The sequence below is a fragment of the Phymastichus coffea genome, unplaced genomic scaffold (assembly GCF_024137745.1).
Source record: "Phymastichus coffea isolate CEN01 unplaced genomic scaffold, Cenicafe_Pcof_1.1 PCOF00156, whole genome shotgun sequence".
Classification (NCBI taxonomy): domain Eukaryota; kingdom Metazoa; phylum Arthropoda; class Insecta; order Hymenoptera; family Eulophidae; genus Phymastichus; species Phymastichus coffea.
This window is the reverse complement of record NW_026706967.1, coordinates 1-71020: the sequence shown is the minus strand read 5'-3', so window position 1 is coordinate 71020 and position 71020 is coordinate 1. Positions and strand designations below refer to the sequence as shown.

At 45.0% G+C, this 71020-nt stretch overlaps 3 protein-coding genes across 4 annotated transcripts; 1 reads left to right on the top strand and 2 right to left on the bottom strand.

Moving 5' to 3' along the window:
• Positions 1 to 24211: 24211 nt before the first annotated feature.
• On the bottom strand, positions 24212 to 35088 carry LOC131672696 (phosphatidylinositol 4-phosphate 3-kinase C2 domain-containing subunit beta). 2 transcript variants are annotated; one of them, XM_058950087.1, is made up of 26 exons: positions 34840 to 35088; positions 33865 to 34118; positions 33579 to 33788; positions 33258 to 33504; positions 33116 to 33157; positions 32523 to 32820; positions 32062 to 32282; positions 31868 to 31976; positions 31626 to 31787; positions 31329 to 31558; positions 31157 to 31256; positions 30667 to 31086; positions 30370 to 30574; positions 30116 to 30289; positions 29766 to 30026; positions 29500 to 29688; positions 29187 to 29412; positions 28962 to 29108; positions 28629 to 28877; positions 28129 to 28565; positions 27900 to 28056; positions 27292 to 27527; positions 26808 to 27008; positions 25660 to 25856; positions 25339 to 25586; positions 24212 to 25262 (listed from the first exon to the last, which is right to left on the bottom strand). In XM_058950087.1, exons 2-26 carry the CDS (start codon positions 34116 to 34118, stop codon positions 25089 to 25091), a joined length of 5394 nt encoding a protein of 1797 aa, XP_058806070.1. In that variant the 5' UTR covers positions 34840 to 35088; the 3' UTR covers positions 24212 to 25088. The 2 variants fall into 2 exon arrangements, with proteins under 2 accessions (XP_058806070.1, XP_058806071.1); XM_058950088.1 differs by lacking the exon at positions 33116 to 33157 and having other exon boundaries at positions 32523 to 32838.
• Positions 35089 to 36770: 1682 nt separating this feature from the next.
• On the top strand, positions 36771 to 60745 carry LOC131672691 (AT-rich interactive domain-containing protein 2). The gene is made up of 16 exons (XM_058950076.1): positions 36771 to 37821; positions 39907 to 40000; positions 47070 to 47167; positions 47719 to 47870; positions 50108 to 51586; positions 51670 to 51889; positions 52222 to 52321; positions 53855 to 54193; positions 54983 to 55153; positions 55243 to 55701; positions 55920 to 57340; positions 57417 to 57576; positions 57653 to 57832; positions 58085 to 58162; positions 58843 to 58934; positions 59027 to 60745. Exons 1-16 carry the CDS (start codon positions 37700 to 37702, stop codon positions 59145 to 59147), a joined length of 5286 nt encoding a protein of 1761 aa, XP_058806059.1. The 5' UTR covers positions 36771 to 37699; the 3' UTR covers positions 59148 to 60745.
• Positions 60746 to 62264: 1519 nt separating this feature from the next.
• LOC131672684 (GRIP and coiled-coil domain-containing protein 2-like) lies at positions 62265 to 67445 on the bottom strand. The gene is made up of 6 exons (XM_058950064.1): positions 67110 to 67445; positions 66747 to 66944; positions 65889 to 66065; positions 65067 to 65269; positions 64869 to 65000; positions 62265 to 64341 (listed from the first exon to the last, which is right to left on the bottom strand). Exons 1-6 carry the CDS (start codon positions 67443 to 67445, stop codon positions 62919 to 62921), a joined length of 2469 nt encoding a protein of 822 aa, XP_058806047.1. The 3' UTR covers positions 62265 to 62918.
• Positions 67446 to 71020: the final 3575 nt, after the last annotated feature.

The following is a 71020-nucleotide window of genomic DNA, read 5'->3' as shown; positions in this document are numbered from 1 at the left end:
TTTTCTCTCTCTCCCTTTCCATTGAGCATCGACATATACGTATATACGCCGCCGCGCAGGAAAAACCCTTCGTCCAGTGTTTCTCTCGTTTTTCTTTCTTTCCTCGAGTTACCTGCAACCTCCCTTATGCTTAATCGGCCTTCTCTTTTTTTCCAGGGCTTTTCCTATACCTGTTTTCCCTACGACGTGCTGCACACGTGGAACATGCGTGGATGAGGGGGCGAAAAAAAAAATAATAAAAAGGAGAAACCCCGAGAGGGAGGCCGATGTGAAAACACGCATTGTGCAATTTTCTGAAGGAGATGAGTGTTTCGTTTTCTTTTCTTTCGATTTTTTTTCTGGACTTGGCGCTTGGAGACTCCCCCCCCCCTCCAGCCCGGCCACCCGTCTCTCTCTCGCGATCGTATGCAACGGAAAACTAAACACGAATGAGTAAAAAGAAATAATTGTTGCGGTGATGCGCTAATTAAAAGTCCGGGTAATGCTATTCGTGAAAGCTGCGTTGCTTGAGCCGAGAACAATTGCAAGCACAAGGCGTCACACAGTAACTCATCCGTAACAATAAATTATCGCTGAACCCTTAGAAATGTACCAGATAAACCTCGCAACTCTCTCTTTGACCGTCATTTCAAAGAATTTACGTTTACGCAATTCCGGGCTGGCCGCCCATTGTGAGTTTTCGCAAATTGCACAACTTGAAGGTCAAGACGACAAAAGTATCGCGTCGTCATTCTGCTCCAGTTTTACGTGAGAGCACCTCGACGCCAGATTTACGACGCGCCCGTTCGTCCATAAACTGGGACACCGGTGTGGGCAAAAATTGCGCATTCGGTTGTAAATCACGCCCCGCCCCCCCGCAACGTAAATTTAGGCAAGGGGGTAAGGCGCTGTATACATATAACGGGGCCTACAGTTCGCCGCCGCTGTTCGTCCTCGCTCTCCGCATTACGTAAAATCCATGTAGGGTTGCATCGGCAGCCTCGTAGGCGGGCCCGAGCCCAACTGTAAAACGAAAGTTGTTTACAGGGTCCGTTTTCAAGTAAACCGCGCTCGGCGTGATGCCATTGCCACGGCGGCTTTTCAATTTTTCGGAGATTTACTCTGAAACGAGCAATCGATGGCAAACGCTCGAAATTTGCGCAATTTGCGCGCGCGCTTTGCAGCTTTTCTTTTGGCTAATTAGCGCAAATTTCACGGACGTTGCACATTTCGCGTTTATCGACTCGGCTGATGTACGAGGTCCAAGTGGTAACGAGATTAACTGAGAAAAATAAAATCGAACTCCAATTTATTTTACGCCATTATTCGGAAAATTATGCTACGATCAAGTTAATAATGAAATCGGTCGACCTTTAAAAAAAGCATCGCAGAGGTATGCGTCAACGTACATAGGACAGATAAATAAGTAAAATACAGATCTGCTCGTCTGCGAAGTCGGCAAAAAGAAAAGACGAGAGCGCGAGCTTTCACCTCCCGGGGTTGGCGAGCTCGCGCACGCAAACACCTTCCAGCACCCCTCGCAACGCGCGCGCGGACTCATCAGCAGCGATAATGAATCCAAAGACACTCTCCTATCGGCGCGCGTCGTGCCTATAAGGGTGGGCGTCTCTCTCAACCCTCTCGCTGCCGCTGCCAAGGCGCGATCAATACTTTTTATGCGAGGAAGGAAGAAGCGACTACGGCTGTCTCTATCTCTCATTCTCTCTCCCCCTCCTGTTGCGCGCACACAGCCAAAGAGGTAGGTGATACGACCACCGCCGCCGGCGAGGAGAAGGGCTGTGCTCGGAATTAACGAGGTTTATTCGCGAAGCTTCCCCCGCCTCCCTTCACCCCTCCTTCCACATCCGAGAGGACGGGAAACGAGGGACGGCTAGTCGCGCGAGCTTTTCTCTCTCTCTCTCCTCGCGTTGCTTTGCAAGATACGCGCCGCGTTTCTGCCTCTGTAGCGCGAGGATTAGTGCTTGGCCAATTGTCGACTCGCGTGTGCGCGATCGGCAAACACCTGCGCTCGTCGAAGAGCGCGATGCTGTCAGCGCGCACGCGAGTGGGGTGGGCGCGACGGGAGCAGCAACGACGATCGTGCGGCTGAGATAAAAAATTAAAAGCGAAACGAGCGGCGGCGCCGCCCCCGCCGAGCTCCGGCGAAACAGTACCTCGGAGAGCGAGAAAACGAGAGCGGCGCGGAGGGGAAGGGACGCGGCGACGACGTCGTCTCTTCCTCCACGTGCCGGCGTAATCAGGAATATCATTAAACTCTCGAGAGCGTGCGGGGAGGAGAGATATCGAGTCGCTCTTGCGTCTACTTTAATTTCGAACTCTCCACTTTTCCCTTCGCGAGATTACACGAGCCAAGTTTTTTGTGGCTTTACAGCCGCGAGATTCTCTCTCTCTCTCTCGCTCTCTCGACTGAATTTAATTATATCTCGTTAGTCGGAGCGCAGCAAGAGTTTCCGATGTAAATGTCGTGTCATCTTGAATTTTTCAATTATGTTAATAACGAAGAAATCCTTCGCATCGGAGTAACGACGCGCGTTAGTCCTTCCCGTTGGCTAATTATGCGTAACGAGCCCCAAAAATGGCAGCGCTCTTCGGAGCACGCAGCCTTTCGGATAATCTCACGCGTGCTCCGAGCTCATCTTCCGAAGGAATCTCGGCGCGTGTTATCCCAGAAAACATCGCCAGCTCGTAGAACGCGGAGATCGATCGAGGCTGGAAGAAAGGGTTTCGCTATTTTTACGGGGACGCTTTGTCAGCGAGGCTGCTCACCTCTCTATCGTCGATCAAGCTCTGAATATTTATCCGGGCAAGCGCCCTGATTTCCATTGACGCGTGGGAAAGGGGCGAACGAGCGGTCATTAGTTTTTACTTTTTCTCTTCTCCCCGGTGACGCTCGGGAATTTAACGATGATTGGCGTCCACTCGGCAGCCCCGACGTCTCGAGACGTCTCCGATTCACACGACGGTCCGTCGAGTTTCCCGTCGAAACGGAGCGAGCGATCTCTCGCGAAAAGGAGAGAAGCAATTGATCCAACGCCATTAGCACTGGGAGGCTAGTGCGCGTGCAGCTTGATTATCGATTAGCGCTGGCTCGGTCGTCAACGCGCGGCAGGCGGCGCGCAATCGCCGAGTCGCGCCACGTACTCGGGCTCTTACGGCTAGAGCGACGACAGTGCGTATAATGCCGATGCAAAGTATGTTTTGAGTTGTTTTAAGTCGAGGGCGCGCTCGCTTCATTTTTTATTGAGTCGCTCCGCGGAGGGTCGCGCGCTCTCCTTCGAGACGAATGCTCGCCGATTTTTTTTTTCTCCCCCCTGCGCGAGGGTGATTTCTTCTCGGGGCTTTTAAAAGTTTTTCTCATTCGCTGATGGCCTCGCCCCGTACACTTTTGATTAGTTTTAGTTTGAGTGTTTTTGTTTATCGCGTAAGGGATGGCGATGCGCGTTTTTGAATTAGCGATCGAGGCGTTTTTTTGGACACCGAGAAAAGAAGAGAGAGAGAGAGAGAGAGAGAGAGAGAGAGAGAGGAGAAAAAAAACACCAATAAACCGCCTTACTCGTGTTTACGAAGAAAAGCCCGCAATAAAAATCCAATAAGGCGTCATCGACAAGAGAGCGAAAAAAAGGAAAAAAAAAATTCTAACAAAGAGTCGCACAGAGAGCCGGAAGATTAATGTCGCAAAACACTCGATAATAATTCATTTGCCCCACCTCGTCGTGTCGCTTGCCGCGTCCGTAAACACGATATTGCACCTTGCTGCCGAAGGGGTGCGCGCGCGTTACATTCGCGGAAGGGTTGCTGCCTATCTTGCCGCGTTGCCCTGGCAACAAAACTCGGCGAGCCCGCGCGGCAGAAGGGTTAGTCGACGAGGGGAAGTGCCTGCGAGGGAAGGGTTAATGAGATTGGCCATTGAGAATGGAAAGCATTCTCCCCTTCGTTCCTTCTCTCCCTTTCTGCGCCTCTTGTTGTCCGAGTCTACTTGCACTTGTTTTGCGATGGATTTTGAGCTGAAATGGCGTGCGCTCGCTATAACGAGGAATAACGGTTTGTAGCCCACTGACAGCAACAGCGACAGCGACAGTATTCTTTGCCCTGTACGCGTCGAAAGATAAATTGTCACGTATAATTGTGCAACACTCGATTTCATTCCCCGAAAAGCCCGTGATGACATTTTTTTGTACGGGGTTTGGCCACTCCGCGTATCATCGGAAAGGCTAAGTGAACTATATATATCCAAGATTTTTGACAAATAAGTGAACGATGAGAGGAATTTAATGGAGTTAGCACATTTGAGCAGCTAGGGACTTGGCTCTTGGAGCATCATTGGAGCCTCACTGTCATCCTGTTGAAGAGAAAAGTGATAAATGCTAGTACGATCGAGGTGCACATACTTTGCACGTTTCCGGCGAATGAGCAGACCTCTTATTATTCACTTTAGCAGCTTCGTCAACCAACTCGTCGGCTCTGCCACTCAGGTATTTTCTGGCACTGATAGGGAGTGCCTGGAGCGTAACTTCGACAAGAGCCATTATAACCGATCGAAGCGGCTTCGAGCAGCGCTGAGAAACGTTTTCAACTTCATGACCAAAATTCTAATGAAAGCAGTGGTGCGCGTCGTAATTGCTTAATTTTAAACTTATCGAGGGTTACCTTCAAGCAGCTTTATATCTCATTGGAATAAGGCCGATTGCGTTAGAACGTCTCCGCAAAGCACTTTCGCCTTCACTTCGCGTTGCAGTTGATAAAAGCACTCTTTCTTGTTACGATGGATGGCGAACAAGTAATTTTGTACACGTACATCCGTCGACAATAGATCGCCATAACTCGTTAATCATTCGACGAAGAGAGTTGATGAGCTACACGTAAGGCCAAGCGAGAACAATGGAAAAGTGCTGTTTGCCGTGTTTTCAGTCTCTTTGTGGCGTCTAGCGAGGTTCACATCGCCATTGTATTCTGCGATAATTTTATTTGGTTAATGATAATCCAAGCTCTTGCTTATAAATCGTTTTACTTCATAACTGAATCAATCGGAGTAAAACGTAGTAGAAACAATACGCTTTTATGCACGAGCGCGCCTTCTCGTTCAAATATCGTTCGCCTTCAGGGGTCGTCACTTATCAATACTGGCGTTCGACGCGAATATCGTCATCTATAATTACGTGCGTTACGTGATGCAAGTTGGTGCGTCCAGCACTGTTAAATCCAAGGCGACAGAGATGGGAGTTTGGACGGCAAGTAATAAGAAGAGCTGACAATAAATTAAGACAGGGGGAATAGTGGAGAGGCAGAAAATGGCCCGGAAAAATAAATCGATCAAAGGCTGGAAAAAGGAGAGAGAGAGAGAGAGAGAGAGAGAGAGAAAAGGCCAGCAGCAGGGACATCCCATAGCGAGCGAGCGTTGGCGTGTTTTTCAATGGCGAGTGTGTACACAGAGGACCTTTTTCTGTCCTTTTGAACTCTTCCATGGGTTAGCTGCAGGTTTTAAAGCGTGCGAGTGCGTTGCGATTTCGGGTCATGGGAAAATTATGTAAACCGGATCGAGGGAGGGGAGGGGGGCAGATCCGACTCCCACGACACCGCACATGCAAAGGGTACACCCGATTTTCACATAAGGTGACGTGAGGGACGAATTTCGCATTCAGAGCGGACTGTTTTCTTTTGTTCCGCCGCGTTACGCAGTTTTTCGAGTTTAGTTACAGAGGCGGAAGGATCGACGACCGAGGTATGATGGGCACGTGTGTGTGTGTGTACCGTGTGAGAAGCATTTATATGCTGCAGTGTCATTTCCGCTTTCAGGTGTAACAGAGGATTCTTCCTTTTATATCTTTTTCTTGACTGTCGGATGTATGCGTTATAGCGGCATCAATCAAAGTTCATGCCAATCTATTTAAATTATAGCCTTAACTTCAACAGGTATTTTTACATAATGTTGCTTGATTTGCTAATAGGCGTGTGATCACGAGCTTTTAGCATTTTTTAAATTGTTCATCAATTTTCTGTTTTTTAAATTAAGTTTAAAAAGATACGTCAATACGTTTCAGTATGTTTATAAGCTTTTTTTGATAATTATGACTTGATATACATCTCATAAATTTCTTCATTCTGCCATCTACTGAACTGAACACATCTTCAGATTGCGACTACTGTTTTATTTTATAGAATTCAGACTAATCTGTAAATTTATAAAAACGAAAGGTGGCCCAACCTTACGAATTGTCGTCCACGCCACGGACGTTTGTAAAACATTCGAGCAAAAAATCATGTCTCTCACAAGTGTTTTTTTTTTTGCCAGAGCAATGGGAGAAAAAAAAACTCAAACCTCCCAAGAAATTTGAAACACCAAAAAACAAGTGTGTCCGTCGAAAAAAGAAGAGCAAAAACAAGCTGTAGCAGTCGCACTTTGACCTGTCCAGTTAGAAAAACGTGAGTACGAGCATTCCCCTCGCGGCAGCATCCCGAAAGCGCGCGCTGCCTTTGTTCGTTGCTCGCGCGCCGCTCTCACATGGAAATAAGCGATAGGTATAATATAAAGAACAGAGCGAGAGAGAGAGAGAGAGAGAGAGGTGGCCCCTCGTCTCGCTCCGGCGCGAGGGTGAATGCGAAATTTCTCAATGACTTATTTTTATACCTATCGCCGGGACGACTTTATGCGCGCTTTGGCTTCCCAATGCGCTCGATTTTTCGGTGACTCTTGTTTTCTTCCCATTCTCACGTTGTGCAGCGTGATGCAAGCACGTGTACCTGTGAATCATAGTGTATTTCATTCGTTTCCCTTTTGTGGATAGTTTAAATCCAGACAGAAATGTAACGAAAACGTACTCGTGAATAGAAATAATTGATTTGCGCTCCTTTTTGCGACGAACGCTCCGGACTTTCCGTAATCTTCCACGCGAAGGGCGAGAGCGCGGCTGAAAAATTAATACAAGCCGCCCGAAAAGATTTCTGTTCAGAACGCGCCGATGCGCAAGCCGTCCGATGAACAAACAGCTCGAACAAACACCAGGAACCCGATTTCCGAAAGCGCCTTTCCCATCGCGAAAAGCACAATGCAACATCCTTCCTTCTTCCGTTGGAAAATCGCGCCTAACGATGCGCTCACCTCGGTCCAGGGCGTGTCCGAGCATTTAGCCCGTCGTGTGTCCGCCTACGCTTCCGGCGAGTTTACCCAATTATTCCGAGCGAAAGGGTGAAGGAGAAAAGAAAAGTGGGCCGGGCGTAGTTCTGATCGATTGGTCTCGGAGCTTATTAGAGAGTCATTCCGGCTGGAAGGTCTTTGTGCAACTTGCCCGAATTCAGTGGATTAAATTATCGATGCGAGCGCTCGAGTTAAATGGCTCTTTCTTCGCTCGGTCCTCGCGCTTTCAATGGACGCGCCTCGCTCTCCCCGCAGAATTTTAACGAGGCGGCTGCGCTCTTTCAATCGGCGAACTCAAATTTCCATCTTGGAGGAAGTTCCGATTGCGATTCACGCGCGCCTGCCTTCGCCAATTGGAATTCCATGATTTCCGAGCCGCGAATGTGAGAACTGCACGAGCTGTTCGCAGGTAATAATAACGAGAAAAAGGAAACCTCCCCCGGCCCCCACCCGAGAAAAAAGGAGTCAAGCTCTTCCCTATCGCCGCCAGCCACGCGAGATTTCATTGGATTCTCGTTAAGCAACACACGTGATCGCCCTCTGGCCTCTATTCGCGTACGAAAAAAAGACAATTAAGCGCGCGCGCGCGCTTTCCATCAACATCGACATATTTTTACTAAGCGGCCAACCCCCTGGACGAATTACACGCTTCTTACATTAGCCCAGTTATCTCCGCACATCCGTCTTCGTACTTTCTCGATCATCCTCAGACTTCCTTGGCGGGGAATCGAAGGAGGAGCGCGCGTAAGCGGCCAGAAGAACTTTCGTGTTTACTCTAGTTTCGACCGCGGGGGCCGCGTGAGCAGCGAGAATATTGGTGCCGCTGGAAAATCAGCGGCGCCCATCGTGCAGCGCTCGCGTGCGCGTCGTCCTTTGTGTCGCGCGTATGCGTTTCTCACGTTTCTCGATAATGGCGCGCGATCCGATCGATTGGCGTTCGCTCGCCATGCGCGATGGAAAAACGCGGGGTTGGGCTTTTTTTCGAGAGAGAGAGAAGGGGACGGGGTCAGGCGAGCAATAATTATGCCCGGGAAAAGTGAAAAACCGACGACCCGTCGGACAAGCGCAACAATGTGGCGTTGGTTTCTGCATAACGCGCATATGTCCAAGGGGCGGGGCGACTCGCGCGTATAGGGAAATGAATCGGGCTCTTGCGTCGCCGTCCCCTCCATGCACACATGGGAAACCAGATGAATTTTAAATGAGCCTCCCCTTTTTCGAACGGTTTAAGCAAATAGTGCCTGCGACTCGAGCTACCGGATTTCTTCGGGGATCCGTAAGAGGGTCAGTTATACGCATTCGAAAACGTACGTTGGCGTTATTGATCACCGTAACGATGAGCCCTCGACCGAGCGCCTATATATATTACATTATCCAAGGATGAATTCCGTTGCTCCAGGATAATTCGTGGTTCGGTGGATTTATTGGATCACAGGTGCCCGATGATTCGGTAATTGGCGTTTTCGCTCTGTGCAAATTGGATGCCGATGAAGTCGTTGAGAGGGAGCTGAAGGGTGGAGATTGAGATGTTAGCGGGGAGGTCTGTAATTATCCGGAGCTTTTTGCCGGCGATTAATGGCTGCGACTCGTTCGCTTGCTCGGTCGATTTGCAAATTGCCGGGGATTTAGGGATCCACCGCGAGGAGGTGGGCCGATGGTCTTGCTCGCTCCCGGCCGATCGTCCCTTCCGCGAGTGTGCAATTATCAATTTTTGGGTTAACTAATTATTGGAAATACCATAGGCGCCGCTTTGGATTACTGTCTCACGAGTAAAAATTCAGCGCTCCAATCTACAGACACCTCGGACAAATCGTCAGTTTCACGTAATCGATGCACGAGATAAACGAGCTTAAGTAAATGTATCGTAGAATAATGCTTCCATGTGGGTGTCAATTCTTTCAAGCCACCTGTGGTACGTGCCGCGAAAGAAAATACGTTCTCAAACGCGAGTTGTCGAAAACAACTAAAAAAGAGCAAGCATTCAATAAATTGGTCGTTGAAAGGGCGGTAAACAAATGAGGGCTTGTCGGTGTGGCGCCACTTAATCGGCACAACTCAAGAATCGACTGCAAAAGAAAAAGCGAGCAAGAGCACGGCAAATAAAACTACACGAGGCGGGGGGGAGGGGGTAGAGGAGGAGGAGGAGGAGGAGGAGGAGGAGGAGGCACGAACAGCCTGTTGCTTCCTCCTACATGTGTGTTCTCTCTTTTGAAGAGAGTCGAAGGGAAGGAGCGACTCCGGGAGAATAAGAGAGGCGCTTGCGCGCAGTTTATCACTCCGGCGCCGGAAGGAAGAGGCGAAAACGAGCCGCTGCTTAAACGGCTTCGATTTTTATTCTACCGATCAGCTCGCTAACCGTGCCAGTGCAATCATCACTGCTATTTCTTTTCTCCCTGATGTCTTCAGTTTTGTTCATTTCGGCATGGATTGTATCGGGATCGAAGCGATTGCGACAATAATCGCATAATGAATATGCAATTATCCTCCGTTTCGTTCGGAATGAAAACAACAACGACCACGAAAAATAGTTTTTACGACATCTCTACGAACGTAACGGCTTGCTCAACCCACGCACCCGTCAGAAATTTTTTTCGTCAGGAAAGAGAAACAACAAAAAAACTCGGCCCGCCATAGCATCCTTCAGCTGGCCTTGCATTCAATGTTTTACGATAAGGCTCTTAGCTCCGAGGATTATCACAGATGGTCCGAGAGAGCGTTAAATTAACCGGCCACATGGGCCAATTTCATTTTACAGCAAAAAAGGGTGAGTTTTTCTTTCGACAGGAAAAGAGCGGAGTTGGGAGGAAACGTCAAAGAGGTTTTCGTCTCGAAGGATAACGCAAGAAAGCTGAGCGAGTTTCTTTGTGATTTATCGAGCAACGTATTTTTATGCTAATTGATTTATAACCCCGCGCGCGCGTGTGTGCGTGTGCGTGTGTTTTTCGGGTATTCTAAATCTTTGCGCAACGTACTTTTTTGCGTCCACTCGACGGTGAAAACAGCCCACCAATCCGAGAGAGAGAGAGAAAGCGCGCATTGTCCGGGCAAAGATGCCCGCACATCTGCGAGATCGAAGGCTGAAAAAAACTGTGGAGATCTTTGTTTGCGGTAGTTTTTCCGAGGCGCGTGCCGGTCAGCCCGTCTAATTTTCAGGGGGGCTGCACCTCCGGCGGTTGGATAAAACGATTTCACCATGGTGCTCGTTTCTTCGTTATATTTTTTTTTCTTTTCGGTTTTAACGACGGTCAATTGAACGCGCAGAAACGTCGGCAGCGCGCGCGAGCGAGCCTTCGTGCAACCCTTCCGCCAATCGTCAGCGTGCAACGCTCCTCCCCAACCCTTTCTTCTTCTTACCGGTTATGTAAGGGGAGCGACGACGAAGGGTTGTGGCTTGTTTCAGCTCTTTTTACCAGCCATTTTATCGCGTTCGTGCTTTCTCTTTCAGCATTCGATCCGATGCCAATCGACGATCGCTCGTGATCAATCATTTTTCTTTTAAATCACGGTCTATACGATCGTCGGCTCATAAATCTCCGCGCATTCGCGATTAAATAACGCACATGACGTTAAATATCCACGATGAAACTCTCGGTGACCGCGAGCACAGTAGAGTTCGTCGAGGCATTTTTTCTACCGTAGGCATCGCGTGGCACGCGATTTTTTAATCGCGAGCAGGGCAAAAATCAACGGTGTTCATTTATTATTCGGAAGCACCATCATTTCGCCTACGCAAAGAGGAAGGTAGGGTGTTAATAATTCAGGCAAATTGCATCCCTCTCTCTCACTCTCTCTCTCTCTCTCTCTGCGAGCAAAGTTCCTCGCTCGCGCGCGACATAAAGCGCGCCCTTCTTTCTCTCCCCTGGCGAGTGTATAATTTGTCTTTCGTCTTTGTCGCTGTAGCTCGCGTTCTTCGCCGAGAACGAGTGCTGAATCCGATGAAGCCCCATAACTCGTCGTGAAAATACCTCGGTCAACGACAGTCGCTCGCGCGATTCCAGGAAAAAAAGCCAAAAAAAAGCCCGAAATATAAATACACGAAGACTTGGCGCGAAAGTAATAACGGGCATTATTTAATATTTAGCGCGAGGCGCACTCTTTCTCTCCCTCCCTCCCACCCTCCTCGAGCTCTCCATCAAGCGCGCGAGAGCAAACTTTTTCATCCCTCGCGGAGCTGCCACATTATATCTCCTCTTTCTTGGGGCGGGCGAGTTTTCCGGCTGGAGTAACGAGGGAATACATAGTTGATGCCGCCGCCGCGAGCTTAATTGCGAAAAGAGGAAAACGCGGCTCTCGATAAAAATAGGAGGCGCGCCGGGAAAAGTAAATGCCGAGCGCGAGTGGCGCCGATTTTTAAGTACTGCGACGTTAAAGCCGATTAATCAGAACGATAAGAAAGTGAGAGAGAAAGAGAGAAGAGCTGAGAAAGCACTAAAAAAAATTGCGAGAGAGCCGGGAGAGCGGGGCCCTTTCCAAAAGCTCGCTGAATAATTGAGGCTGCGCGCCCAAGGCACTGCCGCGACGGCGCAACTCGAGGGCTCCGCCGGCCTTTGTTGTACGTACGCCTTTCTCTTCTCTTTCCCTTCTCTTTTGGCAATCGAAGTGCCTTCGCTGCGCGTTAATTTTCGAGCTCGGCTCGAGTGCGCGACGCGCAGATAACGAAATATGCGAAAAATATATATCGACGAGGGCGGAGAGGACGGAGATCGCGCGATGCGTGCAAAGCTGCAAGAAGCGCACAGGAGGCCCAGGAGAACTCGACCCTCGCCGTGCAGCCGCAGATTCCAGCAGCGCGAGATAAGCCACGCGCCTCGGAGCGCGCGAGACGGCAACGAGCAACGGAGCGCGCGAGACGGCAACGAGCAACGGAGCGCGATGGGTTCTAGGCTGGCCGAGCAGGCGACCCATCCCGAAGTGTGCGTACGTCGGCCGCGCCTAGGAATGCTAACGCGGACGCAATGGATTGGCCGACGGCTAATTTCTCGAATCTCGAGAAGGACAGGGAAGACCCGAGAACAAAGGAGGCGACGGTGAGCGGCGCCCGGGAGACCCCATTGGCCAACAACGCACTCGCAGAAAAAATGACCGATGGCCACTGCTGCCCCGCGCGAGAGAGAGAAAAAAAAGCCAGAAGGGTGGCAACCCTCTCTCTCCCCCTTGCGCAACTCGTCTCACCCCTCTGTGTGGTATTCCGCGCGAGCGTGTGCGTTAACCCCTCGTGCAACTGACCGATGCGCCATTGGCTGGCCAGCCCCTCTTTCAGCTCTCTACAGCGGGGAGATCAATAAATCGCACGTGCACGCGCGTCGCCCGCGTGCGTACCGAGGCGCGCGAAGAAAATGGCGACGGCAACGAAGGGATGCCGAGGTTTTCCATAAAAACGCGGAATCGGCGCGCCAACGTCGACGCGCGGCACCCACTCCTCCGCGACTTTCGCGCTTGCCGCGCGTACGCCCGGGCCGTCGGCCAGCGCGCGCGAGTACGAAAGGACGATGCCGGCGGTGATCTCGGGGCACGAGGAAGACTCGCAAGCGCGAAAAGCCAACGAGGCGCGTCCGATTACGTGTCCTCGAGAAGCCTCTCGAAAAACAAGTCGTCTAGGCGTATCTAGGCCGCACGGCTTCTTCGCGCGATTTCACGCGGCGGAGTGGGCGCAAGAGGCACCTGCGGAAACGCAAACACGCGCGCGGAAAAGCTGCTCGCCGTGCAGATAAGCGACGCCGAGCTCGTTTGCGCAGCTGGGACGTACGCGTTGGATATAGTTTCAGGTGCGAATCACGCGAACGCGAGGAGACTCGGAATCGCTCCGTGGCAGTCCGGTGATTTGCGCGTCGATGGCCGTGACCTCTCGTCGAGCGCATATTTTTCGTTTTATATCGAGTTTCCTCTATTGAATTAGCCGGGCGCACTTTATCTCGGAAATTGCATAACAAGCTTAGCAAAGTTGAAGCAGGCAGACAGGCCATCTTTTCCCCCACGACAATGGCCGAGGCATTATCCGTTCGCCGGGTCGGGAGAAACTTTAGCCCAACTCCTCGCTCTACCATCACTTGCGTCTCTCCTCTCTTTTTCTTTCCATCGAGCGCTACATATATTCTTGATGACGCCGTTCGTTATTCACGCTGAACTTCTCGGCGATGATGCTCGGAGAGAAGAAGCGAACTTCCTCTCTCGACGAGTTTTTCGTGTTGGCTAACGTCAATGGCGATAAGTGAGTTAGCGCCGGAATCGCAAACGAGCGAGATTGATTAATTTTTCCATAAACTCACGAGGAATATCTCGTTGTTTCTTTTTTCTCCCTGACAACGTATTAAGCTCTGCATCCGTGCTTTCCTTCCTCGCGGAAAGTTGATAAAAAAAATCAAGCGTAGGAACGGCAGCAGTGATTCAGCCGCGCGCCCATAAATTTCAAATTTCCTTAACGAATCTCAAGAATCGCGCGCCTATCCCAGCAATATAACTGGGCGCAGTGGCAGCCAGTAGAATAAAAGTAAACAACGCGCGCGAGAGAGAGAGAGAGAGAGAGAGAGAGGCGAAAGGTGGAGGGCTTTGAGATTAAAATGATATTACCATGGCGCTGGGCGAAAGGTAATTAAAATTCCGCTCTTGCTCGCAGCGCGGCTCTGGCGAGATAACGTTGTATAAATTAAACAGCCAAAGCCAAGGCTGGCGCTACGGGGAAACTTGTCGGGATAAGCTTCGTTGCGGATCTTAATGGAAGAACAACAGACGCGCAATTAACGCGCGCTGCAAATTCAATCCATCAACTTTGCATACAATTTTCTTGCTCTGAGGCGGAAAGAAACAAAAAAAATAATAATTTTCCTGGCAAACGCAATTAGCGGGCGTTTCATTTAACTTGGTAAACGTAATTGGTTCGTAATGGAGTTTCGACGTAGAACGAAAAGGAATTGATCAGTTTAGCTGCATTGCCTCAAAATCACTGAGCTGTCGATCAAATTCACATAAATTTAAAAAAAAATGGTTTTTTTTCGTAGCAAATCATACCGACATTAAGTCGGCCAATAAAAATGTACCAGGAAAAGAAGCCAACAATTAATCAAAGCAACACAACGGCAGAAATTCAGTCTCTCGTGTAGGAATAACGGACCTCGAAAGACGCGCGCAAGCTGGCTTTACAAATCGTAAATCGCTCGATCGGCCGTATATGTATAACATCGTGAAATTACCCTGCAGGGTCCGCAATCGATAAATTTTTTTTTCCACGAGCGCACGCACGCAACCAAATTTCCCAATAGCCGTTCGCGGAAAGGCACGCATAAGGGCGAAAAAAAAGAGGAGAAGGAAGGCATCAAAGTTTCGGACAAAAGCTAGCGTAAAAGAGGAAACGCACAATAGGGCGTAAGCCCAGTCATCTCTCTCTCTCTCGACATACCTGCATCCGAAATTTTTGATGCCACCTGGTGCGAGGCACATTTACCTACATGCATAGTCAAAGCTCTAACGCTTTTTTCCTGCGAGCATATATACATCTGCCGCGCTGGCGCACGGCCATTATGCAATATCTCCTAATCGGTCATGGACGACTCGACGGTCAGCTCCGCTCGCGGACAATACCACCGAAACTCCCCTTTTTTCCGGATTCTCTCTCCCCTTTTTTTTTACAACGTTCTCAGGGACGTTGGCCGGGCGCGCGCTCCGTGCGAGCCGGACAATGCCCGGAGATTTCGACAACTCGGAAGCGCTGCCCGTACGCGGGCCGAAGGTCAAGGGTTTTGACAGCTGCTGCGTCATCGATCAGATTTCACTTGTGGGATCGCTTTTCGAAATTGATATACATATACTTGAGATCGCCTACTGTCTCCGTCGCCCTTCCTATTTCGCTTATAAACATCCTACAGTCATCCCGTGACGTATCGGCTGAATTGATCGTTGTCGCGCCGCGGCTGCTTCTACCTATAAGCTTTCGCGCTTTCTTCGCCGCGCCGTGCCGATCGCTCAGCGGATTTTCGCGGCGTTGCCTGTTTGACAAACGCGAAAGCGCCACTGGCCAGTGCGCACGGATACGAAGCAAGCCAGAGATTTGCTCGATAACGAAACTCGTCATTGTCGAAAATAGCCGCTAACGAACGCTCGTTTTGTCCAACGTCCGACTAAAAATACGCTTACCCGCTTAATTTTTCATCCCTCGAAGAGCAAAAAAACAAGTCATTTTCCAAAGCAAGCGTATCCGCACGCGATCGACTACAATTAGCCCGCGCGTCGTTTGCTCGTCTCTTGGTGCGGTGGTAATCGTACCGCCACGCGCGTTCGCCACTCCACCCTCGCGTTAAAAACGTGTAGCACTTGAAAAGAGAGAGAGAGAGAGAGAAACTGGTGAAAAAAAAGAAACGGGAAAAAGGGAACGACGGCATTCGAAACCCTTGTGATTTTTCAGAAATACGCACGAGAGCTTGCCCCCCCCCCTCCCCCGTCAAACACGGAAACTCGATCTGTATTTCCGAGCGCGCGCGTGTAACGAATGCGTTTTTTTCCCCCGATTCCAGTGCACTTTTTCCCCGAGCGCATCGGTTAAAAATATGTAAAAGAAATGCGCGCCGCTGGCCCTTCGCCCCGGCGCTTTTTTCACCGTCGAACATATCGAAAAACAATGGCGCGCCGACAGCCGCAGCGCCCGCCGCTGACAAGAGAGCCTCGATTTTTTTCGACGATATTATTAGTCGCGAGCGAACAGATGGTCCGCTTTCCCGTCGAACTAAGCGCGGCCAACAAATGCGCAACGGCTTAGCCAAGATTTGCTCGCTTATCCGGCCGACGGCGACGATCTCTCGGCTAACTCGTTTGTCTCGACGGAGAGAAGAAAAAAAGCGATCCTCGGAGTATCGATCATATCGGCCGGCGCGGAATCGCATTTCCTGCTCAAGGCTCGTTAGCCCGAGAGAGGTTATTAGAGCTCGGCGTCGCTTCTCAGTTCGGCTACCGGAGCGCGCGCGGCCCCTTTGGCCACCGGATTGCCGCGTAACTCGGACTGCCGCTGGTCTTTACGCCGCGCTGTCCCAATATTGACGCGCGAGCCTTCAAAGCTCCCAGCGCCGCCTCGACGAACAATTAGCACGCGGCGCGCGGAGCAGCTCGGATTACGTAGGAAGAAGCTATCGGCGGAGAGCAGAGGAGAGATGGATGTCAGCGATGCCCATTATGCAGAGTACTGCGGGGACGGGCAGCGGGCGTGAGCGCGCGCGCGCGCGCGGTTCGGCGCGGCAAAGAGGTGAAAAATCCGGCACGCTGCTGTTTTGCCGAAAACACCGATTGTCCGTCCATTATTGCTGGCCAGCCGGGCGCGGTCTGATCCGGCTAATCCGCGCCCCGCGGAAACGGAGCTGCCGCCGCCGCCGCCGCCAAAGAGGGCAAAGGGGATAAGCGGAGAGCGCCACGTACACCTCTACCTGGCTTACGCCTTCGTTCTCTCGCTTCCCAGGATATGCGCGCTCGCACCGCCGCTGCGAGCCTTATCGCCCCGAACCGAGCTTGTCCGGCGTGTCATTAGGTTTTGCGGGACGTCGCTGGCGCCGGTTCCGTTTGCCTTGCCAACGCTTCGGTCATTCCCTCGGTTTCGGAGCAGTGGCGAAGCTCGCATCGCGGGCCACCTCGAGATCTCAAAAGGAGAGGCGCAAGCCCGGTACAAAGCGTTCCGCGCATTTCCTTCGATATATAAAAAAGAGGAGAAGACGAAGAAGAAGGAGAAAAGGGAAAGCTGGATGTCGGCGCGCATTGTGTAGCGGCGGATGAAAGAGTGGACCAGAAAAATTAAAGACGCATGAATAAGGAGGAAGAGCGCGTCAGCGGGTTTTCGGTTTCCTCGCAGACTGCGGCTGCGCCTGTATTCCTTTCGACATATATCGCGTTCTCGGATCTTGTCGGGCGCCTCGCCCCTCCCGCCCGTCCCCGTCGTGACGGCACTGGGCGTTGGATTACTTCCAGATCACGCGACTGACAGCTAAATATGACGCTTTCATTGCGCGGACGCTGGACTTGGGGCGCAGCTACGGGACGGCCGAGTGGTTCGGGGCGCAAGGCCTGATCCGCGAGTCATTAAAACGGCGTGTCGCTTGCAAGTCAAAGATCACCGATTACCGAAGTGTCCGTGATCCGTGGTGTCGCGGGGCCCGAGTGGAAGAGGAAAGAGGAAAATCGTCCACTTGCGAGCCTTTCTCACGTTTCTCCGTCTCCTTCGCGCGAGGATGCGGCGCACACGTGCGCAGGATGGGCCTCGCGCAAGACCGATGTGCTTTTCCCTTTAGCTCCCGCGCCACCACGGACGCGCCAGTCGATAGATCCCGGGCGCGCGCGTCAGCCGCAAGGATAAATAATAATTGACCGCTCGTGAGTGCGCGCGTGCGTGCGTGCGCTGCTGGGAAAGTGTCGCGCGCAGGAAGAGCGACGGCTTACCGCGGCTGCGAGCTGTACAAACACATCCGCGCCGATGCCCTGGGTTATCTTGTGGCTTTTAAACGATGCTCCCGATCGGGAGGCCGCTCTCCTCGCTCCCGCGATTCCACCCGGGAGAAGAAGAAAAAGAAGAAAGAGCGGAATTGCTCAGCCGAGAAAGCTTCGCGGATATGGTTGATTGTTCACGCGTGTAAGCTTTCCGAGGAGACGCGGAGGAGATCGACGTTTTCCGAGCGACTGGACTGGCCCATTCGAAATATCCAATTTGTGGTTTCGGAAACCCCTTCGGAGCCGCGGCGCGGAGGTGTGACCTCGGCTGTTTTGCCTTTTCGTGCGGGGGTCGTGAGTGCAATCGAGGAAAAAAACCTACCGACAGTCGCGTCAACGAAGCGTGGACGGGCGAAGCTGCTGGCGTCCATAAGGCTTTTGCTTTTGTGCGAATGCTAATGTGTGTGAAATGGGGAAAATTCGGGAGGAGAATCGCCGCTCCACCTGCGCACTTTTCATTTTTCTTTTTACAATCGGCCCGCTGACCCATTGTGCGTTGCGTATATTTTTTCTTCTTCTCACGTGTATTTCAATAGCGGCAAAATTTCAACAAAATATAGCCTTGCACTACAATAATATTCGTTCGTCTTCAAAAGAAGCGTCGACAAGGCTTGACGCGAAATAAAAACTCAGACAAAATCAACAAATTACTCATCTTCGATTTGAACATCGTCGTGGCGAATATTATTCAATAAAAAAAGCACTTTTACAAATCACATTGCACACCATCGTGCAAGCACGTCAACAAACCAAATGAACGTGCCTCTGCTCGACTACTTAGTCCAACTGAATAATGAGATTCAGCGCGCGCGTGCGCGCGCGGGAGAAAGCGAGCGGCGAGTCGTGGAAAAGCCGCGGGGGAGGCAAGCGAGATCGAGGTGCAAGCCTTTTGGCGGCGCGCGCTGCAGTTTGCAAACATCTCCCATTGTGTCTTGCCAGCTTAGGATCGTCGTCGGCGCCCCTAGCGACGGCTCGCCGGAGATGTGGTTTTTGTGTTTGCTTAGCGAAACGATCCCCATACGTTTCTTTTTTCCTCTTCTTTTTTTCTTTCTTTCTTTTTTTTCGACGCTTAATGGGCCTTCGATCCAAACACGTCGTACACTTTTAGATTGACGAGATACACTGGCACCAACGATAAGAAGCCGGCGAGTGCCGATTATCAATAAATGCACATTGATCATCGTGAAAGTCGATTGGTCTCGTGAAGCGCGTCAACGAAGATTTTCCCTGCATCGGCTGTGTGCAGGGAACAGCTGGAGGCCACTCGGCTCGACGTCGAACTTTTTATGTTTTTTACGGCGCGTGCCGAAAAACCGCAAGCCAATCACGAGGCTCGATGATTTTATGGGCACCCCGGAACTTTTTTTTAAGCCGCGACGAGTGGTCGTCGACGCTCGCGAAGGGGGTTTTTATTGCACCTCCGCGATATTGTCGGTACACGCGACGCCGCCGCGCGCCTTCTTCTTCTCTTTTTTATTTTATGGCACCCTCTGGGACTTCCGAGACGACAACAATGCGGAAGATTCGCAGGTCTTTGCACGCGAGTTGTCGTGTTTCATTTTTTTTTCTCCGGGGGTCGCCGGGAAATTGTTTTTCTCTCTGGCAAGACTCCGACGTTCTGTTAATTGTCGCCGCGCGTCAAGTGTCGTATGTGGCGTGTTTTCAAACGCATTTCGCGCGATTCTTCGAAAATTAAGTCATTTTCGCCGTCGTTATCCTCGCGTGAAATAAATCATCATCCGAACGAGTGGCCTGGCTTTTGTGCTCGAGGACCGACTGAATTCTCGAAACTCGGAAAAAGAGGAGCAACGAACTGTATGGCCTTTCGTCAAAAGGCGAAGAAAAGGAGAGAGAACAGAAAAAAACGACGAAAGAATATTATAAGGGGGTAGAAGCGATAAATAACGTTTAACCGAATGAAAAATGAAGAAGCGAGAGAGAGAGAGACAGCTCGCTCGCGATCGTACGAAAAAGAAGAATAAGAAGGTGCAGAGGTTTCAAGCGTGAAGATTGGCCATCTGCCGGTGCAGGAATGCCGGCCAGTGCTTTTCTCGAAATCCGGCGCACGAGCGGCACACGAGACCTAATGATCTCCGATTTCCCGGTGAGTTAAGGGGGCACATCGTTGCGTCGTAAAAAAAAAAAGATCATGCGATTTCGTGAATGGACACTGTACCCGAGGGGACAGTTTCCTCTTTCTGTTCTGCGCGCGTACTTCGTCTTTTTTCCTTTCTCTCCGCGAAAAAAAAGAAGAAGAGGAGGGAACGGCCGGTTTTTCGAAAAAAAAAAGAAAAAAACATGCGTGTATAATGCGTCAGTGGTCAGCTTTTTTCTCAGTATATATGCGCGGACATCGGGACTCTGCGCTAACGATTGGCTTGCAAAGGCCACATTTTCTTGTCTAAGAAACTGTTGAATTTTCCGAACGCACCGCTTTCATAAACTTAATTTGACTCCGTTAAAGCGATACGGAGTCCCGGCTAATTAACTGATTCTCTTACACGTTTACTTGAAAATTAAAAACTTCAATTGGAATTTAGAATAATTCTTTTTAGCGAACGTTTAGTTTGAATTTCGCGGTCAAGTTTCTTCGTTTTACGAGTATAAATTTAACACTTAGCAACATGCAAATACTCGCAGAATACTTCATTCATGACTTTTTGAATAAAAGTTGCCTTATTAAAATCATTTCACAGTGAACTTTTTACGTTCAAATCCCATCGTATCGAAACCGGAAATTCTGAAATCGCTGAAAATTGTTGAATCATATAGTTAATTAACACGTCGACTTCTTAATTAAAACGTCTCACTGGCAAGGTCGCGGCGAAGAAAAACCGAGGAAAAAACCGCGAAAAATCGTTAAGATCTCTCACTCGCAACCGACGCGCTGGTGGTCCATAGATGGATCGTTGTTCGGCCAACTGCCCCGAAAACACGTCCAGGCGATTTGCACAGCGACGCGTGAAAACGGGCAATAATTAATGATGTCCTCGAGGGACGCGTGCATCGAAAAAGGAGGACCAGGCTGTTCCACCCGTTTCGGACTTTTGTCGTAAAAGGTCTCTTTCGCGGGCTTAATTGATGATCCGAGCAAACGTCAGCTTTCCCATGAGGACACCATTCTCTCTCTCACTCTCGTGCACAAGCCTTTCATTGTTGCGCGTAAACGATCTCGAAAAGCTCTAGGAAAAATCCAGCGATTGTCCGATTCTCAATATTTGCAGGCCCTGCGTGTGGCCGCGAGTAAAGGTGTAAGGGTGATACTGCGGAGAGAACATGTGTTCCGATTCAACGATCGCCGTTGGTGGTGTGTAGGTATTTACTTTCTTTGTATCTTGATCCATTAATAAAACTCACAGATGAATGTCTCCTTTGCAACACGAATTTTTGAGAAATCCATGTCAAAAATCTTGGCCGAACATAACCCCCGTCTTCTGCTTCTTCTTCTGTTATTTTTCATTGTTTTATAGAAATTCAGCAATGACTGTAACTACCAAACACTTCAAAAAAGGGCAGTTTTTTCAACATCTTCATCAACGCGTGTCGGAGTATTCCGACAAGAAGGGTTTAGGTCGCTCGTGACGAATCGATACAAGTGGACCCTCCAGATCGTCGCCCGTGGCAAATAGCCGTCGCATCTGTGGAAAAGTCGATTCATCATCGTCGTCGTTATTGCAATTATTCGAGGCTCCCGAAAGCGAAAATTCCTCTCGATGATCGAGGGGCCACCTTTTTCTCTTTTCGCGCAAACTCTTTCAATTCCCTCTCGACAATTTCACGCCTTATTCGAACAAGACAAGCTCACCGAAGGCCTTTTTATTCTATACGCGGCTTTCGAAAATGCTCCATTCGCTTCGAATTTCACGCTGGAAATTCGCTGATTGACTCGTCCGAAGCGCCGCAATTTTTTCAGCTCCAACTTGCCGTTCAAAGATGTAAGTGCATGCTTGCCGGCGAAGTATATAATTGCTGCTGGCAGAAAGATAAGGAAAAAAATAGGGAATAAGTCTGTGCGCGTAGGAGGGAAAAGAAGCCCCGCAGCCATCGGTCGAGAAATATCAAAGGTCTTAACTCTGCCGTCAAGGAAATTGAAAGGTCTTTGTGAGAGTGTAATCAGAAGACGCGCGTCGGGCTGCTACGGCGTCCGCGCAAGTTTACTGCTCGATGCGCACCGGCAATTCTTTATTTCCCATGCGCGAAAGCGTACGGCATCGATCGGCATCGATTACTCGTAAACGCGACGACCGATACGCTCTCGCAGATGCAATCGGACGCTACTTCGCGTCGCCGCGAGCCGTACAATTCAATCGCCACGCGTAAATCTCGGAAAATTCTATTGGTCTGGCAGCTCGCTGCACAAAGCAACACTTTGTACTTGGCTGAACGCTTATGCCTACGCACAATGCTCGTCCACTGCGATGGGAAAAAAAGAGCCTTCGCCACCTTGCGCCGTGACGACGATTTAATCTCGTTAAACCAGCCCACCGGGAATCTCGATACAACCCTTGTGCGCTTCGGATCCGCGCACCTGAAAAGGGTTTTTCTTCGGCGGCTCATTCATAACGGCACGCGTTGCGGTACGCCACTCGGAAGATCGACCGGAAGCGATTGCCTGCTGCCGTGGATGCAAGTGCTGCGGGTATTAACGTCAATTACATGGAATTCGAAAGATCCGGCGATTTCTGTGTTTCGCTGCGCAGAAATGTTCAGCCTCCAGCCGAATGCTGATTGGATCGAAACGTTTTTCATCTGTTTCAGTGTCCAACGACAGAGCAGTATTTTTTTCCGATCAATTCGCGTCAATATTAATCAGTGAAGCAACTTTCGCAATTCAAAAGCTAAGATTTTTGAGACTTTTGTAGCATTTAAAAACAGTTCCAGTTTCGCACTACATTTGTCATACGAAATGTATCAGCTCTGCATAATGTGATAAACTGTAAGTCGAATACGGAAAATCCATTGTGTGCATAAATATAATTTTTATTAGAATTAGAAAGTCAAATTAAAAAACAACCTCACTACTGACATCTTTCGGTTGAACTGAGAAAATGGATCCGCCTTTTCGTTGAGGTGTACGGTAACTCGGGTAGAACATTCTTCTGTTACTATTACCGGCTGGCTACACCAAAATCATATAAAATATTTTGCAAAGTTTTACTCGTATCGTTTTTCATCTGTGGCATATTAATGATTAGTTCATGATTTATTCGATAACATTTAAGTTTATAACAAGTTAAACACAATGAATTACTTATTTATATCAAATCAGATTTTCTTGGCTGAAATTTAAAAAAATCCGTGCTCAAGTGGTGCATTTATTATTTACCAAAAATTATTGAAATAGCATTTAACATTTTTAATTGCTTATTGGGATCGCTATCATGAAAGGATTACTTGCGTGTACGCGCTTGAGTTGAAAAAAAATCGCATCTACTAAGCAGGAACCTCAAGTGCAAACTGGAAGTATTTCACGACTTCGTCAAGAAAACACACAACATAGAGAAAATCATTGTCTTCCACGAGTATCAATAACTACTTGGAATAGGGTTTTGCTTACTAGCCAATTTTCCATTATCTTCATATCTACGTGAGAATTGCACAAGCAATTTATTGCATTTGAAATCATCTATTATGTCAGTCGAGCACCAAATCGAGACATATGAATTTGCATCTTCTAAAGATATTACATATAAAATATATAATTGGTAAGTACATTTAATGACGTTTGATCTAGTCAGAACTTTCTTCAAGATTCAAATGGCGCAGCAATTCTCGACGAAAAATTAATCGGAACATTCTCTACTGGTCCTGTATTGGCTTATAAGGCTTCGTTGATAATCAAACTAAAGACCATATTATTTATTATTATTTAATCACTGTATTTGATCCTAAATAAATGGCTTATCTTTACTATGGTGAGTAAAATTTCACAGCTCCGATTATTTCAAGTATTCAATTCTTTCAAATAGAAAACCAATAAATTTTAATTACTGATATCACAAATCTATAATCATCAAAGAGTATAATAAAATGGGGTAATTGTAAATTTTGCTATAGTTTATATTTGAAATACAGAATACGAGGTCTGCCCCAAAAGTATCCGACCTACGTTCACATCTTCGCGCGGAGACTCAGGCGACCTCTGGAGGGTACGAACATCACCACTATCACCAGTAATTCCTAACCTTCTCATCAGTAATCCGAGTGTTCGAGATACCGATGAAGCGCTTTAGTTCTCGCACAATGTGTATTTGTTTACAACAACTTTTTTGTATTCGTCGCAATTCGTTTATTGTTAAGAATGGCAAAATGAACCGAACAACGAATTTGCATAAAATTTTGCCTTAATTTCCGTGAAAGTTATGCAGAAACTATTGAAATATTGCAAAAGGCCTTTAAAAATGAGTGTATGGGCAAAACAAATAAGAGTGGTATACGCGGTTTAAAAGTGGCCACACATCTGTTGACAGTAATCCTCGTTTTGGTCGACCTTTGACAGGAACATCGTTGAATAATGTCGAACGTATGTTACTTCAGAGTCTAGATTTCTCTTGCGTAAAAAATGTCGAGATTTTTTTTGCGGAAACAGAAATTTATTGGTATAAAACAGAAAAGAGGAACACTCAGTTCTTCATAGAAAGTATTAAATTTATTTTTTCATTCAATTATGCCGACAATAAAAATGACGTATTTGATCATTTTAATATCATAATAGCGCAGTCAATATGAAGCACATAACAATATTAATGACAATAAAAATTAAAATAATAATAATAAACGTAATAAGTATAATAAAGACATCAAATTATATTAACGATAAGTTTGTATAATTGACAAAATTAGATGATTACAATCATTGAATATTTATAATAATACATACATACTGCTTGCTTAATGTAAAGGTTACATTGCTGAATTCGCGAGAACATTTCGGTATCTTAGCGTGTATACTTGCAGGTAATGTATTTTTTGAAATAATGTTAAGATTATAAGTGAGAAATATCGTTATTTTTGGACTTAAAATCGCAGCCTTACTATTAAACTATCAATTATACCGCTACAGCAGTGAAAAATTTATTAATAACTCTATGTACATGTATATTGATAATAAATTCGTAAAAAAATCAATTCACTATGAATAAATAAATCGTATCCAAACTTGCACAATTGATCATACCAGTTTGATTTCTGGCTTGGTAGCAAGCATTTTCTTTTGTATAAATCACAATGATATCATTTAATAAGCAACGCAGTAGCTTGTGTATAAAACGCGAAAGATTTCGTGTAAAAAAACTACATGTTTGAAAATATTATTCTTGTCATTTCGTGTAGTTATTTGTTAATTTTTTTCTTTTTTCTTTCTTTTTCTTTTTTTTTTGCATCTCAGTAATTGTGCGCATCGTTTGAACACGTGAAATAAACCACCGGACGTAGATCAACTATAAATTCTCTCACCACAGCCTTAGTACAAAACAGACATTATCATCTGTTGCACGATTATTCATCGAATACCGCCCAGCGGAAACCATTCGATGATTTCCTTCGTTAAATCTATCCGACTAAGTGGCAAGCGGATACCACCCAGAAATTCGTTCTCTTGTAGAGTGTCATGGTTCCATATTGTCGCTTCCAAAGTCCTTTCTTTAATCACTCCAATAGGCATTCGATACTCCAACTGTAATGATACAGGATAATTTTTATTTTTGAAAGCATTTGATATTCTCAGATAAATTTGCAAATTCTTCACGGACCATTTCCATAAATGACGGATGGCAATTCTTCTTAACAACTTTTGTCTTCCGCTTCGTTGCTTTTGTTGGATCTGGCTTTAAATAGACTTTTACATAGGTGTTGGGCTCCTGAGCATTAGCCACTTTTGGTAATCCTCGCGCATGATAAACCATAACGCAAAATGTTCCACGGGTGTAATTGAGGGATAATTTTATTTGACCACCTTGGGCTTTTTCTCTGACTTTCTTCTCAGCCCACCAATTACCAACTGAAAATAAATAGGAAATATGTTAGTATTTACTTATGTTTTCTGTATTATGAATTTCGAATAAATGTCTTACCTTTAACTTTGCGAAGATGTATATCAGCATTCTGTTGATCACGTAAAAGTGGATGGAAAAAGGTGTACACAAGATCGCTTTGCGAAATTTCTGGAGCCATTTCAAATAGGCTCTGTAAAAATTTTTCAATATCGGCACGTCTTTTGTCCGCAACTTGCTTGATATTCGATCGTCCGACACTCATTCCACTAGGCAACCTAGAAGTCATTATTCCGTAATAAGGTCACAAACGTTACGTTTAAAATTGCTATTGTTAACGAAAAACAAAACCTCAGAATTGATTCAAGTGTATTTTTCTGAAAGATACGCGAGATAAGATATTTCTATCTGATTAGATAAAAAGAAATCAAGAAATCACGGGACGAAATACACACATTTGCTTATTGTTCATTATTATTCACATAATGTGACTCGCAGTAAAAAAGCTTCTTGGGATGTTAGTTATCAGTGTACTGGATTACTTTCGAGAGTTACATTATAAAAGTAGTGCGAGTTGCATCGCGTCTGATCAAGTTTTCTCAAAAGTAAACGCCAAGTAGCTTAAATGTAGATTGCTTTATTGAAATTATCATTTTCTTGAACTACATAACAAGTGCAAGAAGGTATTTTCAAATAACATTTGTTTACTAGGTAACAGCAAGAAATGGGTTTATCCTGTGGCAAAGAGACATTTGAGGTTGACAAAAACACAAATTTCAAATCGACAAATGACGGACAATACAGGACGTTCGAGAATTTGAGTCACTGGACTAGAGAAAAAAATGGCTATAAACAATCGGACACTGGAAAAAATAGTCCGGAGGATAGATCGATCGGTTCAAGCGCAACAATACCAGTATTGGAAAATGTCGAGCCTAAAGGTACACCGTCAATTAGCCAAATATTGAAAAGCCAAGTGTTAGATATAGAAGATGAAAATGCCATACATGAAATACGAAGCAAAGTATAAGTAAATCAATGTTATTTTTATATTTTTATAATTCGTTAATAAAGATGTCTCCGTTGTTAAGAGAATAATTTTTTATATAACATTATCTTCAACGGTGGTCGAAAGTAATATTGCGATCAATGCGTCGTCGTCCAAAAATTTATTAAAATTACGTAAAATATTCATTGAAATAGTAATCGTACAATAAAATTAAACTTACCCAGTAACTTTTGCAAGAGGAAAATGTATGCACAATTTTTGATAGAATTCGCAGAATTCTTTGTAAGATCTGAATAAGTAGGTGGGATCCGTCTGGCTTTTCCTTTGAATTTTTAAAATGTACATATAATACTTCTCTGGGTCGTATCTCTTTTGGTAACCGTGAACTTGTACACTCGTTAATTGACCCTCTTGTTGCATTCTGTAAACAAATTTCGCTGGTTAATTAATCATTATGAAAAGTTGTTTCTGTTACATAAGTAAGAAAGTTAATAAAATAAAAACACCTTAACATGAAAAGGTATTACTTGTGCTTTAGTTATTCGAGTAAATATCAGTCTTGATTTACAAAATTTAAGGTTTAAAACTGATTTACACGTGCAAACAACAAATCAGTTCTGAATGACATGACTTAGACATCAAACACAACATTACTTCTGAATCAAACAAAAATGTAAGTTTTCGTTATAAAATAAGAAACTCACGTGTAAGTCTTGGGAATGAAGGACAATAGCTCTCCATCGTTATGTTCTCCGCTGAACCTTAATTGAGCAAGATTGTGTAAAAAGAAGTTGAATTGCGTGAACCAGCTCTTTAGCGAGCTCTCGATCATTCTGGCGAAGGTCGCCGCAGCCTCAGGATTCGTTTGTCCTGGTAGCAGGGCTCGTTGGACATAACTCACTGCATCCATTGTCACTCCAGGTATACCCGAGGAAGTCATCTGCGAAACACACGTATAACCGTTTATTCGCACTCGTGTTGGTCGCTCGAGATCTAATCTTTTTTGCGTAAACGTTCTCGACGGCGATGCCATTGTTATTCAACAAAATTATTTTATTCTAGCTCTCTCTTTGCGCTGGGTTTTCCCTTTGTTCTCGAATGAACGTGCGGGGGTAAATGATAACGGCGTTGAATGGAACAGTGATTACCTCGGGCGACGAGATAAAAAAGAAATCAGGCATGATAAAAGAGTTTCCGTTTCTGCAACCGAGCGACTTATTCATCGACGGACAGTGGCGTATTGTTTTGAATACGCTATCTCTTATAAATATAGTTCTTATAAATAATATCGAATTCGAAGAATAATACTCACCAATCCGAAAAGATGCAAAATTAAGTTTCCATGTTTTCTAACAATATTAAATGCCTGGCAGCATAATTCAACAAAGTGATGGAATTTCGCCGATGGTTTGTCTCCACCGTTAATTACATAGGCCATATCCGAAGTCAATACAAATGGTGTACGATCTCTGTAAAAATAAAAATAGATAATTAAAAAATTATTACTATCATTCAAGAGACGTTAAATCTATCAAACTTACCTTTTGAAATTACCAAACATCTGTGCATCTCCCAAAAATTTCCCAAAATCAATGTGAAATAAGTGTCCAGAAGTTTTAAGCATAATGTTATCGTTGTGCCTATCACAAATACCCAAAATATAAGTAGCTACGCTGTAACCCGCACATGAAGCGGTGAAATTTTCTACGGCGCGTTGGTATTCTAACTCCGAAGGATTGTGTTTAGCCAACCATTCAGCAATTGGACGATCCTTGAAAGAACCAGTGAGACCGAACTCTACTTGAATTTTCCTCAAAGTCTCAGCATTGGTAACCATTTCGATCATTCCACGTTTATGACCAGTTGGTACGCACGCAAAGGCAACCATTTTTAAGTCGAGGCCTTCCTTCAGCCAAAGTTTATCCATTATTCGGACCATTTGTAGAGTCAACATGTCTTGTTGCAAGTCATCGCCGACCTAAAATAATATTAAAAATTGCTAGTTAAAAATGTACGTATGCATAAGATTTATTTGATTTACCTTGAAAATTGCAGGACTAATAACATTATCGCACCCGACAAAGTTAATCTTAAGTGGTAATGTAAAAGACGGAAAATAGGAACAAGTTTGAACATTAATCCCAACGACTTGTCGACTAAGAGACAATGGCAGGCATGTTCCCTCATCCTCAACCAATGAACTGTTAATGTTTTGCAATCCAAGCTTTAATGTTTCAAGTCTTAAAGATTCTTTGGTCGTCTTTATATTCTCCGCTACTTCGTGTAAATTCTGCGAGATCAAAATCAATCAGATTAAAACAAGTAACTAGGTTTGACGCGCTACAAAGAAATTGAAATTACTGTTCGTACTTACTTTAACAAGGAATTGTTGCGCAAGGAAGCTATTTCGCAGAGCATCGCCAATAACCGCTAGTAAGGCACGAAGCATTAATTGTAATCTGCGATGGTACCGTGCGAAGCTCAAGCTTTTGTCATCTTGCAATGAAGTTTCTGCAGAGTTCTATAAAGAAAGAAAAAACGTTTGATTAGCTCTGAAAAAAGGAGAGAATTTAGTGGTAAACAGTTACATTTAGCTTACTTGAGGGCTTTGACCGGGTAACGCTTGATTCAATAACCAATAAATATAATGGGCAACGCGGGGCGAAATTAATGCTCTTTCCAATAAAAATCGAGCGAGCGGCGAAGCTTCGTACGTTTCATGTTTCAGTGCTTGTAGTAATTGAGGCAAATAATCAATTAACTCGTCGTTTGTGAGCTCTCTTATGCGCTCCACTGCCAATTCTCGAACTTTCGTATCCGGGAAACTGTAATTTACGGTATTTTACATTTCGAATATACTGGCTAATTATGTTAATAAGACCAATGGATAAAATTAAAGACGATCGTCTCACCATGGTAATAACAACTGAAGGGCTTGGACGGACGGAAGTGGACTCCAAACACGCAACGAAGCATGTAAATCGGGTAGACAGGCCCAGTCCCAACTATGAGCCGCAAGGAGAACTTTTGGTAGGGCCTCAGGCTTTTCATGTAAATAATGCCTCTTTTCCCACAAAATTTCTCGCTCATCCACTGGCGGTCTAACGGAAAAAAAATGAAATTTAATTAAAAATTTATTACCAACAACAAAATTATTACCAAATAGTTGTCTGCATACCTTGAGAAAGTATCTTGTTCTGTAATATATAAAAGCAATTCCTGAGTATTTTGATCCAAGGAATTAAAATCAAGAGATTCAATATCGTGATCTCGCAACTCTGTAGGGAATAGTACTTTCCCACCGTAATCCGGCAATTCCAAACCGATTATTGGATGTGTATTACCGTGCGGATGGATTCCGGGCGCAGGCGCAGGACCTAATCTCTTATCCGCTATGGCTGGCCATAATGATAGAAAAAAGCTTCCCTGGCTCATGACACTGAAACAAAACACAATTGTAAATTAAATAACTAATGGCAAAATATTGTCGGGTACTTTTTATTGTAAACAGTATTTTAATAGGGTTACCCGTCGTAATCAAAGAACTGAATAGCTCCCCAACCTAGTTCTTCTTTCTCCATGAATCCCTGACTCGAATTCGACTCGTGATTTTCATCGGTCTGCTGAGTCCTACCGTAAAGAACGAGCACTAATCTCGCTTCTCGTGGGACTTGGCATACACTCACGCCTCGAAATTCTAACCTTCAATTATCCAATAAAATTGAAATTAGCCGACCTACTTATCTACGCAGATTTCACTTGAATTTCCAAGTGAATCTTACCAAGAATTAAATAGAATTCTAGGGTAAAAGTTCGACTGTCCAACAGTCATAGGCTCGGATAGCACAGGATTGCCAACAGGACGTGTGCCGTGAAAAATTTGTGCGGCGACAATGTAGTCGTCATGCTTCCATGAGCTTGGTAATCTGTGTAATGCTCCAACTCTTACTAAAACCGTGTCTATTACCTGCGACGAAACTAAGCTATCTGCAAAGAAAAAACAACATAAAAATTTCACTTTACAGTTTTTAATTTAAACATAATACATAATAGTTTTAAAGAAAGCAAAATGCACTTACTCGTAGGATTTTCGCCTCGACTGTTGAGTTGAAAATCGACGCAGAAGGCGTGACAAAACGTCTCCACGAGATCTTGCACAGCATCTCGGATTTTATTGCAATGTGACGAAATTACGTCCGGAAATTTTGTTCTCAACGTCACAACGGAATAGTCACCATCTTCGTGCAAAATCTCCGGCTTTTTACACTCAATATTGGCAGTATGCACTTGCGGTAAGAATTTGCAGCAAGCGTTTACGAAATTGTCGACTGCCTCAGATATTTCGTACGTCTCAACGTTACCCATCAGCGCACAGACTGCTTTTACAGCTTGCACTACACCTCGTGGTTGTAGTTGGCCCAGGAGGCTCTGTCCGTTGTTTGAAATGGCTAATTGTGCTGCTGTAGTTTCGACGCGCTCCATTTCCTTCTCAACCGTTTCTACGAATAACCATGAGAACTTTACAGTATTCACTTAAAAATGTTAACATTGATTTTTTTTTAATTGTACCTAGTAAAATGAGAAGGGTATCATAAGAAATGGGCTGAAGCGGCTCGTTCGGAAGAATATCTTCGAGTTTTAGGCACTGTTCTCGATTATCATCAAGTACCTGATTAATCGCGAAAAATATTTATCTATAATCTTGAAATAAATACCGATTAATTGAATAATCAATACGTACGCTTCGAGCAATAGATCTTTTCATTTGGGCTTTAGTTTCAATGGCAAGTTCAATATCCTTTTCTAATTTAATGCATTGATGAACATACTCGTACTGCGCAAGACTAGTATTTGCAGCCAAATATTCAGCCAAACCCCAGACTCGAAGACAGTACTTATCGACATTAACAGTATCTTCGTCTTCTAATGAGCAAGCAACGTTGAGAATTACATGTTCTATGTTGCAATTCACTGAAAAAAATGTGCACGTGAATTTTTGATTGATTGATATTAATAAGTTGTTATAAACCGATTTTACCGTCACAGGTAAATGATATAGACGGTGATCTGTCTTTAGTATCACTTAACATTTTAGAATGTACTACTAATTTAATGCTTGTGCTATCTGGATATGAACTATCAATCATAGGGCTGACCACGTGGCCTATATTTGTACTTGGATCATTAAATGGAAATTCCCCTGTAATATTACATCCAGTTAAGCAATCAAAACGCGATAAAAAATTTATATTCCACTGAAATCACATATTTAATGCATACCTCTGACTGATTTGACCATCTTATGGAATGCCAATAGATCGCAATCGTGTAGAGACGCACGGGCTTTCACAACATTTACATTTTCATACAAACGTGTTTGTCGTTTTTGCTGAAAATGCAAATAACAAAGTTAAATCAACTTTTTTTTTTATCACAGATAAAACAAGTTTTTTGTTGCTTAAAAGTCAATTTACCCGTCTGTCTAATGACGTTCGTCTTCTCTCAATGGTATTCCATGCGGATGAATTTCTAGGAGGAAGTGGAGGAGGCGCAGCTGGAGAAGTTGCTGGCGACTTCATGGATTTATCAACAGCGGCATACACTGGGTCTGAATTGACTGTTTCACTTGTACTGTACATATAATCGAACGGATCGAACGGATCGTAGACAGATCGCTCCATTGCTGATTGAGTATCTAAAAAATAGATTAGTTAACAATGAAATTGTTACGGGTCTAAATGAATTTATTGATTATTTGAGGTTTAAGCTGTTCAATCGAGACGATTGAAATACGAAACGTTTCAATCTAAATTCAAGACACAACCAAATCAAACGATCAATAAATATCAATTTTCGCATCGATTATCATGAGTGTATGAAGTCTGATCCACGATAACGAGCGTAAAAATAAAAATCAATGAATGCGTTTAGTCACCATCGTCAGAATCCTTGGCGCTCCTCGACGGCTCATCAGGTTTACTGGGAGAGACCTTGGTAAGGAGAGGATCAAAAGCCTCGAGTACGCTCACTCGAACATTGCCCTTGTCCTCGACACGTTTATGATCATAAACGCAAAGATCGATAAGATTATTATTAGGTTTCTTTTCGACGACTTTTAATACACTCAAATGCGAATCATCAGCAGCGTAAGGCGACTGCCGAAGATTATTTAATGCAGGTGGTGGTGGTGGTGGAGCGATTGCCGGTCTATAATTCACTGGCAACGGCGGTATCTGCGAATTAAACGACCACTACGATAATCGTATGCGGCGATAATTTTCAAATTTTAATTAAAATTAGAAAATAACGAAACAAGTAGAAGAAAACTAGAAAAAATTTTAGTAGTATTTTCGACAACGTACTGGCAGTCTGCAGCGCTTGACATGAAAAAATTTGCAAAATAATAAAGGCAAAAAAAAGAAAAACACGTAAAATACAATAAATATTAAAAAATACGATGATGATTTATGAATCGTTATTACGGCAAACTCCTAGCAGCTATAAATATGCATAATGTCGTTAAAATACCTGGAGAATGTAAGTTCTAAATATATAACGATTCCAGGTAAGCTGGAATTTTCGAAAATATTTCTATTACATAGCTGTTATTTCATAAAGATTGTCTCATAGTAGATCAAATTAAAGAGCAAAAAAGTAGTGTAACTTTTACCTGTGGAATTATATCGGGAATATTATTACAAATACTTCCAGATCTGGATGAAACGGGACTGATGCTAGGCGTGCCTGGAGTAGAAGGAGCTGTTGAGCATTTTGGTCCTGGGATTGGAGCTGTTGCCATGTTATATCTAAAATCTGTTGTTTGATATGCTGCAGCTGAACTATTACTTCTTGAAACACGTGAATTTTTCCTCATTAATCCTGGATGGTTGTCCCATTTTGGTTCTATTATAGTTTTTCTGAAATATAAATGAGCCTATCAATAAAGACTTCAAAATCACCAGGTTAAACATAAGATATTTATTCTACTTACGGAGGTAACATTGGAGGAGCACTACAATATTCTGACAAGCTATCTTGCTTTACAGGACTTGTGAAATTGATCAAATCAGCTGCAGGTTTTTTGTTTGTTGTTGAGTTCCTTCTACTTGGGATAGGAGGAGGCTGGATATGTACAATCATTCCATTTCTAGACTGGTTTGAATTACTTTCAGGCCTAGGCCTACTCCTCAACTGGAATTTACTATAAACAAGAAAATATAATTATCTCTGATCACTTCTAATACTCATATGTATATAACATTTCTTAATCAACCTACTTTTCGGTAGAAGAGCCATTAGTCTCTGTTGTCTTACAATTAGAAATACTAGAACTCGAGCTCTGAATGTTGAAGCTCTCCTGTGTACAGTTGTTCCCATACTGAGCTTGTTGCTTCTGCTGCCTAAACTTTTCCAAAGCCAAACTTTCTAAACTTAGGGCTTGTGCTCGCTCTAAGTCTTCCTTGAATTGGCGGTCATAGTCAATCACAGCTGCTGTTTTCTGAACAGTGGCATTCCTATTGAAGCTTGACATCTGTAATAAGTTATAGAAAAAATGCAATGACATTATGCAATGTTTGTTTTGAGAGAAAAGATTTTCCTATAGATCACTTTATTTGTTATAAATTTCGTTATAGGAAAAGCGAAAAATAGATTTTTTACTCATGTGTAACAGAACAAATTGCACACGGTATCCTATTGCAAAATAAAAAATATAAAGCTTCGTTTCAATCGACAAAAAAATGACTATGTTGAAGAGCAACATCGTAGCAGACTGAGCTTGGGTATCAAGTATCTCTCAACGAGTTCAAATTGACACCCATTAAAAGCCCAAGCGAAAACAATAAAAAATTATGCAACGATTAGGCTCAGTCCGCGGAGAGCGCGCGCGGCGCATCGTGCTGCTGCACGGTACACCGATCCACTTAACGAGCTTTGCTCTCTGGGAACAAAGCGGTTTATATACATAGAATTCTTCGATCGGGATCGTAATTAAAAGAGCACTCAGCTGAGAATACAGAGTACTGCCGTTATACGCGCGCGTACGCTTGCGGATGACGCGCAGATAGAACGAAGCAGGGATCTTCGTCCAAAAAAGGAAACTTTCCTCTCACTCACGGAGCTCGAAACTCTGTACTGATCTACCTCGCCATCACACATACTCGCGGCACCTCGTTGTTGTTTACATTTCACCGCATGCAGAGGCACATGAGCATTTCATCAAGGAAACGATCTCAAACCGAGGATGCACTTACCCTGGCATTATTGCCGGGGAATTGCCCGGTTTGAGCTCGTGCACGAAAAACTCGGACGAGCCTCGTCAACTATTCTGTAACAGCAACAGACAGACGTGACATCCTCCTTCCTTGATTCACAGTTTGCTTCGCTGTTGCCGCTGCTACTACTACACTGCTTAATGCCAGAACTGCTGCTGCTTGCTGCACTGTCAGATATATCCACAGCAGCTGGCGGTGCGACTCTCACCCATCCAATACACTGACGCACACTACGATTCAAGTTTGTAGCCAACCACATATCTGTATATATATATATATATATATATATATATATATATATATATATATATATATATATATATATATATATATATATATATATATATATATGTAAGTAAGACGCTTTTGTAAAAGTAAGAGTAGCAGCTGCACAGCGAAGTCGGCTGCGAGTCTGACTCATTGTATTCTTCGAGAGATTGCAACATGGCTTTGTTTGGATTTGAATTTCGGAGTTCGGAGCAACAGCTGCCACTCGGATAAACGAAACGTCACTCAAGGATTTTCATTCGTGGTCGAATTTTAATCTTTCATATTTGTGTAGTAGACGACGTTAGACGAAGATCAATCTTATGATTAGATGATAAATAAATAATGAACGTGGTAAATATTCTAGCGAAAGTTTAAAATAGACTATATTTTCGTCGCATGACCTTAAAGAAAATGTTTTTGTTTTAAAATGTATTCTGATCACCTATAATAGGAATTCTGTCTGTTTCATTTACATGTTTATGTCTTAACCACAATTCATATAAAAAATACTCGCAAACACGTCTACAAAATTCATGGATAGATGAATCAGAAATGATTAATAATCATTTATCATGATGACACTTATACACATACAATTATATACTATACTTCTATTTTGGAACTTTTATTATTTCATTATGAAAGTGAAGATAAAGATATGGCTATTTAAATTTAATATATATTACTCGAATATTATTTTCTGACCAGTGAAGTTCAAAATTCGAATTATTTTCGATAATTTAGCATCGATGACACCAAGCGAGCTTAGGTCAGTCTTATTTTGGCAAGTTTTACTCTCGTAACTTGCCAGAAAAAATCTATTTGATGCCATCGATACTCATTCGTCGAAAATAATTCTCATTTTGAATTTCGCGGGTTGTGAATTCTATCTGGGTGAAATATTTTACATTTTCCTATCTTACCAACTATGAATAGTTTCTGCAATTGCAGATTCCTTTGTCACAGAGATGCTCTTGGCGCTGCTATCAGTATATATTTAAATGATCATTTTTTTGTTTTTATTCAATACTGAAATTGGACTTTAAAATGTGAAAATCGTTCATGTTTCTAATTAGCCAAATTATTTACAATTAAATAAGAATTGAAATATATTGTTTTGATCGATATACATCCAAGCTTCCTATGTTAACATCGGTAAATAGAAAAATATACTATCATGATAAGCTTGTGCTAATCCATAAATTACCGCCCTCTATAACCGAATAATTAATATTTTTTCTAAATTACTGATGAAACTTTCATAAATACACATTTCATCAGTGATTGTTGTTCAGTTCGAAAATGTGATATGTTACCGCATTATATCGTAAAAAATTGCTTCTATCTATAAAACCGTAATTTTGAAATACTTATACACTTTAACTCGTTTAACATAACAAACGTACTGCCTAATATTTCCTCCGTGAGCATCGACAGTTAACTAATCGCAGAGCGACCCCCCCTCCCCCTAAAAAAAGGACGTAAGTGGTGGGGTGGAATGCCGTGTCGACAGGGGTGCGCACTATACATATGTCTACAAAGCATCTCACCGACAGAAAGAGAGAGAGTGTGAGAGTGAGAAAGAGATAGACATATAGAGAGCATAGCAGCGGCCATTTTGATGTACGATCGCACGTCAAGCGGCCAAGCACTAGGCAGGCCAGAGTGGTAGGCAGAGTAGCGAGTGGCAGCAGCAGCAGCAGCGTTAGCTAGCGTTAGCATATAGCAGCAGCGGCGGCAGCGGAGTAGCTCTCTCCGTCTCCCCCCGCTGCACTACTCTGTTGGTGTCTGTGCAGTAGCTTGGGTCGCGTAACGTTCACCCCCGCGTGTGCGCGCGCGATCCGAGTCTCCCTCTCTCCCCCCTTCGTGGTTGGGAGCGCGCGCTCTTGGCTCGTCGCACGGCTTATCAGCAGGAGTAGCAGCAGCAACCGCGCGCCGCAGGAGCTAATCTCTCAGGAGCCAGGACGCCTCAGCTAACCTCGAACAAGGTCGTCGCCGTAGCTGCACTTGGCTGCAGCTTGACGTCGAAGCAAGCCAGGCATAGGCTCACTTGGCGTGGTGTTTCTCTCTGCGTGTATACTCTCAGAGCAGTGTGTTGAAGCAGCGGCGCTGCGCTCGCCGGAAAGAGAGAAAAACGCACGCACGCGAGAGCCATTACACCTCGACGACTCTACTCTGCTTACTGTGCTCCGCTCGTTGCCGCCAAGTTATAGTTGCTCCGTTGCGTTGTCGCGCGAGAATAGAGGAGAGAGCGTGAGTGCGTGCAACGAGAAAACAAACGGCGCGCGTGACAGGTGCGCGATCGATCTCTTCTCTCTTTCTCTCGCTCTCTCTACCGAGGTGTTCGTTCTCGCGCGAGCAAAAGAGAGTCCCGCGATTCTCTCCCCCCACTCTGTTGGGGCGACGACGTCGACGACGGCGGTTTTTGTGTGCTCCGAGCAGTGCGGTGATAGTGCTAAGAGTGCAGTACCAGGTCGGGCGAATGCGTCGGCGTCGATGTGCCCTGCAGGAGGGACCTCGAGGTGCTCCGCTTAGGAGCTAAGCAGAAGCAGTCCCACACAGGAGAGAGATGGCCCTGCAGCAGGGTCCCACGGCGGCCACTAACAACGCGCCGGAGCCAGACAGCCAAACCAACGACAGGCTTCGCGAGTCTTTCATCAAGGAGCTCCAGCACTTCCACGACACCAGAGGGTGAGTCCATCAAGCGTCTCAACGGCTACCTTACCACATCTCTCTGTCTCTGTCTGTCTCTCTCGCTGTCTCTCTCTCGCTCTCTGTCTCTCTCACTCTGAATATGCTTTTATCAGCCTGGAGCAACAGTGTTGACATGCTAGTTTGTATTTCACACATAGTTAGTTGTCGCTTGGCATTTACACTGGCAAAACGCATCTGGATTATCAAATTGTTGCGGATATTCACTTGATCTCATTTTTATTGTTGTCGCAGGTTCTAGAATAGTAGCTGTATACGCTCTTGCCCTAGTTTGTTGTCTAATCAATTAGACAGTAGTTTTTCATAGTCAGTGTCGTTTAATAACTTTCAGATATTATTTTTATGCCTTTACTTCTTTTTGTGATAAATTTACTAACTGCAATATAGTACAGCGGAACATTAGGTTTCTTTGTAAATTTCATTTCAAATTCAAAATGCAATCTCTGTTCCTTTAGTTCATAATATTCTGTGGTGAAGGTTGATCATAATCTTAATAAATTACATTTTGTTTATGAACTAATCTCTCAATAATATTTGTAAAAATCGATCTAGAAATTTCAACAACTCAGCATAGTTAATCATTGGTATTGCTAAAATATAAAGTAGAGTAGACATTGTATAATATACAACACTGCAGGCAGCATAAAACCTTTTCTCTTAAGTTATTTGAGCCTTCAACAATAATGTTGACTATATTTAGCATCACGAGTATTAATACATCACTAAATATTAAAAATATAAATGCATATATAGTCTATTTTGAGTAAATTTAAGTGATGAGATTGTAAGATGAAATGGAGTCACTGATGCCATAAATAATTTGAGGTTAGGTTTGGTCTCTGGTTTAGAGTACTTTGTCAATGCCCACATTTAGACTGCTGCATATAAATTATCATTACTTAGTGTTTGTAATGTAATAAGCATAGTTACTTAACTATATCATACCATTTTTTGAAAATAGATATAATAAATTATTAACATTACAATGTTAAATTATGATGACAATTGATGTCATAACTGTTTACAGTTAGTCCTTAAGTTATGTTTTGAATATTATTATTATTATTATTTCTTTGCTTACTATAAAATTTATAAAAATCTCATGTTTGAATTTATTTTATGAACTTAACTTAGAAAAAGTAATTTCTTATGTTTGTAGCTCGAGATCAATACACATACAATCTTCTTATGAGATGAATTCAATCTATAGCTACAGGAAGCCTGTAAATCGTGCAATTATCTTACAGATTATCTATAGTCTTTGTTGCTCACTGATATCAGTCAATATTTGGTAAAACTTTGATATGTATTTGACTTTTTTCAAATAACTAGTTTAAAATTTGTCAACTACCTTCTGTTTATTGACGTATACAGTATAATAAATTATTAATATGACAGTAATATTTTAAATGGAAACAAATTCTATAGCAATTTTAGATGTTTATTAATTTATATGCAGACATGGATAGACATTTTTCTTTGTGGAGTTGAGTAAAAATACACAATATTTGAAAAATAAAGTTAAATTAAAACTGATAATTATAAGATCCACACTAGAAATTACTCATTAAGATCATGTATTATTTCTTATCCATCTTTTAATATTCTAATACTCTTCATTTATTTTCTTTTATTACTTATTTACATAATTAATTGTGTTGATTCTACTTAGAAAGATATTAGTTATTATTTATTGTTGTCTGTAAAATTTTATTAAAAAAATGCTTTTTATCAGCATAGTGTCTCTACATGATAATTTATCTAATTATACTATTCTAATTTTATCTTTACTAAATTATTATTCTATTCTTTATATATATTATAATGAAAAATCAAGCATCTTTTGCAGACTATATTATTAATATCAAACTGAAATCACATTTAGTGGTCTTTAACTAGACATCTTTGCATCAATGTACAAAATACCTTGAATAAGTTTTCTGGCTCTAATTATTTGAAAGGTTGTTTTGTTACTTACTATTGTCTATTCATAAAGATTCCATTGAAATACATTCTTTAAAGCTTGAAAATAAAAATTATACTGATTGAATAAAATGTTTACAGAACGCCATTCAAGAAAGTTCCAAAAGTAAGTGGCAAGGAGGTGGATCTTCACAAGCTCTACACAGTTGTCACATCACGAGGCGGATGGATCCAAGTAAGTGTCTCATGGTCACACTCAATGGCGCATCGTGCGCGAGTAAGCACACATGTAGCCATGGAAAGCAGTGTGTACGAAAGAACACAAGAGGCTTCCGGCGTGCCTTGTTCTCAACGGGCCCACAGTAGCGGGGTAACGAACGAGCGAACGGCGGGAAAAACGCGTTGCGCGCCTTTTCTTTCTCTCTCTTTCCTTCGACCGCGCGCACGTGTGTGAGTCAGGGCGCCGGCCGGCAGCCCGGGGAGGGGGTATTTCGCCACACACACACACACACACACAGACATACACACACAGTGACAGAGCACGTGCGCCTTTTTGGAGCAACGTCCCGTCGTTGTCTCGCTGGCGCAGGCCGATGGACTAAGCACACACGCCTATCGCTCGCTCTCTCTCGCTCGCTCCTGCGAGACCGTCTTCTCGAGATAAGGCAGATAGCCGCTTGTGCGGTTTTTTTTTTCCCCGTTTCTTCTTCGTTTGGCTAATAAAAGCACGCGGGCAGCCCGTCCAAGGGGGAAAGTGGCGATGCAGCGTGGGCTGCCTTTGAGGCCGCCTTTGAAAGCTTCCGACAGAAAGAAAAGACTGCCAGCCATGTTTTATTACTCGCGGCGAGTGAGAAACGGCAAGCGCATTCACTCGCTTTAGCTCGCTCGTTTTGCCTGCTGGTGTCAATCGTCTCCCACGTTCCTAAGAAATTTGCGCCCGTTCGGCAGATGGCAGACCCCACGGACGCTTACCGTTCGTTCCGGTCGGCGCGGACGGGGAGTCGGTCGTAGCTGGTCGCAAGCTCCGAGCGAGAGCCCGTAACGGCGTCGAGCGTGCAGCAGCGAGGATAACGCGGAAGTGGCGCAAGGTCAGGGTTATCCGAGGGAGGACTGCCTCGCTGCTGCTGTGCGGTGGTCGCGCGACTTACTTGGCGCCTCGGGTGGGGGTAAACGAACGAGAGAGAGAGAGAGAGAGAGAGAGAGAGAGAGAGAGAGAGAGAGAGAGAGAGAGAGAGACGGATACACGCGAGGTTGGCTGCTTCGGTACACTCGTGCGCGCATCGCAGCCGACGTAGCCGTCGAAGGATCCGAGAAGGCCAGCTTGCCGGATCGGTGGCATGGCGAGGGCAGGAGAAAGTGCCGCAAGCTCGTCGCGCGCGCCACGGGCTTCCTCTTCAACAAGTGCGCGTACACCGACGTATTCGCAAAGGTGTATGTGCGTGTATGTGTGAGTGCGTGCGCGCGCGCCAGAGTGTGTTGGTGTCTGATCATCGGCCGCGCGCTCCGGTGTGCTATATATATACCGGCGCGCGCGGCCGGCGCTAAGCTCGACGACTCTTCCGCTATGTCACAACTCGCTCTCTCGAAAAGTGCCGCCACTCTAATACGCCTCTGGCTTTATCCTTGTAGAAACGCCTGAGTTTCCAATCTTCGCTAACAGATCGTTGGTGGAATTATTTTTTTTTTCTTTTTAACTCATTCACTTGTTTCTGTAAATAAGATACCCGATCGAAAGGCTTATCGATATTGCAAATTCGTATTGCTTGGAAAATAAGCTCGAACTTCGTCGCGAGATTCGAGTTACGCTCGCGAGTGCGTCACACGCGCGCGAATTCCAGCATAGGAGATACCAGCGAATTTGCACATTAAACGTCCGTTTGCCGCGGCGCACGTATTAGAAAGCCGCCAACCACTTTCTAAGCGATTTTATTTTCGTACTTTTACCATCGCGAACTCTCCAGAGCGAGTTTAATGACAAGTCGCGCGCTGATTTTACGTAAGCCTCCCAACAAAAACAATGGAATAGGCAGTCGCGACTGACGTATATGTCAGCTTATGTAAAAAAAGGAGTAGAGCGGGGGGGGGAGTCATAAAGCTCCCAATTCCGTTTATCCGTCATGTACGTCCGCTAATAAGACGTTATTGGGCCTTACGTAAGGCGTTCGCGAGCAACACGTTCAGCGCCAAATAAAGCGACTTTGTAGAGACGATGAGTGTACTCGTGCAATCGCTACAAAAATGAAAAGAACGAGAGATCGAGAGAGAGACGACTGTTTAATTGGTCGAGGGAAATTCGCTCGAGGCGCTGGAAAATCAATGGGCGCGCGGCGTACCCGTGAGAATCCGCGATATCGATGGCCAGCTTGTGCGAAGCTTGTCAAACAAGATCGTCCATCTGATCAACGCCGTCGCGCGCACGCAAAAACAAAAAGAAAACAAGGAGGAACGCGCGGTCAAGCAAGCTCCGCGAAGTCTGGACCAAGTCTGATCGAGAGTGAGGGAGAAGTCAGAAATAAAACCGCAAAGCTACTGCGCTGCTGCTGCTTTTGATGATGGTCGCGCGAGGGGAGGGGGGGGGGGGGGTATACGCTGGAATCCGATGCACTGCTGAGTCAGGTGTAGTCGCGCGACGGTGCAGTCGCGCGTGGTCGTTTTGCGCTCTCGAGCGCGCCGTTCGGCTTTGTTCGAGAAAAGGAGCTCTCGCGATCGGGTATCTATCGCGACCGATGATCGATCGATCGGCCTTGCATAGGGAGACTCTTCTCCCGTTGGGGCTCGCGCGCTCGACGCCAGCGCTCCAAAATCGCTCAACGATCGCGCGCCTCGATGCTAAGTGCCATCAAAATCCAATCGAGCCTCCGTGAACAAACCGGCGCGCGCTCGTGGCGTACAATGGACCGATCTAGTTTGCAGCGGAGAGCGAGAGAGAGAGAGAGAGAGAGAGAGAGAGAGAGAGAGAGAGAGAGAGCGCAAAGTCGCGCGTTCGCCGAAAATGGCAAAAGGGCGCCTCCAATTTTTCTCTCTCTCTTTCTCTCTTGCGGGGCACTCGGAGCGAAGAGTTACGGCACTTGACCGCCGCGTCGAGCGAACGAGCGAGAGCGGTCGATACGGCAACACCGCGCCCGCATCATACATACGTATACACATATATATATGTATATATATATAGATATACACGGCGCATATACATGCATACCTCTATACGCGCGTACCGAGAGACAGAAACACTCGAAACCGACCGACCGCGGGAGAGCGAAACGAGTAATGCCTAGACGGACGCTCTCGCACCTTATTCGCGCAGCGTCTCTTTTGCTTTTTTTCCCCTCCCTTTGGCTCGTCTGCCTTTCGATCCTCGCCCAGAAATTAATCGCGCCGTCGTCGACAATCGAGAGCGCGAGCCTCTTCGCCCGCGCGCGCTCACTCGGCCCTGCCGGCGCCTAATCAAAGAGAGGCGTCGTGGAGGACCGACAAATGATGCGGCCGCCGACGTCACGCGAACGAACCGACGAACGGCAGGCGGGGCACGGGAAGACCGGCGGCAAGGTGTACAAAAGGCTTATCTGTCTCTCTCTCTCTCTCTTTAACTCTCGCTAGCCCGCGACCCAAGCGAGCGATAATTGCGCGCGCTCCTCCGCGCGTACACCCACGTACCATCAACACCCACGTACCATCAACACCCACGTACACGTGCGCGCCTATTTGGCAACGTCGCCGGGCCAGGGGGCGGGGGTCCGCGCGGGGTTTTTCTCTCAAGCTCGCGCCGGCGAGAGAGGCTGTCTGTCCCCGCACACGCACGCACACGCGTATACGGTAGCACCCGATGCCGCGCGATCAGCGGAGGGATTCTCGCCGCTCGTCTGCTCGGTTTTTTTTGTCCTTCGTTTCGTTCCGAAAGGACGGCTTTAACGCTCGGGGCGCCTTTTTGTCGATGCCGAAATTTGACGGTTGCGAGAGGAATGGCTCGATGCGGAGAAAGGCTGAAGGATCTCAAGGAGAAGTCGAATGTGTCGCTCTTTTTGGTTATCGTCTCTCGAGGGGGACTGCCGAGAGTAGCCGCGGAGTGCACCGCTCGCGTTGATCGTTGGACATCGCTCGCCGACGATTGTGCCGAACGGAACGAGCCGCGAAAGCATATCAAGCCGTACGTCGGTCGATCCCGCGATACGAGTGCTCGAAGGATCGCGGAGCACCTGGGTATCGCGGCGAGCGGTGGGCAGCAGCAAGCCGCGCCCTGCCCCGACGGATACCTCCGAAAAAAAATGTAAATTTGTCACGCGCGCGCGCGTGTACGGCGAAAGTGAGGGATAAATGAGCAGCGCGAACGGACGAGAATTCCGGGCACGAGGAAAGGTCGTGTCACGTGCGCCGACTAAACAACGAACGAACAAATCGAATAAAAATGCTCTTTTCGGCGTTCGTTTTCGCGGGACGGGGAGGGGGTACCGAGAGACGTGGCAACATCGGTGCCTCCGAGATAAGACGCCTGGGAGACGGATTTCCTCGATGGCAGTGGACACACCGTCGCGCGTCTGTTTCCGATTCCTCGTACGCAAGTGAGATGCCTTTTTATTTTTTGTTTTGATTCTTACTCGCCGCTGCCCCTCGAGGCAACTGCAGCTGCTGTCACCTCCATTTTGATGCGCAGCGCATTGCCGCGTTCGAGAGTGCATTGTCAAGGCGGAGCACACGCGACTCGAATATGATTTTTCGCGCGGTGAAAAGGCATTCGGAAGCTCCTCGCGATTCACATTTGCGCAAACAACTGCGTCGTCGACGAATGTGGGAAATATTTCGAGAAAGAAAACGCAAAAGCAACTGCAGATAAAAGTTTAAAAAATAAATGAATGAGAAATGAATAGGTGTAGATTATCGACCAAGGAACACGTGCCGAATTCCATTTAGATGAAATGTTATCACATAAAACAACAACAATAGAGCTCGTTAAAAATGTAAATCACCTCTAGATATGTCTCTCTCTCTCTCTCTCGCAACAATGCTAGTATATTATACACGCAAACACATCTGACCATGACAGACTTTCACTTTTTCTATAAAGTTTTCTCATTGCAAAATAAGTACGCATAGCTAGTTACCCCGTTTACTGATTATGTGCAGCTGCGAGAGTGCCAGTCGGTAATCTCCGGCGTGCGAACAACCAGAAAAAGAAAAGAAAACAGATCGATCGGGCTTACTTCTCGTCTCTGCCCCCTCGCGGCGAATAAAACATCGGGAGCAAAAGAGCGGAGGGCCGCGCGTCCGAGCGTGAAGTTGCAATTTGGCTAATTACACGCGAGAAGATGCGTGACGACGCGCTTGCAACAGTTGCAATCCGCCGGCGAGTGCTCTCCCGCGGCTGATTAGATGGGCGTTCTGTCTCTGTCTCGCGCGCTCTCTCTCTCTCCCTCTCTCTCTCTCTCTCTCTCTCTCTCTTGCGGAGAAAAACAGCCGAGCGCGCGCGCACGGCCTTCCGCGGAGCCGATCGGATGCCGGCCGGCGAAGAAGTAGCGGCCAGCACGTGCCGCGCGCGTCGTGGTCGCCGAAAAATCCCTCTCTGCTCTTGGCCTTGGCCTCTCTCTGTCTCTCTCTCTCTCTCTGTCTCTCTCTCTCTCTCTCTCTCTCTCTCTCTCTCTCTCTCTCACTCTCTCTCTCTCTCTCTCTCTCCTCTCTCTCTCTCCAGAGCGTTGCGCGCGACGCGCTATATACACGCGCACGCTCGCGGAGGAGGTCAGTGCACCTTGCGCCGCTACGCTTTTCTTGCTCGCTCTCTCTACGCCCCCCCCCCCCCTCCTCCCGTCCTCCGCGGACGATGATCCTCGCGGGTGCAGACATCGCAGCCCCCTTTCGACTAATCAACTGATTGACGTTGACTACGGTCCGTTGCGACGTAGACGAGCGACGACGACGACGACGACGAAGACGACGATGACGACGACACCGACGATGACAGAACAGCAGACTGTCGGTCGAATCTCCTCTCGCTCCTCCTTCTCGTCCGTACGCGCACGCGAAAGAGAGAGAAAGAGGACTATCAGCTGACTGACTGTCAGTGCGCTCAGTCCGTGTGCGCGTTTAGTGGTAGTGGGGCGGCAAACTGCCTGCGAGCTCGCATGTGTGTGCGTGTGTCATTTTGGCGGGACTCACGCTCTCGCACGTGGCTATCCGCGACGCGGCACCGAGTGGGGGGAACGTCGTACGCGGAAACCGCCGCGTCTCTCGCTTGACGCGTCGTCGTCGTGTTGTTGTTACTGTTGCTGCCGCCGCCGCCACCGTCGCCGCCGCTGCTGCAGCCTGCTGCTGCACTGGACGCTACGCCGGGCGTTGGCTCGACTCGGCGCTCGCGAGAGCTTTCCCAAACGGGGGCGGGACCGGAGCGAGGCGGCTCGAGGGTGCAGCGTCGACTCGCGAGGGCCGACGACGCGGCGGTCCCGCGGCGCCGCGACGACAAGCGGAGCACGTGTACCGGCGGCCGAGCGCGTGCGCCGTCCCGCGCGCGCGCGGCGGTGGCGACGACGATCCGGCACGGTCGCCGCTGCGTGTTCCCGGCGACGAGGCGGCGGACCGGCCTGACCGCGGCCTACCCCAACGCGCGCGCCAGACCGAGGCCGAGCGCACGTGTCGCGCCGCGCTCGCGAGCGCATGCGTCGCCGCGCTGCAACGTCCGCCTTCTCAAGGTCGGCGCTCTCCGGCCGCGCAAGACAGAGACGGGGAGCGGGAGCTTGCCGCCGGAGCGCCCCGTCGCAGCTGGCGAACTGGCTGGGTCACCGCTCGAGCGCGTGCCTGTGCCCCGGCCGTCGTCGCCGCGCGTCACCGGGAATAACTGGCGCGCGCGCGGCGGGGAGCACTGACCCACTGTCGCTCTCCCAGCTCTCGCCGCGTGCCGAGCGTAGGCCGGCGAACGCCCTCCCCGAGCTACCTGTGCCTCGCGACTCGCGCGGAGACCGCGGAGCCGCGTTTCCGCCGGCGGGCCCTCGTCGAGCGTCGGCGTGCACGCGGCGCCCCACACCAGCGCCCGTCAGCGCGCGAGCCGTCGCAGCGCCTGGAAATAACTTGGCCGCGCCGCTCCGGAAGAACGAATGGACAGTGTTTGAGAGTCTTGCGAGGAAAGGCCCTTGTATGCATTTGGGAGAGACCGCGCGCGGGTTATTCCCGGCTCGGCGGCTGCAATTTATAGACAGCCCCAGTGCGATATAAATAATCATCGAAAGGGACAAATGGACGCGCGCGACTCTTCCCGACCGTGGAGGTCTCACTTTTTTCTTCTGTTTGGTTTCTGTTATTTATCTCTGCGCGTGTCTGTGTTTCAGGTCAACTCGAAGAACGAGTGGGCGTGGCTCTGCGAGGAGTTCCATCTGCCCAGCGGCTGCGTCAATAGCGGCGTCGGCCTCAAACAAATTTATCTTCGGTGAGTGTTGATTATGACGACGCGCCGCTCGCTCATCTCTCCGCGCGAGCGCCCTTTCGCGGTGCGCGCGCCTGTCGGTGAATACACACTCTACTTTGTTTTATTTATTCTTTTTTTCTTTCCTCTCGTTTAGATGCCAAAGCTTCTTTCGTGCGATCCGCGTGGCAACCGTTTCATTTTCACGAGTTTCGAGAATTGCTCGGGTATAACGTCGTCGTTGAAAGTTGGGTGGTGGAACTGCTGTTTCAACGAATGCCCATTGCCTTTAAGCGCGCCGTCGACTCGTCGGCGAGGAAGTATTTTATCGGCAACTAAAGTAAATTAAATTGTTGTTCGCTGTCGGGAACCCGCTTGATGAATAGAAATGAATTCGCGAGCCGATGCGTCAACTGCCGAACAGTGGCCAATCGCCGTTTCGCCTACAACCGGACGATTGTTGCTTGCGCGCCTCGATTCTCGGTCATCCTTCGCGCTCCTTCTCTTCCATTGTACTTGAAAGTACGTTTGGCCTTGATTGCACATTTGTAATTGCATTGAACGCCTTTTCGCAGGTACCTCGACCGATATGAAAAAGTCCATTTCCTGGGTGAGGACGGCCACCAAGCTGACGACGATGACGAGGACTCGAGGCATCGCAAGTGGAACGCCAGGTCGCTACACTCGGTGCCACACACCTACAATCATCATCAGCACAACGTTGCCGGTCAGTCCAGCTGGAAAGTCATTGTCAATAATGGGGTAGATGGGGGGGGGGGGGGGCGACTGCGCGCGTTCGCCGTGCCCTCGCTGCGAGGCGCGACGGCGATAATCACGACGATGACGGCGAATCCCGTCGAGCATTCTCGCACGCAAGTCGACTGCTCTTGCTCGCTCTCGCTTTGCATGGGCTACGTAGGAAGCTATATCCGCGGGTCTATACTCGCAGCGCATGCGTCTCGCGGATCAATCGCTCCGTGCCATCCGCGAGAGATCCGTCGCTTTGCTGGTTGGCGCCGCCGCCGCCGCCGCCACCGCCGCCAGCCAAACGTATTTGTGCGTGCGCCTGACGCGCGCGGGGCCATTGATTTTGCTGTTTGTTCTCTCGCGACGGCGACGTGTGCACAGCGCTTTAAAAACGTACCTCGAGCGCCTCGTCAATCCGCTGGCTCGAACGTGACGATTCCACTTTACTCTCTGCTTCCTGGTCACTTTGAGATTCGTGTTACGGGAGCTCGCGCGAGCTTTGTGATCACGAGACAATTTTTCTCTTTCTCTTCGACTCGATGAATTTCCCGTGGCTAACATAAATCTTCTTTGTTCGAAAATAAATTATTTCCAAGTAATGTATATTAAACTGAGAGTGATGCTCGCAGAGAAAAATGCATAAACGAATGATAAAGCGTGAAAAAACGTAATCGCCATTTTCCTTGTCGTGAAGCACATCGCAGTCAAATGATTAACTCGGGGAGGGCGAGACGCAGGCGCCTGCGGTTTATATAGAAATCGAGTAGTAGTAGCTGGGACACAGTGGCGGGCAACCCCACTTTTCTCTCTCGCGGCTTGTCACGCCAGGGCGCGTGTGCGAGTTTCTGTAAACTCGCGGCTTACGCTTTCCCCGGGCATCCTTCTTTGCGCGATTGAGCCATTCTCCCGCCAGATGTTCGTTTACTATCGGGTCACTTTGTTTTAGAATTATATCAGGATCGTCTAACGTTTGTACTTGGCACTGTAAGCTGCTTTCGGTTTCGATCAAATTTCATGAAGCATTTGAACGAAAGACAGCAATTCACCGTACAAGTACGGTAAAACATTGTTTGAAGCTTGAAATAATGATTTCGCACTGATTATGATAAGGTGCAACGAAAAACTCGTCGAAGCGTCTCGATTTAGCAAGGGAAAGCACGATGCAAGCACAAAGTTCAAGCTCGGCAACTGCGCCCAGCCGTATTGTGCAAATCGATGGTTCGAGCAGGTCGTTAACCGAAACTAGGATACCGTCGAGAGCAGCGCGCTCACCTTTCTTAAGCATCGCGCGAAGAAGGAAAGAGAGATCGATAAAACGCGCGAAGTCTCTTGCGGGTGAGAGAGCGAGAGAGAGCGTCAACAAGTGCGAAAAGAGTTGCACGCGGAGAAGGAGAAAAGAGAGCCGCCGGGGCGCGAGAAGCCACAATCAATAAACCTGCCCGAGCTCTTCACCCCCTTCTCCCGGAGTGTTTTGCCGCGCGTTATATATCTTATTGTCAAGCGGAACATGGGAAATAAAGATGAAAACGGCTCAATTAGCTGAAAAGGGTGGTGGCTAACCGCCCACGGCTGGAGTGGGGACGATGCCGGAGAGATTCGTCGCGTAGTCGTGCATCATATCGCATTACAAAATCAATATCGCTTTCGGTCGTCGTCGTCGTCGCCGCCGCCACCGCCGTCGCCGTCGCGCATGTACACACACGTGCATTGTTGTCGCTTGGGAGAGCGCGTGATAAGCGATGAGCGACCCCCCATCCCCCCCGTCCTCGTCGTCGATAAAAACACCACCGCCCCCTACCCCCTCTTCTTCGTCGCGATGCTCTTTCGCGCTTACGCGGATACGAACAGAGCCTCGCTTCTTTCCGTTCTGCTGGGCTAGCGGATAACGATGATGGCTCGCTGGCGATCGAACGAATTTCGTTTATCTGCACGGATGCGATCGCGAACACATTGGCAGACATACGCATCTTGCTGGATTTGCGCAGAAATGCTGGTTGCGGATCAATTTCTGGGGATATTTCAGATCGGATATAATGAATATTGAGGGATGGGCGTCTAGACGTTCAACGCGAATCGGAAATTTTGATGAATGCAGCGCTTGGATTGTCCACGATGGCTGTCCATCGGCGCTGGAAATGCGGCAATCAAGAGTTGACCCGATCGTTCCGCACAAGCGAGAGAGACTAATGCGGCTCCCTTGGCGTTTTTTTTTTTCAGAAACACTGCGCGAGTACAATGGGCTCTCGCCGGATCTTTACAAGCCGTCCAACTACGACAAGCTCGCGCTCTCGCTGCTGTCCCCTTTGCCGAACGAGCACGACTTTGCGATCAACGTCTGCACGATACTGTCGACGGAGGGCAAGCACACGCTGCGCCTCGACCAGTATCCCCGCCTGGTGAACCACCTGCTCGCGCACGCCGGGGTCTACGACTCACCGGGCACGCGGCAACTCTTCGTCGACGTCTACTCGCGAGTACGCAACTACTCCATCAACTCGTTTTGGCAGGACGTGCTCGAGTCTCAAGACATGCTCGACCTGACGGACGAGCGAGCGTTCGTGGTCAGAGCAAGCGCACAAGCAGGTCAGAAATTCTTCAGAAGAAGACTGTGTGGCAGGGACAAGGAAAAAAGTCCCGAACCGTGTATCGTGCTGGACGAGCCTATGGACACCACCGACGATTGTAACGGATTCAAGGATCAGAATCAGAATTCCATCAAGTTCGAGGAAGACGACAGAGAGCTGTTTTGCGTGGGCAGAACGCTGGGCACTCAGGACCCGTTCGGCCAGCGAGTGCTACAGATCGCTTCGATACTGCGCAATCTTAGCTTCACCCCGGAAAACGCGGCGATACTTGCCAGGAGTCGCTCGTTCCTTCGCTTCGTACTACTGTGCGTGAGATCGAGGTGGAGCAATCTGCACCAACTCGGCTTCGACACGCTCGGCAACATCGCGAACGAGATTATCCTCAAGGAGGCTGGCGAGAGAATCACCAATCTCATCCTGTCATGCGTCACCAAAGGCGTTGACTCGCAAGACAGGTTCATCGTCATCAGTTCGTTGGAGATCCTTAACAAGATCAGCCAACAAGATCTTAACGAGGAGACGCTCACCTTGGGACTGGACGATAGCGTGTACAACCTTATCTGCAGATTCCTGGCGCTCAGTGACATCGCTCTGCTGGTCTACACGCTCGAGTGTCTTTACGCGCTCACCTCCCTTGGCGAGCGTCCGTGCACGAGCGTCGCGAGAGTCCGCGGTGCTATCGATACCCTCGTCGCTCTCGTCACCGTCGAAGCTCAAAGTTACGGGCCCAAAGCTTGCATACTCATGCGCGTGGTCGAGACGGTGTCTGCTATACCGGCATCGCAGCAACAGCAGCAGCAACAGCAACAACAGCAGCAACAGCAGCAACCGTCGTCTACGTCCACGACGGCAAACGCGCATAGTTCGCCGTCGCAGACGACTAACGTTGCCGCCAATCCAGTCGCACAGTCACAGACGCAACAGCCGCAGACAGTGAGTCAGGTGCAGCCGGCGCAGGTGCAGGCACAGGTCGTTCAACAGCCAATGGCGGTGCAGATTCAAGTGCAGTCGCAACCCACGCAACAAGTGCACATTCAGCCTCAGACGGCGCCTGTCAAGGTTGTTAACACTGCTACTTCCAGGCCGATTACCCCTAAAGGCGCTGCAGCGAGTGAGTCTACGTCCTTCTCTTCTTCGAATGTTCTTTCGGGATCAAATTTTAAAGATTGTGTGATCAACTTGTGTTATCAACAGAAGCAGCGCAGGCAGCATCTTCCCTGGCTAGTGCCCACACACATCAGCAGATCATTCAGGAGAACGAGCAGTTCGCGCTGGGATGGCTGAGAAATACTTTTGAACCGGCCACGGGAGTGAAGATTGAACAGGAAGAGCTATACAAGAAGTACTTCGGATGCTGCACCAAGATTGGCAGGAAGGGCGTCATCGCACCCCTTCACTTCCCACGATGCGTCAGGTACGATCACTTCATTTTAAAAAAAGTAGATGTAATGTAAAACTGATTTTTTGCTAAATACATATTTCCCGTTATAGATTATAAATAAAAGTAATGTTCTATAATGGACAGTTTGAATAATGTTAGATAAAATTGCAGCGTTGTAGCTTTACTAATGAAATTCTTGTGTTGAGCTTATCTAAAGCTATTAAATCTTCGCGTATAATTGACTGAATTAGTTATCTGGATCTTAATATAGGAAATAAAAAAAATTCAGTTCAAAATTCGATACTTTATGATAAACATATATTTTTGGGAAACATTAAGCTACATATGTATCATTACTTTTATAGGAATGTCTTTGGAGGCAGCGTCGGTCCGAATCACATGAAAGGCGAGACGAGCGGTCCAATGTTCTACGAAGGGATCAAGATCCGGGAGAACCCAGGCCAGGTGACGTATCCGAGTCAACAAGTCGTAGCGTCGAGCCCCGCGGGCTTAGCCAATAATAGTGCGATGATAACGACAAAGATCCAGCTACAACAACGTAACGATTCCAACACCACCACCGTTCCACCATCCTCCCCAATCCTTAAAGCCCAATTGTCTGCTCCACCGAAACCCAATACCACTACTCCCTCTAGCCCATTGTCAATAAATGCCCCGAGCCCGGCCACGAGCTACGAGCCCAAAAGTCAGGTGGGTTCTCTTCGAGTCTATCTGATTATGATTAAGCTTTTTTTATTATTATTCAAAAATTAAGAATCGTGTCTTCATTTTTGTCTGCCTTAGCAGAATGACTTGTTGATTGCGATTATTCTCTTGCTATTCTGAATTTTACAATTATCTCTCTATATTGTTGCTCTCGCACTAAAGTTTTTCCTGATAAATTTTTTAGCTTTTATTCGATCGCTTTTATTTTGGTAAATGGGTGTTGGCATGACATAGAAATTATTTTTTTCAATTATTTTTAAAATTTTCAAAACAGTATACATTTTACGAAATGATAATCACGTTCGATAAATATTGCGGTTGCTTTCATTGTCGTGCATATGTCGTTTCATAATTTTTTAAGCCCGAGAAGATTGCCACGCAATATAATGTTATTTTGGAAAATGAGCTACAATTTCCTATTAAAAATAATAGAAAACATCTATATGCTTATAACTAACATTTGAAAACGATACAAATATTAACCTGATAACTGTAGCTCAAAGTACATAAATTTCATTGAAGATGAATATTCTTTTGTAGGATTTTGAATCTAATAAGCAAGAATAATTTTTGCATGAGTGAATACTGATAATACAGTTGAGAGAACTATTATTCGATGCTATTCTTATTAAGTTCCTTTTATTTGTTCATATAGACATGAAGAGAACTCGTGGGCCATCTCACCTTTTAACATGACTTCCTTAATTTTTCATTGGTGTCGGCATTTGTAATAGATTTACTTATTCATATTGTATGACTATGTTATTTAGTTCGATATTTAGACTTTGAATATGTCTGCAATTGTAGCATTATTACAACTTTTTATCAGTAGACAAATTCAAAGTTACATCCCTTCCTGGGATTTTGCATGAAACGTTACGATACGTAGTGAAAAAATGTCATTTGCATATTACGGTCTCTTCGAAATTTCTTTCAAAATTTAACACGATAACAAAGCTATGCTAATTATTTACATTTCAAGGCTTTGCTTATCTTAAAAACAATTATGCCAAAAATAGTAAAATAACTAATTGGACTAATTAAACATAAAAAAAGTATATAACATGCAATATCCCGCTAGAGTACATATCTGAACATAGTTGTTGAAATTATCGGTAAAATAAAAGTGACAATGTAAGAAAGTAAATTAAGCGCAAGGAATCAACGTAAGCATTATTGAATAGATTTTTTATTCAGACCTTACATCGCTTACTATATTGCACCTTCAAAAGCTATCACAAAGTTACGAACGACAACGTTGCTACTCGGTAGGTTTCGTCGTCGCATCCTCACCTCAGTCAAGCCCTTCTGGGATGCAACGCTAACACGTCGTCACAGCAGCAACAGTCGTCCTCGCAACAGCAGCAGCAGCAGCCGCAGCAACAAGTGCAGGTGATCGTGAAAGACAGCAATGGTGCAATGACAACGGCAACAACGTCGAGTTCTATAATCAAGAGCCTGTTGGCAACTAAGGTAACAGTCGGCGGCGAGTGCATGCCGAGCGCCGTCGGCGCCGCTAGCTCGATACCCTGTGTGCAACAGCTCGCTGTAACAAACGCCACTGGCGTTATCTCCAACATCAGTGCCAACCAGCAATTAACCGCCAATCAGGTATATACCTGTATTGATTTTTTGTTTTGTATTAACCCTCCATTGTTCATTATATTTTTTTCTATTTGATTGTTAATCTCAAGTTTACTTGGTTCACATATTCGTTCTAGACTTTTATTTTCATAAGTACAATCATTTATAGTTGAGATTTATACGTTTTACTTCTAATAAGCTTGCTTTGGAGAAGGATGACTAGTTTTTTTTTAATTATTATTTAAAAACATAATTATTGTTACACTTTTATAAATTTTTATTAAGCACTGAAGAATTTGTGCGGATTTCTTAATACACTCTTTCTATTTTTATTTTCTATAAGTTTATATTTTTATATGAATGAAATTCTGGGTCTACGTCAAATGGATGCGAATGTCAAAATGTAATCGTAATTATTTAATTTTCCAACTACTTCGTTTGTTTTTGTAGACTTTTTTATTAGTTTTTATTTTGTCGTCGTTGCGTTTGAAAGTGTGATAAGCATGGTATTTACATGTCATTGTAGATTGCAGTAAATTATTTGAATGATGTTCAGTAGATTGGTTTTATTTTACAATTGCTTAAACAAATAATTGTTAAGCAAAATTATTAGTTTTTATCTTTATTTTACTTCCAAGTGAATCTAACAATTTGTAATGAAATTGGCACTGATCATAGTTTATTCATGACTAACATTAGCATGTTAAATTTAAATGTTAAAAAATAATCAAGACCAAAACTAAATTACAATGAGTGTGCAAGTGATGTGTAATACAGAGAAAGTATTTGCAAATTATCGGTATTTTCCAACATCAGGTTGCTCAGCGACAGCAGCAGCAACAGCAGCGCCAACAGCAACAGATAACCGTTGTACAGACGCCAACTAAGACTCCAGCCAATGCCAAGGCGAAAACAACAACGATCGCCGTTAAAAAGGTGCAAAGGGTCAACGGCGCTAAAATCGTCATGGCGAACAATTGCGAGAAGGTATAAATTGTGCTTGTTAATTTTCATTATTGCGATAGTTTGGTACAAAATTTATAAAGGTAACTTATTATTAAATATTTGCATTATAGGCGGATGCGCCGGACAGCGATACGCAAACTCAACTAGCCGTTGCAAGTATAACCACCGACTCGAATCACGTAGCCGCAGCAATAAGAAAGCCCAACCAATCTCCTCACCAACGAAATGTATGCACTCCAGTTGGCGAAGACTCTGATTCGACAAACAATTCCTTAGCGTCGTCCAGCGGTATCGGAGGTAGTCGTGATTGCTCGGGTGCTGGTGCTGAAGAAGAGAACTCATTGACGAGCTTCGAGGGAATCTTACTGAATGGCGCTCCCAATAATCCCGATATTGACGCCCAAGACGATGGCTCGTCGAAAGACTCGTCCAGTGTAAGCTCAAAGGAGAAGCCATTACAGAGCATGATGCTTGCGGATTTGTTAGAGAGGAAGGTGGACAAGGAACCAATCTTGAATGGGATTCTCGGCAAGAAGGATCTTGTGGAGAATCATATCAAGAAGGTAAGGGTACGTAGATGGTGAATGGGCTATTCCCAACTTATTTTATTATTTAATACGTTCTTCTGTATAATTTTCGTATACTTAGATAATTAAGTGTTCAATAACTCGATTTTAGTGTAGAACATTTTTTCTGTTTTGCAGCAAAAAGGTTTAGATCGAACGTATTATCTGTAATTATTTTTAAATAATTCTGAATCATAACCTCTTAATTTCTTTTCGATTAGGTATTAAAAGAATCTCCAACCGACATAAAGATTAAGGCGGAAGTGTCGGAAGACGCCTTGATTGAAGCCCCAGCTCGTGTAGGCATAAAGCGACCAGCAAGCACAGACACGGAAGAAACAGATACGAAAAAGCTCAAATATTCAAACGGTACGAGCTCTCCGGATCCAGCCGCGATTATGCCGAGCATCAAGTCCGAGGAGCCAGAAGAAGAAAAAGTTACCGTTTCGTCGACCGCCGCCAATTTATATGCGGCTCTGGCTGCAGATATAATTGAAGACGAGACGGATCTTGAGGAAACGTCGGCCTCCAAGGAGGAATCAAAAGTGGTTGTAAAGCAAGAACCAACGATAAAAATAGCACCACCGACAACACCCAGTCCGATCGCAACAGCACCTGAGCAGCCGCCGCAGCAACAAGTCCAGCAACGAATACAAGCTCCAACAACTCAGCCGCAAACTATCGCCATAACGCAACAGCAGCTGCAGCAGGGTGGTCTGATAATGGGTCCGCGACAGATCGTCGTACAGCAAACTATCCCGCAAAACAATCAGATTGTAACGATCCCAGCGGCAGCGCTTAAGGGCCGGTCGCCGCAAATGCAGCCTCAAGTGCTACAAGTTCAACAAGGCAGCGGAGGTCAAACACATTACGTCATCTCTGGTGGTGTTGGTGGCCAGAATTACGTATTGGCTCAACCGCAGACGGCGCTGGTTCAGGGTCAAGCGCAGACGGTGCTGGTGGCCCAGCAACAAGGCACAAACACTAAAACAATAATCATTCTTCAACCCCAAGCGGCAGCTCAACCCCAACCACAAAAAGTCGTTGCCGTTACGCCGCAAGGCCAGCAAGTAGTTGTTACGCAGGTACCACGACCGCAACTGCTCAGTTCGTCGATAGGCAGTATTCCTCCACCGTTGGTACCCACCTCAGCATCGATCGTCGTTAATCAACCGGCTACAACGCAAACCCAAAGCCAACCTGCACAGGGTACGATAACGGTCGTGCAAGCTCCCCAAACTACTGTAGCCACGTCCACGATGCCGGTAAGGGTGGTCACGCCCACACCAGCATCGACGCCGCCAACCTCCAGACCTGCCACTCCGCATGTGGTACAAGTGACACAACCGAAACCAACTACGCCGCAACCAGCTTCGCCCGTGGTTGAACAGGTAAAGGATACCAAAGTAACGGAGAATGATGGAAATAGCAATTCGACAAATCATGCTATTGACAATGGGAAACAGACGAGTAGCCACGAAACTGCCATCACTGCTGCGACAAACACGACTGGTGCATCAGTCTCCACTATGACTACATCCTTAACGTCTGCGTCCACGACGAATAGTAATCCCGGTCCTAAAACTATCACCATTAAGATGAACCCAAAAGCGTTCCTTTGTGAATGGAGAGGTTGCCTAAAGTGAGTACTTGTACTGATTCTTATTAAGTTAATGGTAGTTTTCCACTGGATATGCTAATTATGCGCTACATTTCAGACAATTCAAAACTCCAAGAAAGGTGTATCTACATGCTATAGAAACTCATTGTCCAACCGGAGACGAAGAGGCTCTATGTTTGTGGGCCAGCTGTGACGGTCTTAAAAGGCGAAGATTCTCTCTGATGACACATTTGTTTGATAGGCATTGTATGGAGAGCGTAAGTTTAAGACGGTATTCATACTAAATTTGGCATAAATTATTCGACATTTATTTTAAATTTTGTATATTTTTAGGTCATGCTGGCGAGGAGGAAACAACTGACTTCTTCAGAGAAAACAGAAGTTCCAGTAGCTCCTCCACCTCCTCCCATCACACCACAGCAGCAACAGCAGCATCCGGGCTACGCGCCTAACGCTGCTTTTCATGCTATCAAAAGGCACGCACTTGAGTTTGTCAATCCCAAGGAATTGATGGTAAGTTATTGATTTACAATGTCTTTCTTATTTTCTTCCTGTAAAAATTCTGCTGAAAACAAATTCTAGTAGTGCCTCTGAGCTCTGCTTTCAATACAAAAATTTTCTGATCGGAAATTTACATAGTTGGTATTCTACTAAATCGGCGTACTTTTAAGCAAAATCCCGCCAATCTGTTATCTAAAGTTACTCAGAAAAAAATTTCTTGTTAACCTAACGATCAAATTTCTCTTGTTCTCCTTGGAAACGCAGCAAAGGCCATCCAAGCCGGCTGCAACCACCACTAGCTCCTCTTCCCCCAGACCCGGGCAAAATCCTCCACCGGAACAGGTAACGACGAGACAGAAAAAAAACAACGGAAAAAAGTTATCGCCTCGCATTGTTAGATAGCAACTCTTGTGTCGCAGCAGATTGTTTCTTTTTTTTGCTTCTATCAATTTTTTTTATTTGGTTTTTCCTTGTTAATTTTCTCAATCGACATTCCTATTCCAATGCGTGGGAGACACTTATCTACTTTTTCACCTTTTTGCTCCTTCGCATGATGTAACCTTTGTATTCCTCAATCGATATGTTTTTGTGCATTTAAGAATCGTTATATTTCACAAATCGTTTTCATTGTCCATTCCATTATCCTTTAGGTTGAAAATAGCTTGATATGTCACGTTTCTAATCAAATCTAGGTTAAGTATCACATAAAATATTGTTTCATTGCCAAAAACCGTACTATATTTTTAGCATGCTTTTGTAACTAATGCACTTAATTTGTAATAGCTGTGGTTTATTTGAACACAATGTTTGCACGATTCTGCTTTTATACTTCGGATGTTTTTATTTATTATGCCAATCAGGTATTGTACTCTTTGTTTGGTACAAGTGCAATTGTGCCACAATTCAAAATAAGATCATTTGCAATCATCATTCTATTCTATTATCGTTGTTTATAACTTCATTTCAATATCAGATGGAACTTGAATAAACTAATGATTTTATAATTATTATTTTTTTTGCAGGATGATAATGAAGGACCTGTAACTAAAAGTATTCGCTTGACGGCAGCTCTTATCCTCAGGAACCTAGTCATATATTCCGCGCACGGTAGAAGGTAAGTAATATCTTTGTCAGCATGTTTTTTTTTAATCATTTTTTTGTCTCTCAAGCCGCCAAAATTTAATTTATAACTTATATTGTTTCCAGGCACCTTCGAGCATATGAGCCGCACTTAGCCGGTGTGGCACTAAGCAACGTCGAATCGTCCAGGACAATCGCACAAGTCCTCTACGACATGAACGATCAGAGTAGTAGCGGTCACAGGTGACCAGTCGCGTCGAGCCTATCGGAACTGAAAAGCTTCAACACCTAAAATTAGAGCATCGATCAACTCTGTGAATTCTGACGTGGATCTGCCCGAACTACTAGCTTTTAAGCGACTCACACACATACATGCATTCAAAGAACAATAACTTAAGTGAAGTTAACGTACTAAAATGGGGGAAGAAAGAAGAACAGTGACAAGAGGCCTACAAACTTACTGGGCAAATAATTCATTTTGCCAATAATCTAGCACGTACGGATTGTATAAACTAAGATGTAGAGTGCTTGTCGCGACGTGGGAAGAGACAATACAAGTGGATATGAAGAGTAGATTTTTTTAAAGTGAACCTGAAGATAAACTTCAAATCGTCATTATTAATGGATGCAGTGATAACATAAAAATAAAGAAACGAGATAATATTTCAGATTTAATATTAATATTTATTTTCTCAATAAAGGCGACGAAAATGATTTAGTGTGTACAAAAAAAAGAAAGCAAACATGAGAAGATACTGAATGTGGTGGCGAAAGTAAAGCACTTTATGGACGTTATAGTTTAATTATAATGGATTAATGTTATTGTGTATGAACTACATTTTTCTTTGTACCCTTTTTGGCTCTTTTCTTTATTCGTGACTCACGAATAAGAGAAGAGAGCGAAAAAGGCTTTTTTATTGATTGTAATTTTTATTCAGTGTATAATTTTCGCTTACTGGATTGCAACTCGCAATTACATGGCTATACCATCGTCTCTCTTTTGTTTTTATTATTTTAATATAACATTCGCGATTCACCATAGAATCTAGAAAAAGAGAATTATATCCTTTGAATCTTCATCATCCACTTAACTTAGGTTATAAATGATTTCCAACTTTTAAGTTTATATCTCAACCAGCTTTTCTTCGTATTATTTTTTGGTGATTTAAATCACCATGAAATATTTTGAAAATTCTTTTGATTACGAAAGGAATTTTATTAATTTTTCAGTACACGTCTTATATAAAATAGCTACGATTAAGAGTTTTTGATGAATTTTTTTAGAAGACACAATTCTATTTACACAAAAATGACACATATTGCATTTATGTAATTATCATTTTTTTATCTTAGCTCTCGAAAAAAGTGAGAATCAGATCGATTTGAATGCAAGAGAGTGCAGAAAGAATGTAATAACTTTGTAAAAAGAATTAACTCTAAGACTTCATTACTTCAAAGGAGAAAAAAACGGAAAGCACATGCAGAAATACTTGTAAATAATATAACTGTATTACATTTGCATTGTGAAAAGTATAAAACAGTGTACATTTTTTCTCTGGAAGTTGACACAATGATAGATTTAGTGAAAACTAAGAGTCGCTGTGGAAAAATGTGCAAACGAATCGAATCAGATTAACCATTAAGTAAACAAATTTCTTTGTATTATACAAAAATAAAATCGACCTTCTATAAAAAAGAATATTAAAAAGTGAACGTTTTTGTAAGAACAACTAGTAATTACCAAAATATGAACTAATGAATCGCGGAGCAAAGATCAACTTTAAGATTTACATGCAAAAACAATCATGTATTTTATATAAAAATGTAGAATATAAAACAACTTCATGGACAACTACAAATAAAAGTCTTTATTTTGCTTGATTTTTATTTTAATTCTATTATAATTTGTTTGTAGAATTTCACATGGATGGCGTTTAACTGACACAGTTCATCGAGATTTTATACATATGTTATATTGAAGAAAAATAGGTAAGTATCTTATAGCAATATACAAAAGTACTTTAATATATAGTAACTGTATCAAATAAATTAGCAAAAGAACTCCGCTTTATGTAAATAAAACTCAGAAGATTGTTTAGCTAGTCAAAAGAAAAGTGAATTTGTGACTAATTATTTGTACTTGTGAGTAAACAGAAATGTATGACTAATTTTTAAGGGCTATAAACATTTATAGAATAATCTTAATACATGGTATACTTAAAAAAGGCATCAATTGAAAACTAAAAATTTTAATTCGTTTGACATTTGTCTTTACTCGATCAATATCATTGTCAAGATTTTATTTGAAAATATTGTTATAATCTTTACGTATCTACATGAAATTTACTTATATCATAAAGTAGAACGAGTTATGAAAAGAAAATGCCAAATTATTGTGCTTATAATTGAATAGTAAAGTAGAGAAATAAATAATACGAACTTGTTATATTCAATAAAAAATATCATTTACATTAATTGGAATCGTATAATACTTCAATGATCAAACATTATCAACTTTCTATATTTTGAGGCGTTAATTACATTGTAGATGATGTTGATATCACGCATATTAATATAATTGTAATACTAAAAACCTTGAGATAAGGCACTGGTCGATGTAATATAATAGAGCTGTCGTCATAATATGATGTAAATATAATAGGATATATTTTAGGGTTCTTCAAAGACGTTCTTTTGCTCAACGATTGTAAAAAAATGGCTCCGCCCAACGAAAAAAGCGTTTCATCAGTTCGACTAGATCGCATTTTATAAGTTATAGATGTATTAAAGAGAAAAAAATTTAGGAATACTTCTTTAAGCGTAAAAATTCTAACAATCTTACTTACAAACCGATAAAATTTTTTCATTATTATTAAAAAATTTTAATCTCGAAAGTTATGAAATAAGTAATTTAAATAGTCAAAAGTCTGTTACAGATTTTCAAAAATAAAAATGTTAAATATCACATTATCTATCAACATTCTAAGATTGCATATATCAAATTTGAAATCTTAATATTGACTAGAAAATATACAAGCGATTTAATCGAACAACATTGTGTCGAGAAATCTATGTTTAAGCATATTTTTATTAATAATTTTTATAAATGCATCGTTACTTATTTTTTCTTATGCATCTATCGTTTCAGAATTAAAAAAAATCAAAAAACTTTATCTTAAAGTTTTGCGATTATCTAAAGAAGTGTTCTATGTTGTTTTTCGAAATCAAAATCGAAAAATTGATTTTTTATGAAGAAATACATAAGGAACGATGTTTTCTAACTGAAATTATAACGTAGAACACTTCTTCCTAGAGAATTGTAAAACATTAATAAGAAAAAGTTTTTCTAGTTCTAGAACAAAAATGTGTTTAAACATAGATGCCTCGGCACAATGTTGTTTCACTAAATCACTTTGATAGATTTTTCTAATCTATATTAAAATATGAAATTTAATATACGCATTCTTGGAAGGTTGACATATAATGTAGTATTCAAAAAATTTAATTTTCAGAAATTTGTAACAGATTTTTGATGATCTAAATTACTCCTGTCATAACCTTCGAGATTATAATTTTTTTTTTATAAATAAACAAACTTATCGATTTCTTGAAAAGACTGTTAGAATATTTACACTCAAACAAGTGTTATCAAAACTGGTCACTTTAATTCACTTATAACTTTGAAAATACATGCAAGTTAAATTAATAAAACGTTTTTTTGGTTGGGCGGAACCTCCTTTATCGAACCGCTAAGCAAGAAATCCAACTTAAATTACCATGTAACTAATACAATTTATTTGATTTTTATTTTAATAATTAATCTAATGGAAGTAATGCATATTTATGGCAAGCAGAATAGTTTTATTGACTGAGCATTTATAGAAAATATATAATTATAAGGCTGTCATGGCATTTCAAATAGCTCCTATATTATGTACACGTAACAAAAGGTTTGTGTATAAGAGTACATTATTGAACACATAGATATAAATTAAAATACGATATTTCACAAAATGTCTCAAATTCCTCTTCCATCGGAATGATTATTTACTAAATCTGAAAAAACGTCTTTGCGAAGGCTATTAATTTTCTTCTGAATCTCTTCCATAGTAATATACACGTCGTCAATCTGTTCGCGAACATTGTTAACGAAATTGTTATGACCTGTACCTCTGTCCGGATTTTCTTGTACCTCCAAACTTCTTGGCAACTTCAAATATTCTGTGGAATCGAGCTCGCTAACATCCTCATCGAATTCATGTTCCATAGGATCAAAATCAGTATCTGTTTGAAGTGAGTACAATGCTTCCGATATATCGATGTTTACTTGCCAATCGCTATTCACTTTTCGTCGTGGGGTCGAGGTATATGCTGCGTTTCCGATCGCTGCAGTGTCTGCCAGACTCGTATTACTTGTTTTGCGAGTGGACATCGACGATTCCGTTTTTTTCTTCTGCTCGACTGTCATTGTACGATCGCAGGATTGCTCTTTTACTCTTTCTATTTCTGGTTCAACCATCGTGATAGAAGTATGTCTCTTGTTAATATTCATTTGCTCGTTGCACTCAGTAGGCATTGTGCAATCGCTTGTTTGCCTTATCACTGTGTCATTCACAGAATCAATCCCCGAAATAGTATGTCGTCCGTTAGTGTTTGTTTGATTGGTGGGGCAATTAGTTTGTTGCATCATTTGAAAGTATTCTTCGATTTTCTTAGCGTACTGCTGGATTTTCGCGAGAATGGTAATCAGACGGGGATTCGTGCTATCCAATATGGTGATGACGTGTTCCTGAGTCTGAGTGGATACAGTGCAGTTCGCACTGCCAGTTTCTATTACCGAGTGCTTGACGTTTCGTTGCAGGCCTGCGTACGCTTTCTCGTGCACTATAAGTTCTTTGTCGTCGTAAGCTTCATTTTCTTCATTATTCTTTTCAATTTCAATTGCATCTCCGCTGTCATGTCCGCAGCTTGTACTTTGTTTTTTCTTCTCGTTCATAAGTTTGTTCATTAAATTCACAATGTCGGCGACCCACTGAGGAGTGATTGCATTTTGATTTCTCATCCAAACGCAACACTTGCAAGCTTCGACATTCATGGTACTCTTCGTTTTACGGCAATCGTTCTGTGTATCCTTAATTTTCTTACTGTCAACGGCCTTACAATCAACAGTATCATCCTTAGTTTTTCTCGAACAAAGATAAATACTACTCTTATTTTGACAACTGGCTGGCGCTTCGACCTTGACTTTACGCGACGATTTCTCTTTAAGCATATTAGTACTCTCTACAACTTTGCAACAGCATTTTTTATCGACTGGCAAAGACGTCAGATTCATCTCGTGACAGGATGCTCTATTGGCAACGTTGTGCTGCACGCTCGGACTTTTTGGACGATGACAAACGTGGCTAGATCTGCATATGGGGAAAGGTGCATTTAGTTGAGACAGTCAGATGTGCAGTGTTTAGATGACGTTTACATTCAAGTCAACGTTATAACTTTCTGGGGATGAGTTGAGTGATCTGCAAGCAGAAAATTATCGAAAAAGAAAATTTTAGCCCTGTGTTTCATCTGAACATTGAAATTTTGATTGAAAGCATTAGCGCTGTTATTCCGTTAAGCAGGACGATTACCACAATGACAGTTAAGTTCACGAAAACATCAAACGCTTGCAAATCGTACACACATCGATAAGAATTTTGAGACGGAAGCTCTACCTGACTCCTTTTTTCAATTGTAGCTGTTCTGCTGCACATCGGCAGATTTTCGTCCCTGGATTCGTCGTCGCGTTTTGACAATGGTTTGCTTTACTACCACTGTGCTCACTGTTTAGACATGCTATGATACAATTACTTCAGAGGATTAGATAACTTACTAAATACTCGATCTATTTGCAACATTGTGCTAATCTTCGAAAAGATCTATTTGTAACATTGTGCTAATCTTCAGAATTAAAAAAATATGGCATTACCTATGCGCCTCCTCTTGTATCCGAACTCTCTCGTATCTCTCGTTAGTGACTTGTCTCCGCAGCTCGCTGATCTGCTTGCTGTATTCCGCAGCTTCTCTCTGGTATTTTCGAAGTTCCGATGTTTCTTTACTCCTGGAATGCAAAATAGATTATAAGTATTACTTTGTCGAAGGGCCATCAGGGGAATGCATGAATTACAATTTGTTCTGCAGATCGCAGATCTTTTGCTTCAGTGCCAGCACTTCTTTCTCCATTTCGCGGCTATCTTGTTGGGCGTTAATCGTTTCTCTTCTCGCTTCCTCCAGGAGTTTCTCGAGTCGGTCCATGGTCTTGTGGTCGGAGTGCATTTGTTCCTGGAAGATGTCCTGCTCCGATTTGTACCTCGTTAGTTGCATCTCAAGCTACAAAATTTAAAATTGAAACGACGTTGGGAAGAAAATCAAAATTACTCATGCGCCGTTGCCTGGCTACTAACGACCTCTATCCATGCGATCTACCTTATCGTCTGCATTTCAAGATGTTATCTTTCACAGTACATAAGTCAATTTGAGCGTTTTATAATCGATTCGATATAGATATCCCGACGTCAACTTTCAATGCGGATATTGTTTCATAAAATGTTTTTACTTGAATCTTTGCCAAAAATTTTAAAATCAAATTTTAAGATCGAAAAAGATGTCGATATAACAAAGCGAGAGTATCAATGAAACTTACTTACAAAAATTAATTATGCAAACGCACAATCGCAAAGAACGAAAAACATTTTTAACTGACGATTTCGAAAAATGTGTATAACTCGCTCGACGGAAAAAAAGGAAAAAAGGAAAAAAGAAAAAAAAAAAAAAACTATAACATCGTAAAACAAACGAGGAGCGGAACTCGTAAAAGAAAAAAATTTCCACCGCAAAAGAGTGCGATCGCCTGCAATTTCGGCGAATACCGATGACGCAACGAACGCCCGCGGCAAGGACACGCGGCAAAATACGGATACAGAAATGGAGCGACGCGTTACGTAAGGACCTTCGTTTTATCGGCGATCGCCTCTTCCAGCTTGTCGGCCAGGCATTTCTTTTGGTGTTCCAGCGTCATGCACAAGTCCCGAAGCGTGTCCACTTCGTGCTTCGAGTCGTTCTCTATTCCGCTCTTCTGCTGCAATTTTATTTCTAGGGTCGCCACGTTCTGCGTTAACTCGGTTATCTGCAATTGTTCCGAATAAATTTTTATTTTTATTTTTATTATTATTGCTATTCTTTTAATAATTTACACAATGTGCAAATACATATTCCCGACGTTGAATTTTTATAACGAACTCGTTTTCTCTTCGAAAGCCTTTACTTCATGAAACTTGATATTCATATTGAAGCATTGAAATCTCTCAATATATTCGATAAGTTGCGCATCGTTGCAATGGAAGTACAAGAATTTTGTAAATCGACATGAAAATTTTGCCGTAAAGTGTATTAATAACGTTGACCAAGCACCCCAAGTAATTTCATACGAAGCAAATTGAAAAAGTATTTAAGCAGACTATGAAAGTTTTAATAAATCATTTCGTAGAAGTGCAATCGAAAGGAAAAATGGTAAATGATCAGCCCGAGTAGTTTACTCGCAATAAAAGCTTGCAGATAAGACGAGCAACGTGGCACAATTGAAAGTGGTCAAAGAAACTCGTAATTTATTACAAAGACTCGTCATTACGTACACCAATGCAATCCAGTAGCTGACAAAACAAGAAGGACGACTGGTAACGAGCTTGATTTTGTCACCAAAACACGTCGGTCCGACAGATAGTAGCGAAACAAAAAGCGAGCACGCGACAAGGAAAAAAGAACAGAGAAAGATCCAAGGTGAAAGTGCTCCCGTGGCGGTAGCGCGTACCTGCGCCTCGTAGCCCCGTACGAGGCAGTCCTTGTCAGCAAGCTGCCTCTCGAGGTCAGCGATGAGATCGCGGGCCGAGCTCAGAGATGCCCTCGCCTCGGCGGCCTCGGTTTCCAGGCTGTGGTTGTTGTTCTCCAGCATCGTCGCCTCCAGGCTCAAGCTGCGGAAGTGCTCCAGCATCTCCGTGCGCTCGTTCTCCTGCGACGACGAGAAACAACACGGGACTCGATGGTTTATCCGATGGAAAGTCTCGCGGTGAAATTCGCCTGTCCTCGGTGGCGCGGATTATCGGAGAGATGTCGCCTGCGCTCTTATCCGGACTGGCCAACAATTGTTTGGTGCGCGACGAGTCGCGAGGCGTACCTTCTTGCTGAGCATGTCCTCGGCGCGTCTGACTTCGGCCACGTAGGTCTGCAGCTGCCTCTTCAAGTCGTGCGACTTCGCTTTGGCGGCCTCCAGCTCTTGGCGCATGTTTCTCAGCTCGCAGCTGACGGCCGCCAGGTCGTCCTGGAGTCGTCGGTTCTCCAAAATCGCCTGGTCTCGGTCCGTCGTCGCGGAATGCAACTGTCGCTGCACGTTCTCCATGTCCAATTGCATCGAGCGCACCTGGCGTTCGGCGTCCGATGCCTGGTCGATGCATATTCTGCAAAAGCCATTTTCGCGGTGATCAGGAACAGCGAGAGACTTTCGACTTTCCATCGCTGAAAATCGATTGTGAAAAGGTCGTAAAAGCTTGGTTAGTCCGACCGCAGCTGTTGCCTTGACGGATGGACAGATCTAATCGACGCAGGGGCACACGACCGACAGCACACTCCGTTAAAAAGAAATGTCAACATCCCACCGAAACGAGCGGGCGACACGGCGGCCAGCAGTGGCCGCGAACGTGATCGATGGAAACGATGAATAAAGGATGCTCGGAGCCACCCGCGAAATCGAATGATTTATTCACAGCCCATCGCGATTGTCTATGACGAAAGCGCGCGATCGAGGACAAGGCCGGGATTACGGATTTCGTCGAACGCCAAACGCAGCGCGACCGGAGCCTCTTCCGATCCGCGATGAATGGCGCCCGAGATAACGAGCTTCGTTCGGGCTCCCTCTTTTACAAACCGCTCGTTTCTTTCTTTTTCGCGCTCCACTCTGTATTTCGCGCGCGGCACACGCGATTCCCTCGCGTAACGTCTCGCAACGCAGCGTAGCGCGCGCGCTTGCCCAACCCGGGCGAGAAACAACAAATAAAAAGAAAAGTAATAACGCGCGAAGATTCGTGGAAAGCCGCGAATCCAGCTGAAAGTGCGATTCGAGCAGTAAAGTCGACGAGGCCGATCTTATTTGTGCTCTTTCGCCTGCAAAAAAGGGAAAATCGATGGTAACGGAAGCGTCGCAGCGCGAAATTGACGAGCATCGACGGGGATTCATAACAGCGACAATTGTATAATGAGAAAAATCCCAGTTCGAGCGGAGAGCGAATTTCTAAACCGCAGCGGCGGCCGCGAGGGAAAAATTGCGAGGAAAGCAAGGCAAGTGCAACGAGAGCCGACCGCAAACGTCGAATACGAGCCGCGAGAGACGTTTGCCTTGTCTGTTATGTAAATTAAACTAAACACGGAGGTTTTTCTTTTGTTGTGAGTGGCGCGTGTTGGGATTATTGAAACTGACGCCAACGGTCATTAGGATGCTAATGTTCCCATGTGATCTTTCATTTGAGCAAGCTTATTATTCGACAATCGATTCTTTCAAGTTGAACAGAAGAAACAGCGAATATTCGAGTTTTATGAAAGAAAAACAAAGCAAAAAATGAGGGAGAGGGAATATTCGCCTGTCTTGTCGCGAGAATTAATTAAAAGAGAAAATTTCAAACAGTTTGCAATACTTTCCTCGCCACATCTTCGATTTTTACGAAAACGAAATGTGACTTTGCGATCCTTTCACGGAACCGGTCTCAAGATACGAGTCGCAAACAGCGGAGGTAAGAAACGCACCCGCGCAAAACAGACAACCCATCGTGCCCAATCGAACATTGTACGCGCGCAACTCGAGCATGATAGGCCGTCGGCGTAACTTTGCCAAAAAAAAAAAAGAAAAAAAGAAAGTCTCGTCTATCCGGCACGACAAGTAAAGCGCAGCCTAATTGCAAAAAAAAAAAGTGAATGCAAGGCTACGTGGATCTCCGGCACCCACGTAACAGTTCTCGTGGTAGCGAGGCGACGGGACGGAGGGGAAACAAAAAACACGGCTATCCGGAAGCCGGAAGAAGGTGTAGGCTTCCGCGCGCGGGAAAAGCGCGTCGAGCACACGACTACAGGCTCGCGCCGTGTGCGCACACAATACCTATCGCCGCGAGAAGGTTACGTGGTTTGCGATTGCGTAAGTCGTTATCGACGTAAAAGTATAGGCCGTTTGGCTATTTCTTTTTTTTTTGTTGCTGAAGAGAGGGAAAGAGAGAGATGATCGGTTACTGTTACCCGCTCAAGGTGCTCTATTTGCATGGAAATTGCTAGCGAGTAGATGGGTTTTGCTCTTGATGTCGATTACCGAGCTGTTTGCGTTTCTTTCCCCTCTCTTGCGCTTGTCGTATCGAATGTCGCTCGTGTCGCGATTAGTTGAGATTGCAAAAAATGCGTCACACGAGTGTGTCGAATAGTAACGTAGACCTAAAGCAACAGCATTTTACGTCCGAAACAACCTATAGATTTTCAGTTCTTCAGGTATACTTGTTTAATCGTCCTGAAACAGACAAAGAGAGAACTGGGCTTTTCTCTGCCACGCGTCGAAACTGGTCTCGCGCATAGGCCAATTTCTCCAAACACTCCGCTGAATTTGCATACTCATATACCGACATCGGGCGCATTATGCAAGAGCATCATAGTGCAAACAGTTTTTCGTCGATGAATCGATTAATCGTACGCGCGTGAGTCTTCGCAACGGCCACACGGAAAGGACGAATTAAAAAAATAACAAAAAAACAAAAAAAAGACGCGTACTTTCACTAGCACTCGCGAGGCAGCAGCATCCAAGCGCGCGAAAGTGAAAAGTGTCAGGCTGAAGCGCAATACGCCAACTCGGATGCGTCAGGTTGCATACGAAACCGTCGCCGGTGCCTTTTCCGCCTCTTTACCGCGCTTTTATTGGACTCGAGAGGCGCTCGCGATTTTTCGCGGTTCGCGCGGCCCGCGTCTCTTTGTCTCTTCGCCGCACGCCATCTGCGAACTGGCGTATGCGAGTCGCGAGCGCTTTGCTGCGGAGATCTCTCGACGATATTTTCCTCGACGGCCAATTAGTTACGGTTCAACCTTGCCGATTTAAGAAGACGGGTTACAAGCGCGGTACGGTGTCGTCATTGACGGCTCCGTTTGCAAAAACTCTAAAATGTTCTCGAATCGGGCTTGTTACTCGAAGTTATTCGGCTTGATGCAGCGTGACGATTACCGACGACAGACGTGGATTATCTTCTGAAAGTTAACTGGCAACTTTTGTTAAGCTGACGAGGAACGCGAGTTTAAACACCGTCTTCACAAGTACACTGTGGAAAAGAAAAAAAAAAGCTCGAGAGTACCGAGTAAAACGCACCTCGTCGCGTAAACGAAATCCCATAACGCGGGCGCGCCAAAAGGCGAATCGGTTTTCGCAGTCTCCGGGTTGGGTTCCTCTCTCCCGCTCTCCTCGAGCGGTGAATTACGAGACGTATAATGCACAGGCGCTCGCGCGCCCGGCGGCTGCCAATACATACTGCCGATACGTAACGCACAACGATAGAGCTCGCCTCCCGGATGTGCATTGCCCCCTAGACGCTAATTTCGGCTCGTTTTCTTTTTAGCTTTTGAATGATGTCTGGTCGCTCGACAGCTCGACAGCTTACAGTCGGCTACCTCGGCGGATCAATTGAACATTTTTCTTTTTTCGACTTTCTCACGCGCCGACCTTTCACCGCGCTCACGAGAGAAGCAAGTCAGTGCGACAAATACCAAAAAAAAAAAACTAAGAATAAAAAGGAATCAACGATGACGACGATGACGGCGATGACCGGGCATCCAGGAGAGCGCGCATTAGGCGCATCATCCTGGCAGCGATTGGCGCACAGGAAGTGCATTGCGTTCGTCGGTGTTTGCGCGCGCTCATCGATGATTTCTTCGCGAACGCACGCGTGCCGGCGTTGTTGCGCAAACAGCCGCACGGGGCTCCGAACTCGTCCTTTCACGAGCTGTCGACTTGCACTCGCTCGGACCGCTATGGCTTTGCGTTCGCGTTATCGAGTATTAGAAGCGATATATGAC

Coding starts and splice junctions, on each gene's coding strand:
- LOC131672696 (XM_058950087.1), bottom strand. CDS start 34,118: ATGTCAAGCTTCAATAGGAATGCCACTGTTCAGAAAACAGCAGCTGTG. Junction 33,505..33,578: donor GCTCCTCCAATGTTACCTCC/GTAAGTAGAATA, acceptor TTTATATTTCAG/AAAAACTATAATAGAACCAA. Junction 25,263..25,338: donor ATCCGTCATTTATGGAAATG/GTCCGTGAAGAA, acceptor GTATCATTACAG/TTGGAGTATCGAATGCCTAT.
- LOC131672691 (XM_058950076.1), top strand. CDS start 37,700: ATGGCCCTGCAGCAGGGTCCCACGGCGGCCACTAACAACGCGCCGGAG. Junction 55,702..55,919: donor ATCATATCAAGAAGGTAAGG/GTACGTAGATGG, acceptor CTTTTCGATTAG/GTATTAAAAGAATCTCCAAC. Junction 57,577..57,652: donor ATAGGCATTGTATGGAGAGC/GTAAGTTTAAGA, acceptor GTATATTTTTAG/GTCATGCTGGCGAGGAGGAA.
- LOC131672684 (XM_058950064.1), bottom strand. CDS start 67,445: ATGGAAAGTCGAAAGTCTCTCGCTGTTCCTGATCACCGCGAAAATGGC. Junction 66,945..67,109: donor AGGACATGCTCAGCAAGAAG/GTACGCCTCGCG, acceptor TCGTCGTCGCAG/GAGAACGAGCGCACGGAGAT. Junction 65,270..65,888: donor CGATCGCCGATAAAACGAAG/GTCCTTACGTAA, acceptor TAAATTTTGTAG/CTTGAGATGCAACTAACGAG.